The 70,487-nt window shown below is 36.9% G+C and overlaps 5 protein-coding genes and 1 non-coding gene across 11 annotated transcripts; all 6 read left to right on the forward strand.

Annotated features, from left to right (window-relative positions):
* Positions 1-9,629: 9,629 nt before the first annotated feature.
* On the forward strand, positions 9,630-11,769 carry LOC104105905 (cytochrome P450 77A1). Its single transcript, XM_009614336.4, has 2 exons — positions 9,630-10,459; positions 10,736-11,769. The coding sequence occupies exons 1-2, from the start codon at positions 9,704-9,706 to the stop codon at positions 11,510-11,512; spliced, it is 1,533 nt and encodes a 510-aa protein (XP_009612631.1). The 5' UTR covers positions 9,630-9,703; the 3' UTR covers positions 11,513-11,769.
* Positions 11,770-29,207: 17,438 nt separating this feature from the next.
* Positions 29,208-46,272, forward strand: LOC104097765 (phospholipase A I). 6 transcript variants are annotated; one of them, XM_033656579.2, is made up of 20 exons: positions 29,216-29,461; positions 29,644-29,732; positions 30,249-30,324; positions 36,661-36,808; positions 36,978-37,056; positions 37,169-37,322; positions 37,420-37,629; positions 37,708-37,953; positions 38,059-38,221; positions 38,299-38,559; positions 38,698-38,819; positions 41,823-41,984; positions 42,126-42,318; positions 42,433-42,569; positions 43,212-43,350; positions 43,606-43,809; positions 43,899-44,373; positions 44,448-44,664; positions 44,762-44,851; positions 45,390-46,272. In XM_033656579.2, the coding sequence occupies exons 4-20, from the start codon at positions 36,790-36,792 to the stop codon at positions 45,834-45,836; spliced, it is 3,318 nt and encodes a 1,105-aa protein (XP_033512470.1). In that variant the 5' UTR covers positions 29,216-29,461; positions 29,644-29,732; positions 30,249-30,324; positions 36,661-36,789; the 3' UTR covers positions 45,837-46,272. The 6 variants fall into 6 exon arrangements, with proteins under 6 accessions (XP_033512475.1, XP_033512470.1, XP_033512473.1 ...); XM_033656580.2 differs by having other exon boundaries at positions 29,221-29,347; XM_033656584.2 differs by lacking the exon at positions 29,644-29,732 and having other exon boundaries at positions 29,208-29,347.
* Positions 46,273-46,369: 97 nt separating this feature from the next.
* On the forward strand, positions 46,370-48,197 carry LOC104097757 (pentatricopeptide repeat-containing protein At1g77170, mitochondrial). Its single transcript, XM_009604377.4, has one exon. The coding sequence runs from the start codon at positions 46,594-46,596 to the stop codon at positions 47,959-47,961; it is 1,368 nt and encodes a 455-aa protein (XP_009602672.1). The 5' UTR covers positions 46,370-46,593; the 3' UTR covers positions 47,962-48,197.
* A 1,000-nt stretch (positions 48,198-49,197) lies between these two features.
* On the forward strand, positions 49,198-49,602 carry LOC138905157 (uncharacterized). The gene has a single exon (XM_070193663.1). It carries the CDS (start codon positions 49,198-49,200, stop codon positions 49,600-49,602), a length of 405 nt encoding a protein of 134 aa, XP_070049764.1.
* A 1,527-nt stretch (positions 49,603-51,129) lies between these two features.
* Positions 51,130-51,325, forward strand: LOC117277169 (U2 spliceosomal RNA). Its single transcript, XR_004507445.1, has one exon. It is a non-coding gene; the product is annotated as a U2 spliceosomal RNA (small nuclear RNA).
* A 1,878-nt stretch (positions 51,326-53,203) lies between these two features.
* On the forward strand, positions 53,204-56,001 carry LOC138905158 (uncharacterized). The gene is made up of 5 exons (XM_070193664.1): positions 53,204-53,512; positions 53,603-54,190; positions 54,516-54,608; positions 54,771-54,967; positions 55,302-56,001. The coding sequence occupies exons 1-5, from the start codon at positions 53,204-53,206 to the stop codon at positions 55,999-56,001; spliced, it is 1,887 nt and encodes a 628-aa protein (XP_070049765.1).
* The last annotated feature ends 14,486 nt before the right edge of the window (positions 56,002-70,487 follow it).

Genomic DNA, 70,487 nt, shown 5'->3' on the forward strand with positions numbered 1-70,487 from the left:
GGCAAATCATCAACGTATACTAGCTGATCATGTGGTGGTGCGTATATAACTTCATAACCTCTTCCCATATCCCATATACATATAATATATGCGTATATAATGCCTTATGGTCATGAGTCAATGTACATGTATAAATTCATAAAATGCATAAGAAATACGTTAATAAGATTTCTCGAATATCATAAAAATCAATATGCCTTTCGGACAAACTTTATCAAATACATATTTTTCTGAGACCCATGAACAGAGGATATAATAATAATTCACATGAGAAATCAAGAATATAAACACCCCTAGTATTTTTATAAATAGAGTCATTTATGAAAGTTGCATATTTGCTCATTTCGTATGTATCGTACGGATCATGCCAAAAGGAAAGGAGAGATAGCCTTAACATACCTTAACTCCGTTGAGTCCTTAATACCTTCCAAGAAATTTTTCAAACAACTCAATCCAATCTACCACATCATAAGGAGATTCAAAATCAGTGCTGAGTAAAGGCTAACTCCTCAACTTAAACTAGTAGCTCGTTTACGTAAATTTGGGCAGCATCTCCCCTTTAACTAGGCCCTCCTCCTCCAATACCATATACCAACAACAACAAGAATATAACAATAACAACATGTAAGTATCATTTTTCAACCTTATCTCCATCACAATATACCACAAAACAGCCCACATACTATAATCACTTCATACATAAAACGACAACCAAAGTAGTGTCAAACAACTTAAAACAATATAACGACGAACGACCAGCCCACCATTCCATCATTATGTGATGTTTCTACACACTATTTGTCTTCTAAAACTCCATTTAGCAGGTTGTTGGCTGGGAGAGCTGGTAAAAGAATGAAACCTTCAAGAGACCATGGTTAACAAGCCAGCTGAGGAAGAACAATCTCCCCCAGCAATACCGATCCTCCCTAGTTCAATCAGAATCGAGAACTGCGGAGAGGTTCTAACCGGCCTAGCCTAACCAACCGCTACAAGAGGGCAGGAAATAGATGTGGTGGAGACTCAAGTCAAGGCGATGGATCACTATCACTATAGATAGATGCTTTCCCTGGACTGTGTTCAATGGCACCTGATATGCCAACAAGGGCTTACTAAGAGATCTTGCATGTTTTATAGGGTCCTTCTTATGTCTTTCCATAAGCAGAAGTATGAGTAGAGCTGCTCTTCCCCTATTCTTAATCCCACTTCTTATGTCTGTCAACAAGAGCCCAGCCCCTGGTTCAATCGATAGATAGGCCGAAAACATATTTCTGGACAAATGAACAGACCTTTCCTTACTTGACTTGCCAACAAAGCGGTCAAACCAGTAACCAAGTTCATGCGTCAGTACCACGTCCAGGATCTTAGGAAAGGGGAAGCTCAAATGATATCTAATGGGATGGGCATGCTCCCCACTGCTCTATGATTTATTATAGTCATACTCTGTTTCGTACCTGGTAGCTAGCCTTTCGCTTCCTCCTTGTACTAGATTTTGACTTGAATTCCCCCTGAAAGCGAGAACGCACTATATGCCTTTAAAATAAAAAGAAGGCTGGAAAAAAGAGAGAGCTCCTTTCTTTTCTAGCTTTGGCGGGAGGAATGAAAATCCTATCCTATACGAAGGCCTATATACAAAAAAAGCACTTTGCCTAGAATCCCAAGTTGCCTCCCCTCTCCTCTGAGGCCGATCGCATCCACTTTTGGAGCCCCTCTCCTCTGAGGCCGATCGCATCCGCTTTTGGAGCCCCTCGCCTTTGAGTACGGCAGCAGCCCAGACATAGACCGAATTAGGGGCCTAAACTCTTGAGTAGATTGCCCATGGAAAGGAGCTTACTCCAAGATCTGACTCCGCCCGTGTAGGAGTTCGGGAAGGCCAGAAGTAAACAAAGAGCGGTAGAAGAGAATAAAGTGTTGCGCCCATTCTTTTCTTTCATAGCTGGAGCAAATGGAAGGAGACGTCGTGCAAGCCGAAGACTTTGACAGGTGTCGGTAGGCACGCCTCTGATAAGGGCTCGATCCTGAGAATCAATCCCAATCGAATCTATGGAAGGGAGACCCTCTATCCTCTTAATCTTTAGAGTAGATATTATATATAGGATAATCAGTCCACTGTGGTGCCCAAGACAAGGCAAGATGAATAGGAATGTTGAAGGGACATAAGGCTCAGCTAAGGTAAGGAAAGACCCTGACCATCTAGGTCACCAAGTACTCTTATTTTTTAGGGAGTCGGAGACGATCGAAGAGGCAACAAAATAGGAACTTTCGATCAGGGAGAGCTCAACAAGGTCGAGACCAAGATGATGGATATTCCAAGGAAGATCGAAGAAGATGAATGAAGGTTTATACCTACCCCTAACTGGCACTATGAATCCAATCCCATCTACATAGATGTTCCTAGCCACGAGATGAGGGGGTTCTCTCTTACTGTTAAGCCGTCTTCAACTCTTCTTTCTTTACTCCTTTCCGCATCGGGGCTGATAATTGGATAGAATCTCCTTAAATAAAGAAAGGGGGCGTATAAATTGGGTTTTTGGCTCGCAATAAAGCTAGGGTCCTGATCGAGCAACTAGTAGTCCTATCTATCCACCTCTCCAGACACAATATCTTGAGTACCTATGATGGTGACCACATCTGCTGGCATGTGATGTTTGGACATAGAATCGAGTCCTTGTGAATGGGCAAAGCCAGGTGCTCTTATTTTACGACGGTAGGGACGATTGCTTCCATTACTGACCAGAAAGACACCAAATTCTCCTTTAGGTGCTTCAACTGCGGTATAGGTAGAAGGAGCTGGTACGGAAAAACCTTCTGTATAAGGTTCGAAATGGTGAATTGAGGTAGAGTAGACCGATGATCCTGTAGTCATTTGGCCGGCTATTGAAAGAAAAAGCTTGCATCTGCTTCCCCTATTATATAACCGGTCCCATCTCTCTCCAAACCTAACGTGGTAGTTTCCCATCATAGGGCTTTCTATCTATAGATTAAGCCATTACCAAGGAGCTAATTCGTTCAGAACTCAGTTGACTGCTTCTATAGAGAAGGCGGAGCGTCCTTGGCTCAGCATTATAGCACATAGGGCTTCGGCGCTACTACAGCGCTTCGCTAACTCGAAGCGCCTCGCTATGAGAATCTAGCTTCGCTAACGCTCGGCTAAGTCTTGAACCTTCGCGCTGACCGTTCGCTTTCTCAGTAGCAAAAGCGCTTCTCTTTGCCCCTTAACCTTAAGTAGAAGGACAAGAAAGAGATTATTGGTTTTCTTGCTCCCGCTTCCTCATCTGCGCTCATCAAGCCAACTTTGCTCTTTGGGAGGTGAAACAGCGGTTGAAGCGGACATTTCGAAATGACAGCATCGAAGATATATTTCTATATATACACGGTTACGGTTATCTCGGACTGCGTTCCGGAAAAAGCAGCCTACTTGTGGGGCACTGTGTACTTACAGCCTCTACGATAAGCAAGTGAATGTGGCCGGTGCGTGGCGAACGGTTCATCAAGCCATTTTTCGCCTCAACTCCCTAAATAGGAAGAGGGGTAGTTTACAAATAGGGGTAATCAATTCGCACCTGACTGTGATAGCCCTCTCGATACCTTATTGGAGCTTTGTAACTAGTGGCCGGTTTCCCGTCGCGTCAGCCTTTTCCCAGTGCGCGGAGCCCCAACGAGGAAGGTGTTAGTGCTTTATCATTGGGTCAATAATGCTAATCCCTCTTTTTGTGCTACTCCTAGGGCGGGAAGAAGATAAGAAAACGTGAAGCGTTCTCTTGTTTTCCCAACCTGTTGTTTCTAAAGACTGCCCTCTCTCAGCTGGATCTTGGTCCAGCCTACTACGAGGATCCCGTATCCAGCAACCCAACCTATACAAAGGGCATCAAAGCCCCTTGACTAGGTTGGAGCTATAAAGCTTACCTTATATTATTAAAAAGGGAAAGGGAGGCGATACATCGATACTTACGTCGTAGGGATCGTTTTAATGTTATCGCTTCTTGATTTCGTGTCCTAGATGATAGTCTTGTTTGAAGCACTATTAGAGAGCTCAAGCACTGTTTTTATGGAGTTATCTGGTCAGATACTATGTAAAAATGAAGATAGAGAGAGAGACGAGTTATCAAAACATATATCGACTTTTGAAAAGTCAAAAGGTGCTAGCTTGGCCACCTTCTAATTCGCCCATCATCCGATGCTTATATCTTTTTATCCGGATATCGTATGAACAAACGGTTAAGAGCGTTGGAAACAAAATTCCAAGACCTTCAATTTGGTATATAATATGTCCCAAAAATACCTCATATATCATACGAAATATATTTCTCAAAAAGCACTGTTACAGGGCAAATCCTTAGTCAGTGTTTTCGCAACTTTAATCCGATTTTCCCCAAACTTTATATTTTCTATCCAAACATCATATATAGACATATTATGACTTTAAAATTATTTAAATCATGATTAACAAGTCTCATATTCATTATACGTCACCTTGGGACGCACAAGGTATAACATTCCGAGAAATGACTTATTACTACGTTTGATTCTGTGCTAAGGCATTAGAAATATTTGCAATTGTAAAAAGATGCTAAAGATAATAGACTTGAAATTTTCCCAAAGGGAAAATTTTATATATTCTGCAATATCTTTACAAAGGCCAATTAAAAACTGCCTCAACAAAATATATGTACAAGATACAAAAACAAAAAAAATCATTAAGGCATCTCTACCCGGTCTTCACAGGAGCCCGACTCATCACCAGAACTGTCGGGGATTTCGGATCCTTCACAGCCCTGAGAGCCCTCTTCACCTCGGGGTTCAGCTAGCCTCTTACACTCGACCTCGAGTCTTTTTGCCTCTTCGATCTCAGCAGATAGGTTGAAGTCTCAGACATGTATTTCTTAGAGGGTCTCCTTTCGGGAAAGCCGCCTCGCGTACTCAGTAGTATTCTTCAGGCGGGCCTCGACTGCTTCAATATCATCCTTATATTGAGCCACCATCTCGTTAGCATCAACCAAGTTTGCTTCGAACTTGGACCTCATTATTTCTAGCTCATTTCCAAGGATATCCCGTTCAGCGATGGTCGAGCCCAGTTGAGCTTGGAGGTCCGTCCTTATTTTGTCGAGCACGTGCATCGGCTTTCTCTTTAGCCACCCGAAGCTGAACTTCCACCAAATACAGCTTGACCTAGGCAGTTTCCTTCACCGAGGCCATCAGGTCCATCTTGTTTTTTGACCCGTCGGCCATCACTTGGATCTCATCCATCTCCTTGCGGAGTTGGTCGATCTTCTGTTGGACCTGTGAAGTATTGTTGTTAGCTTTTGCGACCGGACCTTCGTTTTGAACTTCGAAAACCTTTACCTTTTTTACCAAGTCGGCATGCTCCTGCCTTAAGGCCGATGCCTCTTTCTGAACCGCATCCAGCTCGGTCTGAAGGTTCTTGGTGACCCCCTCCTACTGCTCGCTAAGAAGCTTGTACATGTCTCTTTTTAGGGCAAGCTCCTTGATCTCGAGATCGAGTTGATTGACTTCAATCCTGTATCGGAGGAAACTCTCACAATGAAGTACCGAGGCCTGCAAAAAGACAAAGAAAACACGAGAAACATCAAGCACGGATAACTTTAGACAAATGGAAGAAAACGATGCCTTACCTGATTCAGCGCCTGCTGCGCCTAATTGAAAAGAAATTCCACGTTCACCGCATTTATTTTTACCTGGTTCTCCTCGGTCACCAGGCATCGGAGGTAGCTTGCTACTCCAATAGGAGCGGACAGAACCCGGGCATCTTCCGGGACGGTCAGTATAATCGACCTCTTGCGGCCAGGGTCCATGCTCGGAGCGGGTACTTGATTGAAAAATTTTACCGAGCTCGACCCGCCAGCTTACGAGGAAGTATCTTTCTTCGGGTCTTCCAGGTCACCCAGATTGGAGAAGTCTTCTAAAGCGGACGAATTCACTCCATCGAAAAAGGAGTAAAGGGGATCTTCCGCACCCTACCTCCCCCTCCCCCCCGGTTGGATTTCTCCTTCCTCGCTTGGGCCTCCTCGAGCATAGACTCGGTGTAGAAGGGCGTCCCCGAGATCTCAATTACGTCGGGCGCTTTCTTTGGTGTAGAATCGGCATCCTGGGAAGTTTCACCCCGGGTATGCACATCGCTTTTTTGAGTTTGAGTGGGATTCATCTCCCGAGTCTCCCCCTCGGATGCATCCCAATCCCCGGGATAAGTCATCCAGTGGGTTACGAAAATAGATTCATCCTCCGGCTCGTACCTAAGTCTGAGGAGGGATTCAAAGGCTAGCACCCATGAACTGGAGCCCCTCCTAGGCTTGCGGAGCACCCACTTCTTCGGTTTCTTTGCCTCGGAGCTCGGGGAGCCCGAGGGTTTTCTTTTCCTCTTTTTTTTTCCCCTCTGTGGAAGCAATAGAGGGATCAACTGGCAGGGGCACATCTCCATCCCCTTCCGAAGGCCTAAGTTCGGTGGTATTAGGTAAACCTGCAATAACCAAAAAGAAAGAGGAGTTAGTATAATAGAAGATAAAGACATAGTGTGGCTACTCATAAAGAGGCCTTACCACGAGAACGGGCCTCCCATAGGCCCTTCGAGAGTCCGTGCCATGTACACTCAAAGTAGGACATCTGAGTACAGATGCCCTTGATCCACTCCTTTAAACGAGAAACCGCATTTAGAATCCGGGCGAGAGCTGCACACCCACAAGCATAAATGAGAAGATAGAAATGAAAGGAGACAATTTTTTATGTTGAAATATGGAGTTGCACTTACGAGACGCATTCCATTTCTCACGAAATGGCAGGTATTCCGGGGGGATCAAATCCTCGATCTTAACTCGGACAAAGCATCTTGCTAGTCTCGATCTCGGTCTTCGTCGATACTAGAGAAGGGGGCCTTACTGGTCCGGCGAGTAAGATTGACAGCCCCTCTTAGAACATCCGAGGACTGTATAATCGAATCAGGTGGTCGATCGTGAATTGACGAGACTCGGTCTTGTTCACGAAGTAACAGAGGAGGGTCATAATCCTCCACAATGATGGGCGGATTTGCCCGAGGCACACTTCGTACCTCTTGCAAAAATCTAAAACGATCGAATTCATCGGGGCCAACATGAAAGGATAAGTGTAAACACTTAAGTACCCCTCCACGTGGGTAGTAAAGGCGTCCTCGGACCCGGGACTACTACGTTCTTGCCTTCCCAATTGCAGTTCTTATGAACTATGGGAATAACGTCTTCGGTCACAGAACATATATATCTCGAGACTCCTTCGCCCTGGTCCTGTTTGCACGAAGGCTTCTCGACTTTAAAGTCACCTGCAATCGAGCAGTCCTCGGGGGTGAACGCTGACAAGGGAGGCTCGACGGCCAGTTCGTTAGCAGCCATAATGGGGGAAGCCATTTTGAGGGCAACCACCTCAGGGTTAACCGCTTCAGTACGGCCGGCCGGTTGAGAAGATAAAAAGGCAACTTGTTGATGAACGATTTTCAATGTTTTTACCATTGTCATCTAGGGGAGTGTTTGAAAATCTGAGAAATGAACATGAAGTTTTGGAAAATTGCGTTTTGAAGATGAAGAACATAGTATGAAGATTTGAAGGAAATCTGGGCAGAAATCTGGAGATTGCTATGAAAATTGAAGAACAAGGATGAAGATATGAAGGTTTGAAGAAGGTTTGATGATGGCTGGAAAGCTTGAAGGTAGTGATTTGTTCGAAAAGTAGAAAAAGGACAAAAGGAGGAAGCTTTTATAGGAAAACAGCTGACGCTTTGCATTCGGATGCAACCTGCTGGTGAGCGACATGTGTCTGAAATCAGAATGACGCGATTGATGGGATGTTTCGGCTCCCTCATCGTAACGTACGAAGGAAGGAATCGGAGTCATCTGTCGTTTTCCATCTTTTTGGCAAACCTACTCTATGAGAAACGAGGGGACTATCTGTATACGGGTAAAACCGAGCCCACTGAATACCTCGATTTACCGATAAGTCAAACGGAGCAGGAAAGTGACCGTAATGAATCGGAGTCAGAGCGATGAGCCCTAGTATCGGGTCTCGGGCAAAACATCTGCCCTCGGGGGTATCAGGATCATGTCCTCCGGGTCCGATTCGTGGATTAAGAACTTGGAGGGCATTATCAAACAGCTACACACGACTAATAGAGGGCCGTGATATCTGTGCCCAACCGGATATCACGGCGTAAATCTCGGCTCGTATCGGCAGAAAATCAATGATTAGCGAAACAGAAGATTTTTACCTTTCTTATAATTGTATTTAGGGTAAAACTCTCCTACTATATAAAGGGGAAAAATTATTATTCAAGGGACACATTTTAATACGTATATCAAGGCAATTTATTTCAATTCTCTTTGTTGTTCAAAGTTCTTCATAAGTATAAGCTTGGAATCGAGGGCATGTTCTTCATCGAGCCATCAACCAAGCTCGGAATCACCCTTATTTTGGTCATCTATTATATTTTTTATTTGCTTAATCTAACGTCATTAATCACTCGTATTGAATTAATTCATATATCCTCAAAACCACGTATAAATTCAATTATTATCCCTTTTTAGGATAAACAATCCTAGCTAACTCTCTTTTATAGTTTCGGTAGTTAATTGTTTCTATTTTTTTTTCTCTTCTAAAAGTTTGCTGGTTCCATTCTATAATAGTAATATGCAGCTATCGATCGTCATTCAATTCATTGGGTAACTGATAGTAGAGCATTAAAGTTTGAAACAGAAAAAAGTTAAATTAGGTGTCTAATTACGGAGTCAAAAGAAAAACGTGATTTTTTACTTGATTTGCAACTGGGTGGGAGGCTGATATTAACTAGAAAAAACAAAATGGCAAGTTTTATGCTTTATTGGCTAGACATGTATGAAGACCTAATGGGCAGTGCAGTACCAAAAATGCATTTTATTATCATCATTGTTATTTTTTAAAATATTTTTTTACATATTTGGATGGTTGAGGGGTAGAGATTCTCATTTATTGCTTTCTTCGTGTAGTTTTATACTTCAATTTTACTCTAGCTAGTGGGACTACTTGATTCAACAGCAAAAGTAGATTTTGATGGTTGGATTCAATTCATTACAAGTGCATGAAGACACCTGGCAATTTCTAAGTGAATAAATAGTATGTGGTTGTAGTACTATCACTTAATGTTATGTGACTAACTTAAAATTGAATTGGATACCCTAAGTATGATTATTATCTTGTTGTATTATATACTAATCTTTTTCCTAGTTATCTTCCATTTTACGGAATGTTAATGGCAAATTAGTAAGCTACAAGACTGCAATGTAACACAACTCGGTACATTTTTTTTCTCCGTAACATACAAACACATTTCAGGTTCAAATTAATCTCTTTCTTTCCCTAAATACTATCAAAATTATTGACAACTCAAATCTAAGTTGGAAAAGAAAATGAAGATAAAATGACAAGTTTTTCTAAAGTCAAGTAGATGTCAGATATAGTTGTCTTCCTACCAAGTAACTAAAATCTTTATGACTGGGTACGTCTATAGTAAATATTTCTGTTGAATTCGCAATCAATATACGACCAGTAGGTAGATAAACTCATTCACTCCCATCCCTCCCAATCGTCTTTATAAACAAATAAGCACTTCAATACACACCACAATTTCCTCACACTGCTCAAAAAGTATATAGAAAGTATCAAGAGAGAGAGAAAGAAGGAGCTGGAAAAAAATATGGAGGTAATGGACATTGTAACACTTGGCTTAGCTATTCTCTTTTTGTTTGTATGGTGGAAATATTGGTCAGTGACAGGAGGTGGGAAAAAAAATCTCCCACCAGGGCCACCTGGTTGGCCATTAGTAGGAAATCTTTTCCAAGTTATTCTCCAACGTCGCCCTTTCATATTTATAGTACGTGATTTACGTAAAAAATATGGCCCTATTTTCACCATGCAAATGGGGCAACGTACCCTTGTTATAATTACCAGCTCTGAACTTATCCATGAAGCCCTAGTTCAAAATGGCCCTCTCTTTGCGAGTCGACCTGCAGATTCACCGATCCGCCTTATATTTAGCGTTGGAAAGTGTGCCATTAACTCGGCCGAGTACGGCCCTCTATGGCGCGCTCTCCGGCGGAATTTTGTTACTGAGTTGATAAATCCTACGAGAATCAAGCAGTGCAGTTGGATAAGGAAATGGGCTATGGAATACCACATGAAAAGGATTGAAAATGAAGTTTCTCAACAGGGGTTTGTGGAGGTGATGGCTAATTGTAGGCTCACTATATGCAGCATTCTCATTTGCCTTTGTTTTGGTGCTAAAATTTCTGAAGAGAGAATCAAGAAAATTGAGTGCATACTTAAAGATGTTATGCTTATCACTGCTCCTCAGCTGCCGGACTTCTTGCCCGTGTTCACACCATTATTTCGCCGTCAAGTGAAACAGGCAAAGAAGCTGAGACAGACACAACTGGAATACCTAGTGCCTTTGGTAAGGTTAAACCGTTAGAGATCACACTTATAATTAGTTAATTATATTATATATATGTCTCAACACACCCCTCACGTGTGTAGGCCCGCATGATTCTTTTTCTTAGCCAAACACAGAGAAATAATTTTGGGAGATTTGAACCAATTAAAGACCTTTTGCACGCTCTAATATATATCCTATGTTGAAATGTGTGACCCTACTATCTAAAAGTTTGAAGTGGTTAGAAATATCACACTTTTAGTTGATTACTGAATTATATTTTGTCTTCCATCACAGGTAAGAGACAGAAAGGCATTTGTGGAGAGCAATGGGAATCCTAAAAGCAGCAGTTCAGAAATGGTGAGTCCAGTTGGTGCAGCCTATGTTGATTCATTATTTAGTCTTGAACTTCCTGGCAGGAAATTAGGAGAAGCAGAAATTATCACACTTGTTTCAGAAACAATAGGTGCAGGAACTGATACTAGTGCCACTGCACTAGAATGGGCTTTGCTTCACTTAGTGATGGACCAAGAAATCCAAGAAAAGCTTTACAAAGAAATAGTTGACTGTGTTGGAAAACATGGTGACATTTCAGAAAGTGATGTTGAGAAAATGCCTTATCTTGGGGCCATTGTGAAGGAGACTTTTAGAAGACATCCACCTAGCCATTTTGTCTTGTCACATTCTGTAACAAATGATACTCAATTAGGAGGGTACAATATCCCTTCTGATGCTTATGTTGAATTTTACACTGCATGGGTAACGGAGGATCCTAGTTTATGGAAAGATCCCGGCGAGTTTCGGCCGGAGAGGTTTTTGACTGGGGACGGAGTAGACGTGGACATCACCGGAATGAGGGGTGTGAAGATGCTGCCATTCGGAGCGGGTCGTCGGATCTGCCCTGCTTGGTCATTGGGTACGTTGCATATAAACTTGATGCTTGCTAAGATGGTTCATAAATTCAAGTGGATACCCATACCCGACAACCCACCCGACCCGACAGAGACATTTGCTTTTACTGTGGTGATGAAAAATCCCCTCAAAGCAATTATTTTACCAAGGTCTAAAATTTGAGAAATTAGCTAAATGTTGTTTTGTTTCCAGAATTGTTTATGGTGTACGATATGTATTTGATCTAATTAGGTTTCTTCTTTTTTTATGTTACATCGATAAATGTTTCTTATTTTGCTTTTGTTAAAGAAAGCTGTATGGTCTCTCTAGATCCTAGAAGTAATGGTAGTGGGGCCTATTTTGTCCAGAATATTATAGTATGTAGGGACCCTAGTATTTATTAATGAAAATCTTGTCTATGTTCACTTGGTGTCACGAAATATAGTGCAGAATAATATTTCTTTATATGTATCAACAAAGCTTCTTATTCTCATTATTAATTGTAATATGCATGGTTCAACTTTTATAGTACTAGCTCAATTACGCTCTAAACCAAGAAAATTGCTAACCATCTCCTTTTATTTCCTACAAGCGGTTAACTTGTATATAATTATGTTACACAATTAAGATTGATATGTATAACAATAGATTTAACTTTTTACATCAGATCTAATGTGGTAACATAAAAAAATGAAATAAATAACTTACTATAATAAGTTAAAATACTCTAATATAGGAAGGATTTAATTACTAATTAAGTATTTGACAATATAAACACTTGTTTCACATTATCAGAGTAATCAACTTCTGCAATAAATGGATAACCGAAGAAAGTGTGAGAGATGACGTGAATTGATTCAGAGACCACCCGCCAAAGCAAATAACTTTTCTAAGGTCCCACGAAAACACCTGTTTAATGGAATTAAACGATCAATATTAATCGTTTTTTTCTTTCTTTTTGGTTATGTTTTTTTCGTAGCTCAATTTAACTTGAATTAATGGGGCAATAAAGATTCCTGTACGGAAAACTTTCATAAAGCCTTCAACAACCCGCAGCAATGAAGTTTTATGGTTCTGTGCTTGATTTGGTCTAATCATTTAAGATAAAGAAATTAAAAAAATCATGAGTTACGACACACTTCAAAATTTGGTTGGTCTTCCATATGCTTAGCAGATCTTTGTCAAGCTCATTTGAAATTAATGCTAAGATTGTGACTAACAAGATTGTGATCCGACACTGCTTTTAAAAAATAAATAAGTGATGAACATGTGACTTAGTAAAAAGTTTATATAATACTACATTTGACATCCTCTAACCTGAAATATTCATATACAGAGGCATCGTTAACAAAGAACAAAGCAAATGTAATTATGGCCAATATTTTGGCTAATACTTTGCAAAGTGTAGATTTTGTTGTCAATATTTTTTGGTACCCAAAAATATTGCATTGTGTGTTGGACATCATTTGCACAAGTTGTATCTCTTCTTTTACACCTAATAAGCCAAGACTTTTTTGCCTATAAAAAGGAATGCTATTAGTTCATTTTAGACATACCAACAAGACTTGTCTTCAATTCTTGTTTCTTCCTTTCTTCCTTTATTAAGAGTGTTTTATATGAGAGTTAATGTTGGGAAGCACTTGTGCGAACCCTTTCTTTGGAGTGATCTTGTGAGGTTATTCTCTTATGGTATTTGGGATTAATTAGAGTGTTTACTCTAATTTTGTACTCTTATTGTTTTAGTAAATTGTTCATCTCCGCTTGTGGACGTAGGTCACTTTGACCGAACCACGTTAAATTTGTATCTTCTTTATCTACTTTAATTACCGTTATTATCAACTTCAATTGTCTTTGTTATTGTCATTATACCGGTATTTGGCTAAATTTCGCACCACCCGAATTCCTGATCCTAACAAATTGGTATCAGATCCGGATCTAACCGTGTTAGTTTCAATAGCCAAAATGACTCTAACAAAGACCTATGTTGAGAAATTTGACCGAAGTGCAAATTTTGGAATGTGGTAATTAAAGATGGAAGCTATCCTAATTCAAGATGGCTTAGACTTGGCGTTGCAAGGAAAAGAGAAAAAGGCGAATAAAATGACGGACGAAGAGTTTGCCATCATAGACAAAAAGGCAAAAGCAGGTATCATTTTAAATCTCTCAAATGAGATTTTACGTGAAGTTTCTGTAGAATTGAAAATCTTATATATGAAGAGGACGGTAGAAAATAGACTTTACCTGAAGCAGAAGCTTTATACAATTCGTATGGGTGAAGGTACCTCTATTCTCTCTCATCTTGACATCTTTGATTCCATTCTTATGGATTTGAGTAATATAGATGCTGAAATTAAAGATGAAGATCAAGCCGTGTTACTGCTTTGTTCTCTACCCCAATCTTTTAAGCATATAAGAGATACTATCCTTTATACAAAGGATAATATCTCTTATAAGGATATTAAATCTATCTTAAAATCAAAAGAACATATAGATAGTGATATTACTGGGGAAGCTAGTAGAACTCAAGCAGAAGTTGGCTTGTTTGTTAGAGACAAATCCGACTCCATATCCAGATACAATAATTTAGAGTGTCGCTATTGTCATAAGAAATGTCACAATATCTCTGAATGCTATAAGCTGAAAAATAAAGAAAAGCATAAGGAAAAGAAAAATGAGCACAAAAATACTGACACTGCCGAAGCAAGTGTAGCTGCTGATGAGACTGAGGGAACTATTTTTTTAGTAACTAATAATAGTTTCAAATCTAACAATGAGTGGGTTTTAGATTCAGGTTGTTCTTATCATATGTGTCACAATAGGTATTTATTTACAACATATGAATCTATTGGAGGTGGAGTTGTCTTGATGGGCAACAATGTTGCCTGCAAAGTTTTTGGAAAAGGTACAGTCCGAATCAAAATGCACGATGGTGTGGTGAGAATTCTCACTGATGTTAGACATGTTCCTGACTTGAAGAAAAATCTCATCTCTTTGGGCACTCTAAAATTTCTTGGGTGCAAGTATACAGGTGAAGGTGGAGTTCTAAAAGTTTCTCATGGTGCTCTTGTGATCATGAAAGCACACAGATCTGATCGTTATATACTTTATTGGGATCCACTGTTATAGGCCTTACTACAGTTTTGGTATCAGACAACTTGTCTGATTTTGATGGCATTAAATTTTGACATATGCCCATTGGGGCTTTTGCGGAGAAGGTGGAGAAAATTTACTATATCAGCCAAAATTAGGCCAAGGTGGAGATTTGTAATTATAGCCAGTATTTTGGCTAACGGAGTCCATCTCACATAAGTATAAGCATCTTTGCAAAGTGTAGACTTTGTTGGCAATATTCTTGGGGACCCAAAAATATTGCATTGTGTGTTGGACATCATTTGCACAAGTTGTATCTCTTCTTTTACACCTAAGAAGCCAAGACTTTTTTGCCTATAAAAGGGAAGGCTATTAGTTCATTTTAGACACACAAACAAGACTTGTCTTCAATTCTTGTTTCTTCTTTTCTTCTTTTATTAAGAGTGTTTTGTATGAGAGTTAGTGTTGGGAAGCACTTGTGTGAACCCTTTCTTTGAAGTGATATTGTGAGGTTATTCTCTTAGGGTATTTGAGATTAATTAGAGTGTTTACTCTAATTTTGTACTCTCTTTTGTACTCTTATTATTTTAGTAAATTGCTCCTCTCCGCTTGTGGACGTAGGTCACTTTGACCGAACCACGTTAAATTTGTGTCTTCTTTATCTAATTTAATTACCATTGTTATTAACTTCAATTGTCTTTGTTATTGTCATTATACCGTTATTTGGCTAAATTCCGCACCACCTGGATTCCCGATCCTAACAGCAAATATTATCAAATGATTGTTGCGTTTTTATTAAGGGGTGTGAATGAAAAATGGAAGAGGCACCTCTTGGATTGCACCTCTTCATCTCACCCTTTCATTGGGGTATGAATGGGATATAGAAGAGGCTCCTCTTGGATTCCACTTCTTCATCTCACCCTTTCATTGTTTATAAATAGAGAGGCTTAGCCTCATTTTCCACCACTTAAAAATCTGAAATCTCTCCCCTCAATTTTCTGCATGCTGCATTGGTTATTCAAAAGCAAAACGTAAGCATTTTTGTGTGATTTGCTCCGCCATTTGAGTTCGCCAAAATTCTGTGATTTGAAGTGCCGCTATCACAGAATAGTTATTCCGTTCTATCCTGGGAGGAATTAATCTGCAACCTTGGCATTGTGAGGGGATTGAATTCCTTAAGGAAACACAAGAAACTTGTGAGCTCGGAATTTTCTCTGCTTTGTTTTTTCCTTAAACTAACGTTTATTGATTTACTGGTTTTGAATATAGAGTGATAACAAGCTTAAGGAATTTACTATTTATTTCTGTATTCATGTTACATTCTATTTTGGGAGACTAAAATCTTTTTGATTTTCTACTCCCGTTTTGGAGATTAAAATCTTCGGATTTTCTACTTCAGTTTGAGATTAAAGTCTTTGTGACTTTCTACTCAATCCGAGATATAAAAACTCGATTGCTTGTATTCGGTTTGAAGATATAAAAACTTCACCGAGATACTAATTTTGTTTGTCAATTTCTATTACAGAAAAGGCATAACAAGTGGGGAACAACAGAATGGTTTTGTTGGGACTACTGCTGCAATGGCAACTGCATCTTCAAGTCGCACAACTCCTGCACTGGCGATGACACCAACAGAAAAACCCGAAAAGTTTTTCGGTGTGGAGTTTAAGCGTTGGCAGTAGAAAATGTTCTTCTACCTGACCACACTCAGTTTACAGCGCTTTATCAGCGAAGACGTTCCAGTTCTGGGAGAAGAAACTCCTGAAAATGAGCGATTTGTGGTCACTGAGTCATGGAAGCATTTTTACTTCTTATGCAAAAATTATATTTTAAGTTGCTTGGAAGACGACTTGTACAATGTTTATAGAGTCATGAAAACATCAAGAGAATTATGGAGTGCTCTTGAAAAGAAGTACAAAACTGAAGATGCTGGACTAAAGAAGTTTGTGGTCGCCAAATTTCTAAATTTCAAAATGGTTGACGGTAAATCTATCATAACGCAAGTCCAAGAATTGCAAGTTATTGTTCATGACCTCCTTGCTGAAAGTATAAACTGAGTCAATATTGTTATTCAAGATATTGATTATTTTACTAATTATAAATTTATGATTGAAGGTATGGTCATAAATGAAGCGTTTCAAGTTGCGGCATTTATTGAAAAACTGCCTCCATTGTGGAAAGACTTTAAGAATTACTTGAAACATAAGTGCAAGGAGATGACGCTTGAAGACCTTATTGTTCGTCTACGGATTAAAGAGGACAACAAGGCTGCTGAGAAGAAGTCTCATGGAAATTCAACAATTATGGGTGCAAATATTGTTGAGGAAGCTTCAACAAGCAAAAAGAGAAAGAAGTCGTCTGGTCCAAAGAATTACCCAAGCAAAAAGAAGTTCAAAGATAATTGCCACAACTGTGGAAAAGTTGGACACAAGGTTATTGAATGTCGTGCACCAAAGAAGGACAAGAAGAAAAGTCAAGTAAACATGATTGCGAAGAATGATGAAATAGACGATTTATGTGCCATGCTTTCGGAGTGCAACCTAGTCGGAAATCCTAAAGAATGGTGGATTGATTCGGGGGCAACTCGTCATGTTTGTTCTAACAAGGAGTTGTTTACTTCTTATGCTCCCGCTGGACCCAACGAGATAGTTTTTATGGCAAATTCCGCTACTGCAAATACTGAAGGAACGTACAAGATAGCTTTGAAGATGACTTCTGGCAAGATTGTGATTCTAAATGATGTCCTTCATGTTCCTGAAATGCGAAAGAATTTAGTCTCGACATCACTTCTAGTCAAGAATGGCTTTAAGTGTGTTTTTATTTCCGACAAGGTTGTAGTTAGTAATAATGAAATGTATATATGAAAAGTCTACCTTACAGAGGGCCTTTTAAAACTCAATGTAATTTCCATTGATATGAATAAAATTTTAGCTTGCTCTTACTTGCTTGAGTCAAATAATTTATGGCATGAACGTTTAGGCCACATCAACTTCAATACTTTGCGAAAAATGATTAATTTGGAAGTATTGCCTAAGTTTGAATGCAATAACTCGAAATGTCAAATATGTGTGGAATCGAAGTATGTTAAACATCCTTATAAGTCAGTTGAAAGGAATTCAAATCCTTTAGACTTGATTCACATAGATATTTGCGACATGAAGTCAATACCATCTCGCGGTGGGAAAAGGTATTTCATAACTTTTATTGACGACAGTACTAGATATTGCTATATTTACTTACTTAATAGTAAAGATGAAGCAATTGAGGCAATCAAGCAATACAAAAATAAAGTTGAAACGCAACTAAACAAAAAGATCAAAATTATAAGAAGTGATAGGGGTGATGAATATGAATCTCCTTTTGAAGAAATATGTTTGGAACATGACATTATTCACCAAACAACTGCCCCTTACTCACCGCAATCTAATGGAATTACAGAAAGAAAGAATAGAACATTAAAGGAGATAATGAATACTTTATTGATAAGTTCGGGTTTACCCCAGAACTTGTGGGGGGAAGCTATTCTTACAGTGAATCAAATACTCATCCGAGTTCCCCATAACAAAACGTAATCTATTCCATATGAAAAATTGAAAGGTAGGAAACCCAACTTAAAATATTTTAAAGTGTGGGGATGTTTGGCTAAAGTGCAAATTCCTAAACCCAAAAGGGTGAAGATTGGACCGAAAATGGTTGATTGTGTTTTCATAGGATATGCAAGAAATAGTAAAGCATATCGTTTTCTAGTTCATAAATCAGAAAATTCTGACATTCATATTAATATGGTAATCGAATCTGATAATGCTAAATTCTTTGAGAATATTTATCCGTATAAAAATAAATGTGAGTCGTCTAGTGAAAAATCTAAGTGACCTCGAGAAGAAGAAAAGGAAAGTACGTTTAATGAGGAAAATTCAAGGCGTGGTAAACATCAAAGGACAACTACTTCCTTTGGACCAGACTTTCTAACATTTTTGTTGAAAAATAAGCCTTAAACGTTTAAAGAAGCAATGTCTTCCTCGGAAGCACAATATTGGAAAGAGGCAGTCAATAGTGAGATAGAATCCATATTAAGTAATCATACTTGGGAATTGGTTGATCTTCCTCCGGGAAATAAACCTTTAGGTTCTAAATAGATTTTCAAAAGGAAAATGAAAGTTGATGGTACTGTTGACAAATATAAGGCAAAATTAGTTGCTAAAGGGTTTAGACAACGAAAAGGTCTTGATTACTTTGACAAATACTCGCCGGTAACAACGATTATATCTATTCGGGTGTTAATAGCGTTAGCCGCCGTGTATGACTTTCAAATCCATCATATGGATGTAAAGACAACCTTCTTAAATGGATATTTAGAGGAAGAAATCTATATGAAACAACCTAAAGGGTTTGTAGTTTTTGGAAAAGAAAAAAAGGTGTGCCGACTTGTTAAGTCACTTTACGGACTAAAACAAGCACCAAAATAATGGCATGCGAAATTTGACTACGCAATATTGTCAAATGGTTTCAAGATCAATGAGGTGACAAATGTGTTTACATTAAGAATACTCCAAATCAAATAGTCATTGTTTGTTTATATGTGAATGATATGTTGATAACGAGTAACGACATTGTTAACATAAATGCTACTAAGCGCATGCGTACTAGTAAGTTTGATATGAAAGACTTAGGAGTTGCCGATTTAATTTTGGGAATTAAGATCCTTCAAACTCCTCAAGGTCTAGCTTTGTCTCAATCTCGTTATATTAAAATGGTACTTGAAAAGTTCAAATATTTGGACTTTAAAGAAGCAAAAACACCAATTGATTTAAACCATACTCTTGTAAAGAATAAAGGTCAAAGAAAGTCTCAATTGGAATATGCTCGAGTGTTGGGAAGTGTTATGTACATTATGAATTGTACATGACCCGATATAGCTTGTGCGTTTAGTAAGCTTAGTCGATACACAAGTAATCCCAACCAAGCTCATTGGATAGCAATGAAACGAGGTTTGGGATATTTGAAATATACCCAAGACTATGCATTGCATTACAATAATTATCCCGCAGTTGTTGAGGGATATAGTGATGCAAATTGGATCACCGGATCAATAGAATCAAAATCCACAAGTGGATACGTTTTTACCATTGGTGGAGAAGCAGTGTCTTGGAAGTCATCCAAACAGACATGCATCGCCCGCTCTACAATGGAGTCTGAGTTTATAGCTTTAGACAAGCCCGGTGAAGAAGCTGAATAGCTTCAGAATATCTTATAAGACATTCCATTTTGGCCCAAACCTGTAGCACCTGTATGCATACATTGCGACAGTCAAGCTACAATAGGAAGGGTTGGGAGTGTTATGTATAACGGGAAATCTCGTCACATTGGATGAAGGCATAATACCGTTAGACAACTACTCTCTAGTAAAATTATCACAATTGACTATGTAAAGTCAAAAGATAATGTATCGGATCCGCTTACAAAAGGCCTACCTAGAGAGGCCATTGAGAAGTCATCAAAGGGGATGGGACTATGGCCGAGGACGAGTTACTGTAGCGGTAACTCTACCTAGAAGACTGGAGATCTCAAGATCTAGGTTCAAGGAGATCAAACAAAATCATTAATGACGGTTCAACAATGTCAAATAAAATTTCTTTTTGGTCTATTCTCGTGAGGAGACAATGTTCAGTACCAAGGATGAAGCGTTAAGGCCTTTTAATAGTTTTTAAATTTGATACGGGGTATATCAAATAGTGTATCTATGGGATAACACGCTTAGGAATCACCCGTGTAAGTGTGAAGTGTAAGTCGCTTCAAAGAGAATTCTGTAAGGCCGGTTCTCTACGTACTTATGAACCAGGTGGTGTTCATGGCTGAAACGAACACAACAATGAGAACGGAAGACGGTTAAGGGTTGATTGTGTGACTTATGGTTGTCTAGGTATACACCAAAGTTCGACGGTTCAAAAATATCAATTCTACCGATTGATCGAATATATCCGACATGATCTCACTACGGAAAGTTCAAAGGGAAACCTACTTATCCATATGTGATTAATCCTTAATTGCGAATCACACAGTATTTTCATACATGTTTTTCCACATATGTCCATTCCTCATTCATGTGGGGGATTGTTGCGTTTTTATTAAGGGGTGTGAATGGAAAATGGAAGAGGCACCTCTTGGGTGTGAATGGAAAATGGAAGGGGCACCTCTTAGATTGCACCTCTTCATCTCACCCTTTCATTGGGGTATGAATGGGATATAGAAGAGGCACCTATTGGATTGCACCTCTTCATCTCACCCTTTCATTGTCTATAAATAGAGAGGCTTAGCCTCATTTTTCACCATTGAAAAATCTGAAATCTCTCCCCTCAATTTTCTGCATACTGCATTGGTTATTCAAAAGTAAAACGTAAGCATTTTGTGTGATTTGCTCCGCCATTTGAGTTCGCCGAAATTCTGTGATTTGAAGTGCCGCTATCACAGAATAGTTATTCCGTTCTATCCTGGGAGGAATTAATCTGCAACCTTGGGCATTGTGAGGGGATTAAATTTCATAAGGAAACACAAGAAACTTATGATCTTCGAATTTTCTCTGCTTTGTTTTTTTCTTAAACTAGCGTTTATTGATTTACTGGTTTTGAATACAGAGTGATAACAATGATCACTTAAAACTTATTTCTACTTACCATTACCATGTATCAATGGGTGCAATGATATAGTTGGAATTCCTTTACTCTTATCAGAAATTCTTGTGTTCGAACCCCGGAAATGAAAAACTTCTTGGTTGGGGAGCTCTAGTCGAATTAGTCAAAGGTTTTGGACACTGAATGATTAAACTAAAAAAAAAGAAGCCTTATTCTACTTAATTACAGTACATCCTTATAACTTTTAGTTAGATAAGTATCGTTCGTGTTATGATTATACCTCTTCCAATGTAAATTTTACTTTAAGCGGGAGTTTGGTTCAATATCATATTAGAATTTCCCAGTATACATATAGTGGTTTTAATGGAAACAATACAGCTATTACTTGAATGCATTACAGTCCTAAGACCTGAATTAGTTTATGATTCAATTGCTACCTATCCTCAAGCTAGTTGATGAGGAGAAATTAACAGTAGTACGTAGCGGGTGACAAAAAGGCAGAGTAGAAGTAAATGCTATGTTTGGTAGTCAGTAACTGGTGGTTGGTTCTGACCTGTTTTATTATGAGTGATACCACCTCCTCAACAAGATATATTGATATATGGCCTGGTAATTTATAGTAAAACCATTCCTACATACCAATTTTTAGTTTTTTTATATATATATTTTCCTCCTTTATTTTCAGAGAATTTATATCTTGCATAATAACTGTTGTTTCATAAAGAAACATAGGGAAGGTCTCTGCAAAAAATGACTCATTTTCCCATTTTTTATTGTCTTTCATTGGATGGACAAAAAATCAGCTCTCTCTGCTGTTGATTATTACCTCTCCATTCTTTACATTCAAGAAAACTAGTTCAACTCCAGCTGTTTTGAAAAACTTTTAATGCAATCAAAATTTTACTCCACAGGTGAAATTGATCATAACTATCTATGTCTTGATATTCTCATACAGTATGAGATAAATGTAAATATTTTAGCCAGATTTTATATATGTATACAGTCAACCATGTATACCTATTTTTATAAAACGGTCGAAAATTATTTTAACAGTTTAGACACTTAATATGAACTAACCTTTATGTCTTAGAGTAATAATTTCTATGGCATAATAATTTTATGGTTTTCATCATAAAATCATAATGATACACTCTACATAACTTTATTTGTGAATTTCATTTCACGCGACTACGACTACTGACACCACATAATGTTGCTTGACTTGTTGGTTAAATTCCTAATTCTACTTTAAAAGGTTAGAGGTAATTCAAACCTCAACTAGATCAATATTTAAGAGAGTCTTTATTGTTAAATAGTTGTAGATAGATAGAATTTAACTACAACAAAACCAAATAACTAAAGGTATTTCTTGTTAGGTAATGTGATAATTAATACTATTATTATTCTCCGCTCTACCATAAATATTGACATTGCTTAAAAAAAATCCATATTTATGCCCCTGGTTGCAAGTGCACAGAGTAGAAGTTTTGTACACGGGTATCTTCATGCTATTGAGTATTTCTATTTCTATTTGAGTTCCTTTTTTTTTTATCTAAATAAATAAAATGGTATGTCATATTAACTGTTGCCTCGTAGCGATAGAAAAGATATGGTCTCTAACGAAAATGACTGATTGCCCATTTTTGTTGGTCTTTAACTGGTTGGACAAAGATCTGTTGATAGCTATATATATATATATATATATATATATATATATATATATATATATATGCTCACATGATCTGATATTCAAGAAAGTTGCATTTCCAGTTGTTTTGACATATTTTAAATGCAATTAAAAGTTGACACTGTTCAACCATAGGGAAAAAGTTCATAGGGATCTATGTCTCATAAAGTTTGTAGCCACAGAATGTTGAGCAATTTAATGAGATATATTTGGTAGCTGGGTGGTTGGCCAAGTTCCCCAAATAGGATATCTAGAAATAAATGTGTAGATCTTATATCTAATTGGCCATTCTGAATATCTAAAAAAAAATAATCTCAACTTAAATGTTTACGCAATAATGCTTTTACCAGTGTCCTAGAACAAGCACCTCATGAACTAAGGGAAATGGAATATCAACTAGGCTACTTGTCCGATATAACCACCGAGGATTTCCTGGTTTGAGGTTCAAAAGGTCATGGATAATATATATATTCATATTATTCATCGATTAACCTGATTTTTATTCATATTAAATATGGATCGGTTCAGATAATTTATCCATTTTTGTATTACCCATTTTCAACCAGCCATATTCGACCCGACTCGTCCGTTTGCCACCTCTAGTTTGGGGGTATTGAAAGGGTTAGATCTCAGTTAGGGATTTTAAATAGACATGTTTGGTTATGTTTGGGTGAATCAAAATGTGTTGTCCTATGGGAGGTAATGGCTAGGGGTGTACAAACGAAACCGACAAACCGCGCCAACCCGATAATTCGAGTCAAACCGGAAAAAAAAATCCAACTATGGTTTGGTTGATTTGGTTTGGTGTTGGGAAAAAAAACTACCATAATTGGTTTGGTTTGATTTTAACTAAAAAAGTTAAATCGAAACCAAACCAATCCGACATGTATAGAAGTTTTAAATATATTTAATACATAAAAATATTTATTGTAGTGTAGTTTATAAATATTTCTTAAGATATTTCATAGTTTTATCTTTTAGCGTATTATCTCAAGGTTGGACTTATAATTTTTTGATGCTCCGATAAGTTTTATAGTTCATAAATGTTGGTTACTCAAATAAATCGTAAACCAAAATCAAATCAATACTAATGCTAATAAAAAAAATTGTAATTCAATTGTATTATGAATGAAAATAGTGGTGGATATTTTTTTTTATTTTTTTTCATGGTTTAGATAAAATGCATAACTTATTTTTCTTTTAGTGTTTAGTTATGTAAATAATAGTACTTATTAGTCGTACTTATTTTAGCAACTTAGTAATTTTAAATTATATATTTTTTTCATTATGGCTTATTAATAATATTTATTTTATGCGATTTTATTATCTTTATTGTTGAATATTTTAGTACAATGTCATGACTCATCTCATATTTATATTATTTTATTGAAAAACACCTTATATAGTTCGGTCTTATTAGGATTAAAGAAATATTTGGAACACAAATTCTATGTTTTGTGCTATGAAGACTTAATAAAAAAAAACCTGTAAAACCCGAAAATTCGAGAAAAACTGAGATTAAAAAACCCGACTTTTATTGATTTGGTTTGATCTTTAGATTTAATAACCTGACACAATTGATTTGATTTGATAATTGAAAAATCTGAACCAACCCGACTTATGCTTTAATTTTTAATAAACCTTCATCTTTTTTATCATCGCACTTACTTTCGGACTGGCTGGGACTGTAACTATGCGTTCAGTTCCCTCTTTGTAATCCTTTACTTCAGCTTTCACTAAATAAAATGCAGCTATTAGCAACAACAAAAAAAAGGAGTTGTCGTGTATGCATGGGCCAAATGTGCAGTTAATTAAATCATTAAAGACTTTTTTACACGCTTGATTCTTTTTTAACTATTATTTAAAAAAATAGCATTATTTATTATTTATTCCATAAAGAGCATTTTATTTTTTATTATTAGCATATTATAAAAATTAAGCTCAATATTTAATAAGTTAATTGACTAACTAATCACAGGAAGTACTTTTTTTGTCCATCTCCATTCTTCCTTTCCAACATTCATCTTCTTCACTCCATTTTTGAAAATCTAATGCATATGTGAATATCACTTAAATTCAAGATGTATTGATTTATACGTCTTTTATACTTTGTATATCAAGTATCACTTTAATTCAAAATATATTTATATGTATATAATTGTTGTATACTTATTTGTGAAGTGCCATATTATTTTAAGATGTATTTTTAATGTATATTTCAAATATATTTTATATGTCAAGTGCCATTTTAATTCAGGATGTATTTTTTATGTATATAGTTTTTGTATATTTATATGCCATCTTAATTAAATTTAAGATATATTTTTTTTATGTATATTTCACATTTCTAAGTGTCATCTTAATTGAAGATATATTTTTTATGTATATTTTTTGTATATTTTATATGTGTTAATTCAATGTATATTTTTATATATATATATTTTGTATATATTAACATATATTATTATCGAAGTAAGATCTTTATATTAAGAAAGGAAGAAAGAAGGAAGAGAAAAACTTAAGAAAGATAATTAAAAAGAAAATGAATGGAACAAATTTAGAAAATAAATTGGCTTCGACAGAAAACAAAATTAAGAAGATGAAGAAAAAGAAGGAAAACTAATAGATAAAGAGAAAAAAAATGCATGATTTTTGTACCAAGAATTATTGACTTTCCATTCAAATTGCTTATGGTTAGGGATTAATAATTAATATTCCTATTTTAATGGAACAGTGTGCTATAAATATAAATATTTTCCTGCCACAACTGTAATATTGGGTTTCATGCTAAGAATTTATTATATTTTTTTAAAATTATGACAGTTATGTAAAGTCCCCTTAATTAAATGGGTCATAATTTGATCCGTCAAGCTCCAAAAAAAAATCCATGTGTTTGTTTCTTTTTTTATAGTTGTTTAATTACCACATCAAACTAAGATAAAGCAAATTCAGAAAAACCTTTTTTTCTGCGTTGATAAGTTTTTTGGGTGTGCCAATTTAGGCTACATATGCAGCTCAAATAAGCTCAAACATTTGCATGAACTAATTTATATTATGTACAAACTGATCCGTCAATAAATATATGCCTAGTCCAACTCGTTCAAGTTTGGGTGGATTGGCCGAGTTAGGCTAGGCACATTGTTCATTGATTGAGCAGGTCTATCACAACTAAATTTGACACCCTGAATCTCAGTGGATGGTCTTCATCGTAACATTAATAAAGAGATTTTGTTCAAATTGCCCACTAATTGGTATAATGATAACTTTATGGACTTTCTATGTGTATTTGGAAGGAATGACTATGCTTTCATCAAAGCCAATTTTTTTAAAACGAAATTTAAAGAGTGACAAAAAAGATTATAAGTGCAAATAAGTCATTCAACGCATATTCTACTCATGTGTAAGCCCAAAGTTTCCTAAAATTATGGGCTAGAAAAAAAAAATGAAAAGCTTGAGGCTCTCCAATTTATCAAATCAACGAAGAGTTAACCTATATAGCCGCCGTCCACCCAACCACTTAAACTAAAAATAGTTGTCAGATGTATAATACATGCATCCTTCATGTATAATAAGTGTATAATTAGTATATAATCTATGCATACCGGCTATAAAAAGTAAACAGTGAATCTAGCTGGCTATTTGAGTAAAGATCCACAAGGGAAAACGTTATACTACAAAGCACGCCCTTTGGTGGATTTATAACGTGAAGCATTGCAAAACAACGTAATAAGGAATAAAGTTCTCAAAGAACAACTCAATGGTCAAGATATCACAAATTCACAATCAAAATGATAATATCACGAGTTTAAATTTGATTTGACCTTTTATTTAGGTATTACTTAAATAAAATAAAAGTCTGAAAATAAAGGACCAGAGTAATCACCATGTGTTTAAAGTAGATGGTGGATCATGCTGCAAAGTTCAAGTGTTTACTTGAGTCTTACCTTGATATGGTAAAGCATTGCTTTTCGTTGGGTGTTTTCATAAAACTTGACATGCGGCAACTAGTTTAGATCTCAAAAGGGCTATTCATGTAAAGCTATTCAAACTTAATGCATATTACTATTACTATCTATTTAGAAGCCACAAACGAGAGGAGCTTAGAGTCAACATCTCTGCTTGAACTGTTTGCTTAAAGGCTGTCCAATATGCTTACAGACAAGTGACAATTATGATATTTCAAGATTACTACGTTTTAATTTTGTTGTACACGTGTGGAAAAATTTGCTGAACCAGTGGAACTGGGACTGGACTTTACACGTTCCATGTCCTCTGCGGCATTTTTTGATTGTCACGTGTGTAATCATGTTGGTCCTCTTGAGCTTTCCTATTCTCACACAACTCTAACTCTTCTTTATTTTGCTTGACTAACCAATGTATCTTTTCTTTTTTTAAAAGAAATTATAATTCAAACTAATTTTAAATCTTAAGTTATGCATTTTTAAAACTATTCAAAGTGTTATAAAATGATAGCTCCTCTAAAAAAATTGCAAAGGTGAAGAAAAATATTTTTTCTTTTTAGTCCTAAGTTTTAACTATCATTCTTAAAGTGAAGATTGTCACTTTTGCATATGGTTAATACTATAATAAATGCTTGTTAATAAAATAAGAAAGCATATAAACTATAAACTTTACAAAGAAGTTTGGCATGATTATTTATATTTGTGCACGTAATGGATACACCAAATATTTTTGCAAAACTACAACTAAAGGTTTATATCTTCAACTTGAAGAACAAAGTAGACATTTGCTTTTATCTTTGTTCAAGTTCCCAATAATTTTTAATTTGGGAAGAATTTTCTTGCACTACAAATGCTGAACATATTTTGTCATGACTTCGTGAAGTGTTGGAGAACAATTTTCAAATGTTTTATAATGAAAAAATTTCGTAAATGCCAAAAAAAAAATGGATAGGTTTTTAAGTTTCGATGTTGGAAAAATATGAAATTACTATTATTACTTAGAATTAATTTTTGTTACATCGTGTAATAGACTATATTAATTTATGAATAACTAGAAATCAAATTGAAAATTAATAAAATTAGCAAACAACAAGCTAACATTTAGAAGGTAAATTAAGCTTGGTAAAGAGTGGACAACTTTTGAAACCAATGCCATCGAGATACTTCTATAAAAAAGAAAAACTAGAAACATAACATAATGAAGATTAACTCGAATCCCCTTATAATCATAATCAAAATTAAGATTAAATTTGTTAATCATATCTAAATTTACAAAGACATAAAGTCGAGCCATCCGAGATTGGGCCCGGGTGCAGCATGGGCTAACCATCACTAGTAATGATATAAAGCACTTGTGATCTTCTGTAGATTGAATATTTCTCTTTTCAAATGTGAAAGCATAAATACAGAAGAATGTCTCTAAAGCCATGCCTTTTTGTTTCACTTTGTAAGGGTCGTTTGATTGGGAAATAAGTTATCCCGGTATTAGTTATTACATCCTCTTATGTGGATAAAAAAATACTATAATCCCGAGATAACTAATTTCGAGATTAGTTATATCACGATTTTATTTCAACCAAACATGAGATAAACTCATATTAAATTTAATTACGGGGTTAATTATCCCTTATATCTCGTACCTAACTAGCCCTAAAGATTTACAAATAGGAGAGATGTTCAAGCTGGCTAGGAATGTCATTTGATTTATTTTTGATGCTGATGAAGTTAAGCAAATTATTACTTTCCAGCACCGGAACGAAATGAACCCAAATAGATCAGTATATATATATATATATATATATGCCTCACATAGTTGATCTCAATAGTTTAGGGTCGATGTGTTTTAGTTGATTGGTTGATGAAATAAAAAGACCATAAAAAATGATTTGGTATACTATGTGATGTCACACCTGTTAAGCAATACATGTTGGACTATAAGCATTTCTCTAATATTCCAATTAAACAATGAACGTGACCAAAAAAAAAAAAATGCAAACCTCCAGGAACAAAGTTTCTTTTTTGCTTCACTTGCTGTTTTTCTTTTTTGGGGGTTGGGGGGGAGGGGGTTTCTTCAGGTGTAATTAATTTATTCTTTTTTCTTTTTCCTGTAACCCTTTTTCTTTAATTCCTTCACTTTGACCCTCTTAAATATTTTCTTGACAAATTAAGTTGTAAACTTTGTAGGAAGATACATTCATTCGTCATTCTACTTAGATTTTTACAGAAATTCAAATGGTATTTTATTAAGTAATACTATTATTCTACATTTTAATTCCTTTCTTGAAGATAATTTCAAGCGTTAGTTAATTAGAAATGAAAAGGATTTTCTAATCTTCTAGATCTAACTTTTATTGGAAGCAAAAGAAAGCAAAATGTATAGTTCTTTTTCTATTATATAGAAGAGCCATGCTTGGTCGACCAATGGTAGAATAGTCATTTAGCTCAGTAAAACTTTGCCACATGCCTTTTATTCCAATGCCTCATTTAGCTCCGTAGACTATTTTAGACAAGGGTAGAATAGTCAAACACAACATTGGTCTAGAAATATCCAATCATTCGTCTTTCGGTTTCAGAATGCTCCTTGCTTGCTTCTATGTTACTGCAATGATAGATTGACCTCATTGAAGCTTCAGCTAAAATTTGCAATAAGGTAATAGTCGTCAATTCTTCTAATACAGTCCATTTGTTAACATTTGTGGGAAGCTTTGGTTAAACATTCTCTGTACTAATCCCCTTCTGTCGGTCGTTTCAACTTAAAAACCAGGTGCGTATCTCTTTTTGATTTGTTTCCCATTCGGTATCACTTTTAATTTGCTTCTATAACGTTTGGAAATTTTATTTTGCAATTTTCTTTGTAGTTCAAGTATTTTTTATTTATTTCTACGCTGACCGCTGGGAGATCTTGGTTTTTTTTTTTTTTTAAAAAAAAAAAAATTACTTTTGCAGGTTTGGGTTTTATTGAATTGAATTTTTCTTGACACCTCACGCAGCTCTTTTATTGCGCCTGAACAAAGTCAGATTCTTGGATTGTTTTGGTAGCCCTTTTCTTTTGTGTTGCTCTCTTTTTAATTTTGATTTCCGAAGTACATCAATTGCAATTATTTTAGTACAAAATTAGTAAACATATTATTGTTTAGTTAATAAAAGGTAAATTGATGACTAGAAATCAGGCGTGTTTGTTTCCTTACCTTCCAATAATGTGATTTTTTTTTCATCTAATTGGAATTTCGCCCTTAAGAATCACCTTTTCATCTGGCAAGTTTTTTATTAGGTCTCGGTAACTTATCCTTTTGGTACGGGAATAATATGATAGAAAGTTTGCCCAATAAGCTGACCTTTTTGGAATTTCCGAGGATGAACCAGTGGCAAAAAAATTATTACTTTTTGTATGTCTTTTTGCAAAAAATACCTCCTTGTTACTCCATTAATGAAGTTTCTTATCTTATCAAAAAGAAAAAAGGAGTAAAAAGAAGAAGTATTTCCTTAGAGGATTACTTATTGTGGCTATTATCTTTCTTATCTCCTGCTTCATTCTCAATATTTTGTATCAGGTGGACCTTTTGTCGGAGCTCTAAAGAACCAAAATATAAGATTGAATTTCTTCCGTAAGATTCACCTTTTCATCGGGTAAGTTGCTTGTCATCTCTTTTACTTTTTGAACTTCGATTAGACGCCTCTCATAAACTTTGTATGCCATTGAAATTTTAAGATTTTGATGCTTTTACATATGAAAGAAGTTACTGAAATAGTGTAGATCCATGTTTGTGAAAATTGGGACCTAATGTGACCTCTTAGTCTTGCTCACACAAAATCATCCAAGAGTTTCATTTCATTTGGATGAATCATTGGTCTTATTTTGTAAAATAAATTGGCATATTTAGATACATCATGCAGGCTAGACTTCTCTTTTTCTTTCATAAGAACCAAGTTTATGGTGCATGCCACAAGCAGTATTCATGCTTAATCATTGTTTAGTGTTCCTTATATAAGACCACCAATTTATGCTTCAGTATTATCAAAAGCGAAAAGCTCTAAAAAGCGTTCCAGGTCGATTGGGGCTTCAAGTGCAAAGCGCAACTGAAGTGCGGGCTTCAGTTAAAAAAGGCGCAATTAAGAAAAAAAAAATACATATGTAATTCAAGAAAGAAGTAACAAACCCATTCCTAATGTCTTTGTCAACAACTAATATGCTTATTTGTTGATAATATTTGTCGTTTAGCACCGCTCGATTCAAGATAGAACTCGTGGGAAATGAGGCGTATACCTTAGTGCTTTGCCTACATTGAAGCGCAACTTAAGCAAAGTGAAGCACCCTCCCTGAGCTTTTCTGAGCTTTAGTGCTTAAGCGCACCTTAAATGAGCCTTTGACAACACATGCTTAAACTGTTTGTATACGATATACCTATCCGTTGTTTAACACCATTCAAATGAGACAACACTTAATGTTTAAATTGTTTTAGAATTTGTCCATTGTTTACTGTAAAACTTATAATTTTCTTTACATTTCTCCTTCTTTTGATACGTCTTTGACTTCCACAGTTAATACTTTTAAGGGGATTGGTTATTGTTGTAGTATTTTGACTTGGTTTACAATTTTATGGTTAATTTTAATGTGCTATGTTGGAGTTTTGATACATAAAAGACAGTGAAGCCTGCTACATAGGTTGCCACTTCATTTTCCGTATTTGAACTTAAGAATAAGAGGCATAAATAAAGAAAAGCCAGGAAAATGCCTTGATCTACCATGCTCAAATTGGATTAAAACTTTCTAATCCAATTTTATAAATAGAAAGTTTCTGAGTTGATATTGTAGATCATCAGACTAAGCAGATTAAGCATATTTGGCTGCATGTTCTTTTTATCTGGTAAGTAAAAGGAAAGCAGCTATAAGCGAATCATTTTGCTAGATCCAGAAAAGCTACATTTGATCTAGAAATTGCCTAAGCTTTTAGTCGTCTCTATTTCATTCAACATTTGTTATATCCGCGTGCCAACTTTGCCATGGTAAAAAGTAGGAATAATTTTATTAAGTTGTGTCTCTTTGTTTTTCCTTAACGAAATCTTCTCCTCTTTCTTTCCCGTATTTCTGTAATATATATTCATAAATGTGTTAATTTCTGTTTTTTTTTTCTTCTAGCACAATCTCAGTATTCTTCAAAAATATTTCGAGGATTGTTGGGATTAGTTGGATGTAAGGATGGTGCTAACAAATTGGCATGCTAATGAAGATAAAATGTGAAGACCGAAGACATAGTTTTGTATTGTAGGCAAATACTGGTCTTAACAAAGTAAATTGATCCATGTAAGAGCATTCTTAAAGTGTGTTGAAAAGCATTGTGAAAGTGAGTAATAAGAGAATGTATAATGAACTCACAACAAAAGAAGAATACTTAAGGGAGGATCCAAGCTTCGTGGACCATACCTTGATAAGAATTAATTTGAGAACCCAAATATTTAGAATTTGAAGATGTAATTGGAAGGATTTACAACATCAAGGTAGTTGTAGGTATTTGTAGCAAGAAATGCTGCGGCCACAGTGATAGCAAGGAGCGCCAAAAGGAAAACAAACAAGCTTAACTATTCCTGAACTTCTTGGTGAAAATTGGCAATACTAAGCCTCTTTGTAGCTAGAATAATGATGCAGAGGAGTCAGAGTGGTCGATATTTGTGTGCGCGCGCTCTTTATTTTGTAGAAGTAATGTGAGGCTTGAATGCTTGATCCAAAATTATATAGGGCTTTTTGAGGTCCCTTGGCAAATGGAAGGAACAATGTAACACCAAATATTGGATACCAAGTTTGGAGCAGCCTTCCGATTGAGCCCACACGATGACCTGACTCACTTAAAGTGAATGTGCCTTTTTCGTTCAATGCTATGTCTTTCTCTTCTTAGTCATTTCTACTTATAGTATAAAATTTGTGTTATCATTTTGTTTGTAGTGCTTATTGACCACTTTATATGTAGTATATACGGATTAATTTATACCTTTTGCTTAATATCCGACTCAAATAGTCTGAAAGTTTATGTGACTTGGAGCTGTAAATATCATTGTAGGTATCACTATTTCTCTAAAATTCTAGATTGGAATATGTGCTTATATAAATAAAATTTGAGCTTGGCTTTGTATATCTGAAGGGAAGTGGGACAAGTTGCCTTATAAAAGTTGATCCTCTAATGTATTTGAAGAGTAGAAATGCTGAAGGCTCGCAGATGATCTTAAGCCTCGATTATTTTTATTATTTACAAACTCTGCTTAGCTTATATAATGCCAAACATTAAACCCATTACTTAGTTTTTGCCAAACTACTAAGTAGGAGTGAACCTGCTTAATTGCTGACAGGGAAATTATCTGTTACGTAAATCAGAAGATTGCTTATATGGATCGTGATGATCAGTTTGAGCTTGAAACAACCAACACCAGCTCTCTACTCTAAAATATGTACTCGATGCTTTCTATGAAAGTGGACCATATTTGATTATTTATTGTACTTGATACTTTCTGTAAAAGTGGACCAAAGTAATTTCTGGAATTTATGAAATACTCTGCATGCAAATAAGCTGAGTTTGTTCCTTTTGATCTATTCTCACGAGTGTTGTGTCCTTTTCAGGTTTATGATATTAATAAGTTACATATTTTGTTTTAGACAAGTGTAGGTAAAGATTGCAATGAGCAAGAACTTAAGATGTAGTCCAGTAAATTATGCAGTTAATTTTCTCAGATGCTTCCGGCAAATATTTGTAATTACTAACATGTTGTTCATTCTTGGAGAAAGTGCCTCTCTTAGTAATGACTATGTTGAAGCTTTAAATAAACTTTTGAGAGAAAATAACGAATAACAAAAATAGGAAATTAAGTGTTCACATAATATCACAGGAGAATTATGTTTTAAAAATCCATCTCAAGCTGTTGTTTTCATAACTAAAGTAAGAATGAAAATAGACCTTGTTCAAATTGTTGGGCCCGTGCTAGCACGGACTATCCACGTCTAATTATTAAATAAGCCCTAAAATTCACACATCACATGGGCAAATGGGCAAGCAAAGGAGCAAACATCGAACACACATTGTTTTTAGCTCTTGTTAGTTTTGTAAACATTACTACAAAATCCCATTACAGGAGATTTAATGGATACAAATGTGAAATAAAAAATGATTCACTGGGCTCATATTTCATTATATTCCCTTATATTATAGTTCATGTTTGATGGCTTAAATAAAAACATATGTATCATTCCTTCATGAGTGTAAGAATGCTTGAATTTTTCTTTTACATAATTAATAAAAAAGTTAAATAGTATTTAATCTGAACGATATATATTGAAACTCGTAATACAATGATTTGAATTGTAATATATTATTGACGACTCTTAAAATTATGCTTGAAAAATGAACCATCTTCTTACTACTAGGCCGTTTGGATTAGCTGATATGAAGTAGCTGATAAGCATTAGGTGCCGAAAAGCACTTTTAAGTGCTGAAACTGATTTAATAAATAAGCAGTTACGTGTTTGGATACATGTACTGAAATTGATAATAAGATGTTGCTGTATTTGATAAAAAAAAGTGCTGATAAGTTCTTTTTCTGTTAAAATGACTTAAATAACCTTAGAAGTGTTTATACTTATAAGGGCGTAATTTATTCAAAATTTTAGATTCCAAATCGATCCAAATACAAAATATTCTATTTGTCATTTTATTTTAAATACAACTGTGCTTAGATAAGATAATTTTTATGATAAATATTATTTATTTTATGATAAGCATATAATCATAAGTTATAATAATTAATAAATTGATAAAAGTTTCTCAGTAAAAAATAAACCTAAATAGGACAAAATATTTGAAGAGAAACAAACACTGTCTTTATCACCACAATATTTAGAAAGCAACACACCAAAAATTTGATATGTCCTCATTTATTACATACAGTTCAAAGATTAATACACAATCACATAGATATAAATATGCAAAGGAATAAAGAATTTGCTTATCTTAAATAGTCAATGGGCATTGCAGACTTGAAGAGGGGGATGGGGGAGGGGGTAGGTTGAAATAGTACTTGAAGTAGTGAGTATCGATGTAAGAGTTTTGTTCTAAAAAAGAATATTTTAAGGATAAAATAGTAAAAAATTTGGTCAAACTTAAAGTGCTTATAAGCTAAAAATTTATAAGTTGGGGGTGACCAGCTTATGACTTTTAGCTTATTTTTGACTTATAAGCACTTGGCTTATAAGCACTTTTAACTTTACCAAACGCGTAGATAAGCCGAAAAGTGCTTATAAGCTAATTTGACCAGCTTATAAGCTTAGCCAAACACCCTCTACGTTAAAAAAATTCAATTAGTTTATGATGAATTTTAACCATAGTTACCAATTAGTTTATGATGAATTCTAACCATATTTACCTGGACAAATAGAAAGGAGCAATTCTAAATTGAGACGACGTCGTAAGTCTTCTAAATACTTGAATTCTTGACTTTTTCGCAGTCTTCCCCTGTTTCCACAAATTTACGTAACTCTGCCATTCCAAAACGGCCCCGCGAAGAAACCAAAAACAGAAACAACACACCGAAAACGAGACTGAAAAATGGAGTAAAAATGCCTCTGCAACAATTCACCCGAACAACAAATCAACATTCATCAAAGGTTATAAACCATTTTCTCTTTCACCAAATCCCATTCTTTTTCCAAAAAAAAAAAAAACTTTTTAAACCCTCCTGAAATCAAATTCCAGCATAGGGACAATTTGGATTTTCAGTTTCTCACATTCTTTGATCAGATCGTCATTGTAATGTAAACAACAAACATAATTACGTAAAGGGTCTCTTAATAACTAAAACTCTTTGAATAATTCGATGTCTTGGGGATTGGGTTGGAAGCGGTCATCAGATGTATTTCACCTCACATTAAGCTATGGTGAAGACGAGGCATTAGATGAGTCCACACCCACGTCATCAAGATCGTCATCATCGGCATCGACGTTCTTAGGATCATCCCCGTCGGCGGCGGCGGCGGAGGGTCAAGAAGAGAATAATATTAATAACCAAGAAGAGGAGTTATTAGGGTTTAGGGTGGAACTAGATTGGAATGTGGGGGATGATGAGGATCAAGTGGCTTTAAAATTACAGTCACAGGTTATGGTGGCATTGCCTTCACCGCAAGACACTGTGGAAATTGAATTCAAGGAGAAAAATGAAAATGAAAATGGAAACGATGATGTGGAGGAGGATATAACAGGTGAGGTGGCTGTGGAAATGAGGGTGGTGAAAAGGAGAGAGCCATTGAAAGGTGTGATGATGTGGCGGGTGGGTAGTTCGAGCCAGCAGAGTGATGGGATGGGGGTGTTGTCGAGGTTGATGAGGTCGAATTTCGCCAATGGGGTCGGGTTAGGAGGAAGTGGGGAAGGCGTGCCCGTGGGGTGTGCTGATCATTGGAAGAGTGTTACTGTTGTTAGTCTATGTGGTCTTGGACTAATGGTGAGTGGTTCTTCGTTTAACATTAGTTCGTCTTTTTTAGTGTTTATAAATTTGCGTTTATGTTTTGATGAGTGTTTTTGAGTTATTTATTTGTATTATGTTCTTGCCAAGCCATAATAATTGGTCCTAACTCCTAAAAGACAAACTATTGAATATCGGGAAGAGAAGGGTCCAAGTGGAGCAGAATTAATTGCTAGGATCATGTAGCCAATTCCTACTAGTTTGGAGTTAGTTGAATTGTTGTTGTCGATATGAAAGTGTAATTCAAGATAAGGAACTTTTAACTTCATAAAAGCATTACTTATATGTACTGGAATCCTTTTCTTTTATTTTTCTGATTCTAAGGGAATGGTAGGATAGCAGAAACTGATACTACTGATAGTGTTCATGATTGAAGCCAATGTAACTATTGTTTTTAATTTCTAGAATGGTTGTATTGAGAGGCAGTTTGCTATCAATTGGGTCACCCCATCATTTTATATGTTCCAGGTGCTGCCAGTAGAGATAACCCAGCTGCCTCTTCTCGAAAGGCTATATCTTGATAACAATAAGCTATCAAATTTGCCACCTGAGCTTGGTGAACTGAAATGTTTGAAAGTTCTTGCCGTGGACTACAACATGTTAGTCTCTGTCCCTGGTAAGCTTGAAAGTTTCACATAAAACTAACAGAGTATGATGTAGACGGTTGTGAACAGTATATTTGTTTGAATTACATCTTACTCTGTTCATAAGGAGTTAGAATACAAGAACAGATGATTCATTCCTTACTTATATCATTCTTTGACATGGTTGGATATGATGAACAGTTGAACTAAGAGAGTGCATTGGGCTAGTTGAATTATCGCTAGAACATAACAAGGTGGTCCGACCTCTTCTCGATTTCAGGTCTCTGTATTTAGACTTATGATTGGCGAATTCTCCGTTTCTACTTGATTTCTTAGTCAAATATTGTGTCATTCTGTGCTTGAGGTCTAATATTTGAATAACTTAATTACAGGGCAATGACAAAGTTACGTGTTTTGAGGCTTTTTGGTAATCCTCTTGAATTTCTTCCTGATATTTTGCCACTCCAGAAGGTTCGCCACTTATCTCTTGCAAACATAAGGGTTGTGGCAGATGATCAGTTGCGATCAGTGAATGTGCAGATAGAGGTAATCATCACACTCTTTTTGAACTTTGAGTTGTTTCTCTTATCTGGTTGCCTTATGAAGTTGAACTCTCCCTTTTTTTTTTTTGGCTGAACTGCAGACGGAGAATAATTCTTACTTTATTGCATCTCGGCATAAATTGAGTGCCTTCTTCTCTCTTATATTCCGTTTCTCTTCTTGTCATCATCCCCTGCTAGCTTCCGCCCTGGCAAAAATAATGCAAGATGAGGGGAATCGTGTAGTTGTTGGGAAAGATGAGAACGCTGTAAGGCAACTCATAAGTATGATCAGTAGCGACAATCAGCATGTGGTATGGCACCTTATACTCTGTAGGACGCTTTACCTAAATTCCTAAGCAGTTAATGCATAAAATTGTGTTTTTGCTCAGGTAGAACAAGCTTGCTCCGCACTTTCTTCTCTTGCCACAGACGTGTCTGTGGCAATGCAGTTAATGAAATCAGATATTATGCAACCCATAGAAAGAGTACTAAAATCTGCTGGTCCTGAGGAAGTCATCTCTGTGTTGCAAGTTTTGGGCAAATTGGCGTTTGCATCAGATATTGTATCTCAAAAGCTGCTGACAAAGGACATATTGAGATCATTGAAACTTTTGTGTGCTCACAGAAATCCAGAGGCAAGCCTTTGTTTTTCTCTTTTCCTGTGTGGCGATTCAGTTAAAAGAAATTGTTTTCCTGTTTCTGTTGAGTGGTCTTTGAAATTGATTATTTTGTCCCCTTAGGTGCAAAGACTAGCTTTATTTGCAGTTGGTAACTTAGCATTCTGCTTGGAAAATCGTCGCATTCTAGTTACTTCAGAAAGTTTACGGGAACTGCTATTGCGGTTGACAGTTGCATCAGAGCCACAAGTCAGTAAGGCTGCGGCTCGCGCTTTGGCAATTCTAGGTTGGTTTCTGTATATTTGTTATGGTTCAGCTATTCTTCAACCTGGCCTTCTGAGTACATACTCTATCTGATTGTAGGGGAGAATGAGATTCTACGGCGTGCTATAAGAGGGAGACAGGTCCCAAAGCAAGGGTTGCGCATACTTTCAATGGATGGTGGTGGCATGAAAGGGCTGGCAACTGTGAGAATCCTTAAGGAGATTGAGAAAGGTACTGGGAAGCAGATACATGAACTATTTGACCTCATTTGTGGCACGTCAACTGGTGGTATGCTTGCTGTTGCTCTTGGGATCAAACTGATGTCTTTGGAAAAATGTGAAGAAATATACAAAAAACTTGGTGAGTTTCTGCTCTAAAAGAAGCTCAACTTCGCTGTGTCCTTTTCCGTGTTCTCAAACTTGCTGTAGATTGCTTGACATAGTAGCAGCACTGATGCATGTTCTATCTTATTCTCTGCCTCTCGAAATTCTCTTACAGGCAAACTTGTGTTTGCTGAACCTGTTCCCAAGGACAATGAAGCAGCAACATGGAGAGAAAAGTTGGATCAACTCTACAAGAGCTCATCTCAGAGTTTCAGGGTTGTTGTACATGGATCTAAAGTATGTGATGCCATAAGTTATTTTTTTTAGTTAATTTACAACTACTCTTGCCATGCAACTTATGTCTTGTGTATTTTTATAATAGGGTTCTCCAAAATATTAGAGAACTTTTACATAAAGTAGTTATTTGTTAACTTTAGGAATTCATATAGTTTAAGAAAGTCAAAAAGTTTTTCTATGCGGTAATATTTCCTGCATCTTGTACACTTGTGAATCTTTTAGAACTGATCTAGTCGTTTCGTCCACTGGCATAAATATGATAAGTAAGTTGAGCTAACTTTTTATCCATTTCCAATCATGCTATGCTGGTGAAAAGAAAAAGAGGGAGTTAAGGAGTTTTGCTTCTACTGATTTTACTATTCAAAATGAACAGGCCTAATACACAAAATGGCACCTCAACTTGCAATGACAGCCTTGCCAAATAAACACTTCTAGTTGGTTAAAACACATGTTTTTGTTTTTTGATAACCGTGGTTCGGGTCAGCTTGCGCTCACCTCGGCTAACTCCACGGGGTACCTGCTACCTTCCACCAACACAAGTACCTGGTAACTCTGTCCACCAAGAAGGCTTTGGCAGATGGGAAGAAATCACCTAGTGGTTTTATTTCTGCTAGGATTTGAACCTGGGACCTCTTGGTGCTTCACCCACTTCATTGACCTCTAGACCACAACCTTGGATGCTGATTGAAACACATGTTTTAAGCACCTCTACTTGGTTTATCAAAATGCGCGTTCGTCAAATGCACATAGGTGGCTAACACAAATGCCCAACTTTATGACACGTAACTGGCACATCAAGTGTGCAAACTTGGCTAAGACTATCCCACTTAACAACACATACCCTTCTATTAACCAGAAGAGTGGAAGAATTCATTTGGATTCCATTCCAAAAAATCCAAATGGAACCAATCTGCTCAATTACCTAATGGCTTTAGTTCGAGAGCGCTGACAGCCCAATCTCCAGCTTCAATTGCCGGATAATGCGGTCTCTTCCTCTCTACCTCATACGTCTCCCTCCTTCTTTCATATCCACCACTAACTTTTTTTTTGAGAGTGATCTCCACCACTAACTCCAACACCAAAACCACCACTTCTTCCACCACCACTAACATCGTCATTTCATAACTTGAAAAGCTGAAGGTCCTTGGACAAGGAAATGGTGGACCTATGTACAAAAACTGCCACAAGTGCAGTTCAGCAATCTGTGCGCTCATAGTTGTCCATGGTGAAAGTGACCGCAGCTCACAGGAAAACCTTCGAAAATCACGCACAACCTTCAATAATGGAAGGGATAAGGGTCAAGCGCCAGTGAAATTGCCGCTCCAGTGGGAGGACAGAGAAGGGGATGGGTTAAGGGGAAAAGGGATCGAGTTTCCAATCTTGTGCCAATTATGAGCTTTGCTTCTCTGATCTAGTTGTCAATCTTGGTATGGATGGAGCTTTGGGGGAGTGGCCAGGGTGGGGGAAAGGTGCGTCCTTCTTAAAGTATCTTGAAAAGCTGAGAAAAATATCACTGTTGGTGGAAGCAAAATCAGAAATTGGAGATCAACAATATGGAAGAGATGGGAGAAGACATGGGTAAGTAGGAGCATTTTCATATATTCACGCTTCTTATATGCGTGATTCACATGCTCTCTAGCCACATAAGCTAAATCAATGTCACGTAAGTATGGTCAAATGTTAGAAGTGTTTCTTATGTGAAGTTTAAACAAGTAGAGGTGTTAAATTGGAATAAGTCCAAGTTAGAGGGTTCGCTATGTAAAGCAGTTGAAGTTGAGGTTCCATTTTGTGTATTAATCCAAAAATATATATGATTTTACAAAGATGAAACCTCAAATTCCATACCCTTGGAATAAGGAAAAGTCCTCTTTATGCACTATATTTGAGCAACTGAGCATTGCTAGCATCGGCATTAATTGGTTATAACCGAAAAACCGACTGAACCAAATTTTCTTGGTTTGGGCTTTTGGTTGGTTTTTGATTTGGTGCTTGAAAAATCAGTTGATTGGTTCAGTTTTCTGTGTTCGAAATTCAATGTTTCGTACCTGAAAAACCAAAATGAGCAGATATAGTAATATAGGGTTTTCTTGGATACTGATGCAGCTATGCTGTAACTTGTAATTTTTTGGGTACCTTCTTGGTACTCCTTTAATGAAACCTTTACCTTATCAAAAAAAGAAGAAGAAGTATTTCTTGGATATTTTGTTAAATTTGCTATAATAAGGCTGCCTCAAGCCATATCTGTTTATCTCTTGGGAAAAGTTTCAGAGGCCCAAGGTTCATTTCTCACCAACTTTGTTCTGATGCACGGACATATCTCTAATCTAATGTTCTTACATTCTAATACTTCCTCAAAATTTAAGGTGCTAAAGACAGCTCGAGTATTCAATAGTAAAAGCTACGCTGAAAGTGCACCAGAATAGTCGTGGAATAGTGTCTGAACATCAGTGGAATAGTAGCCAGAACATTGGCCAAAGTAGCCTGTATCGTGATGGAACAGTGTCGGAACTATTACCTAAAAGAGGCACGGTGTTGCTGAAACGGTCACTGAAAGAATTGTTCTGGTAAGATCAGGGAAAATAGATGGTGTTGCTGGAATGGTCCCTGAAAATGTGTGGTGCCACTGGAGAAGTCTTTCAGAAAAGAGTTGGAATAGTGAAATTGGGGAAGAGAATGGACAAATTTGCCGAGCATTAGCAAAAATAAGTTATCTCAGATAAAACTCATTGGCGTTGATACCATGTGAGAAATAAGACGAGATTGGAGAATACATGAGACAAGTGTCTTACGCCTAGGAGGTTTTGTAGATGGTTAATAACTAATTAATAAACATATACTTTCATCTGATGTGGGACAATATATCTAGTTTAACAGTTCAACTGATGCAACTTTGTAGTTTTTACACATCTACCTACGATTTTTTTTTCCTCGTGCTTGAAATGCTGCTGAATAAGAGGGACCTTGCAACTTTGATATCGTAATTGACCCTCTATCTTCTTCCAGCACAGTGCAGATCAGTTTGAGAGATTGTTAAAGGAGATGTGTGCTGACGAGGATGGGGATCTTCTGATAGAGTCAGCAGTTAAAAGGATTCCTAAAGTTTTTGTGGTATCAACTCTGGTCAGTGCGACACCAGCTCAACCCTTTATTTTCCGCAACTATCAGGTTATTACTGAATCCTCATATGACTCAATACTTAGACCTGATCTCTATTATTCGGTTTGCCTGAGTAATGTTTACTAGTTCTGCTTCTATTATTTCCTTTCTGTTAGTTTGTTATTGAACCTTTTTGTTGGGAAAGTGCAGTACCCTCCTGGGACACCAGAAATTCCCCTTGCGGTCACTGAGAATTTGGCTACTGCTGGCCAAGGAGCAGTAAGTGATCCAATTCAAGTTGAACATAAGCGAAATGCTTTCATGGGAAGCTGTAAGCATAGGATATGGCAAGCCATAAGAGCATCATCTGCTGCACCTTATTATCTTGATGATTACTCTGATGGTATATTCTTGCATGTGCTTAAAAATTTAACTTATGGCAAATCCTCACGAGCTGTTTTTCTCTGGATGCATGTCATTGTCATCTTTCCTGACTGTGCTGTTTGTTTAATTTCAGATGTATACCGCTGGCAAGATGGTGCAATTGTTGCCAACAATCCTACCATTTTTGCCATACGAGAAGCACAACTATTATGGCCAGATGCACGGATTGACTGCTTAGTCTCAATTGGTTGCGGTTCTGTTCCCATGAAGGTATACTGTTGCTTAGCGAATGCTTGCCTATTATGATCCAAACCACCACTGTTTTGCTTTTTACTGGCTTAAAAAGGTTCTGACATGCTATTGAAACTTGATGTATTCATGAACTGCATATGCTTGCCTGTGCTATCCATATATTTAGATTGGGCAATCTGGAAATGCACCTTTGATGGAGGTCTTAACTAAAATCATGATTATGTGATACTCATTAAATTTTAGCGTAATTGGGCAATTTGAGACAGTTCTTAACTAATATCTTGATTATGTGATACTCATAAAATTTTATTGTAATTAGTAACTTTAGTCAGCTGCAGATTCTTTTATTGTTCTTCTTAATATGCCATGATGTCAGCAAGTACTTTCACTAACTGATAATTTCTTTCTCTTATGGTGTTCCCTGAATCATAGCATATTTCTACAATATTCATATCTTCTGCTGCTAATTTTGGAGTTGAATTCACAGTTGGTTACTTTTAAGAGAAATAGTAAAATCATTGAAATCTTATTGCCAAGGTTTGAAGTTTACTCTCCATTGCTACTGGAAGTTTTGATAAAATCAAGATAAAATTTACTTCAAGCTATTTTACTTGGGTGTTCAATTTATAGGGGTTTCTGCTATTTTCCCTTCTATGTTAGGTCCGCAAAGGTGGGTGGCGTTACCTTGATACTGGTCAAGTGTTGATAGAGAGTGCATGCTCAGTTGACCGGGTGGAGGAAGCTTTAAGTACATTGCTTCCACTGCTTCCTGATGTGCACTATTTTCGGTTCAATCCAGGTGAAGTTACTTTACATGTTGCCTGAGGTGAATATTAAAAGCAAAAGATTGCTTTCTTTCCTTTTCTGAAACCTTCTTTTCCTAATTCTGTTGTACCTGAATTTTTGGCATTTCATTAACAGTTCCATGTTTTAAAAATCACCCAGAACAAAAGAAAATGGGTTATTAGTATGATCTAGTCTTGTGCCATGGTGATATTGATTTTTGGTTTTCTTTTCACATTCTTAACATGCCTTCTATATATCTGGGATGCAGTTGATGACCGATGTGGTATGGAGCTAGATGAGACGGACCCTGCTGTCTGGTTAAAGTTAGAGGCCGCAACAGATGAGTACATTCAAAACGCCTCTACTGCTTTCAAGAATATTTGTGAAAGATTGTTAGAGAGGCCACATGATGAGAAATTTTCAGATAATTTCAAGTCCCATCAGTTTCTCAAATCGAAGAATTCTAAAGCTGGTATGTGCTGAATCATATTTGATTGATTGCCATGATGTTCTTTTGTCTAAGATGGATCGACCTTTGAAGGATTCTATTATTTTTTTCAGATGAGAGCAGTCCTTCTTTAGGTTGGAGGCGGAGCGTGCTACTTGTCGAGGCCTCAAATAGTGCAGATGCTGGAAGAGTCTTTCATCATGCTCGCTCACTTGAGTCATTTTGTGCTCATAATGGAATAAAACTCAGTCTTTTCAGTGGCATATCAGGCACGCAGAAAGCAACTCCCGGATCAACTTTTCCGACACCTTTTGCTTCACCATTGTTCACTGGGAGCTTCCCTTCAAGCCCTCTCTTATACAGTCCTGATATTGGGGCTCATAGGGTTGGTAGAATTGATTTAGTTCCACCACTAAGCTTGGATGGATTACAATCTGCGAAAACAACTGCTTCACCACCTGAGTCTCCTCGAAAGCGTCGACAGCTTTCGTTGCCTTTGCAATCTTTGTATGAGAAGCTAAAGAATTCACCTCAGGTTGGAGTTGTGCACTTGGCTCTGCAAAATGATACATCTGGCTCTGTACTGAGGTTAGATATTCCTTATTTTATGGTTACTGGAAATGTTGTTTGTCGTCCTAATGTCATCTACTTCTACGAGATAGTTGGCAGAATGATGTATTCGTGGTTGCCGAACCTGGAGAACTAGCCGATAAGTTTCTGCAGAGTGTCAAGTTTAGCTTGCTGTCAATGATGCGGGGCCGCCGGAGAAAGTATGCATCAGTTATCACGGATATCTCAACCGTTGCTGATCTTGTTAAATGTAGGCCATGCTTCCAAATAGGTGGTGTAGTCCACCGTTATATTGGGCGTCAGACGCAGGTATGCCTCTATGTTATGCCGGCCATCCTTTATTTTGATAAATACCTTTGCTTTTGGAAACTAAGAATTTATGAATTTCCTATTTTGTCTTCTGAAGGTCATGGAAGATGACCAAGAAATTGGTGCCTATATGTTTCGTAGGACCGTTCCTTCAATGCATTTAACCTCAGAAGATATTCGGTGGATGGTATTCTCTCTGATCATTTATTGATATTCAGTGTTGCATATTCTTTTCATTGCAAGATTATGTATGCGAGAAGGAATTTATCTCTTCGCAATGACGTTATATGGTTGGCATCATTTGATTGAAGTAGTCACGACTCACCACCAATCAGGTGGGTTCTATATATGACAACTGAACTTACTTGCTTGGGTTCAAGTATCCATGGCAAGGATAAGCCCTTCAGCACTCAGAGCTCGCAGGGGACTTTTGCTTCGGCCCTGACATGGGAGCAGTGAGGTCTTCTGCAGATAAAGCTCTGTAGTGCTGATGCTCCCTAGTGGAGACATGCATCATACTTCATCTGCATCATTCCAATATCTGCACTTGAGTTTGTAATGACTGGTTTATTTCTGTCTCGGGTTTGAGGACAAAAAGGTCTGTTCATTATACTTTTCTTTTCTTGTGACCTATTACTCTATGCATACACATTCATCCAATAAAATAAAAGATGAATAAGAAAGGAGGCAACACTAACTCTTTTAATATTTGTTAAACCTTCCAGATTGGAGCATGGAGGGAGAGAATTATAATCTTCACTGGTTTCTATGGCCCTACCCAACCTCTAATCAAGGCTTTTCTAGATTCAGGAGCTAAGGCTGTTATATGTCCTTCCACTGAACCTGATGAAGCGCAGATGTCTACATTTCACGGGTCAGGTGATTTTAATTCTTTTGATAATGGGAAGTTTGAAATTGGCGAAGAAGAAGGAGAGGATGATGATACTGAACCTTCTAGTCCAGCAAGTGATTGGGAAGATAGTGAACCAGAGAAAAGTGAAGGACGCTCTCAGTTCTTTTGGGATGATGATGAGGGGGAGTTGTCCCAGTTCATATGTCAGTTCTATGAGTCTCTTTTTCAGGGTGGTTCAAAGATAGATGATGCATTACAACATGCTCGTGCCTCACATCGGAGCCTAAGATATTCACGCCATCTTCCAAGCGTACCATAGTTCATTGGTTCTCTCTGACCTGGATAGTCCCAAGGGAGGCGCGAGTCAGCTAATGCTTATGCTGACTGCATGTTGTTGCTTGAGTAACGGGCATTTGCATGGTCTCCTCATTATTCCATACTTTGTAGAGAAGAATTATACTTGTACAAGCAAATTAAAGTAAAAGGATAGAAAGAAGCAAGCGTGGCGAGAGAAAAAAACAGTAGAAATGAGTAATAATAATTTAAAGAAGCGAGATAAAAATTCAATTTTGAGGCTCTGAACTAATTGTTATGTTCTTAGTCATTGATGGATGTTTTTGTTTTTCTTATATGGCCCAGTTTTGTAGATTCTTCCTTATAAAGTTACTTTCAGATTTACAAAGTTTTTGTATCCCGATAAGTAACATGTACAGTGAAATGAATGTAATGAATAAAACAGCGAATTTTTATTACCATCTTAGTGGAGGTTATCTATTTATTTTCTTTTTCTTGTGAAAAACAGATTCATTTCTTTGTTGTTTCTGCGGGCAATTTCAATTTGTATACAAGGAAACCATGCACCTAAGCGCTTATGGCAATCTATGAAAATAGAGAACATAAGAAGGTTGTTCAGCATTTTATAACAATGGTCATGTATGTAATAAGGTAATCGTCTCTCTAGCTTAGTAAGCAGCATTTCAATCTTAGGTAAACGTCTGCTTTTAAATTTATCAGCTTGATAATCTTTTCGGACTATAAGGTAAGAAGTGAGTTTAACAACCAACTAAATATTATTAATGAGTCCATTTCATTGTCACTTTCTCCGATTCGGTAGAAACAGAGTAGTAAATTCATTTCAGCTGATTCATAGTTTAGCCACCCTTGTTGATATTCCTGATTATGCCAAGAAACTAGCGACCCGAATATCAAACTGCAATAATCTAGAGCAGCTCGACCAAATTTATGCCCACATAATCCGAAATCACTTCTTGGAGTTGTACCCTGCACAATTTCACTGGAATAACATTATCAGATCATATACTAGGCTTCACTCCCCCAGCAAGGCTCTACATGTCTACATCACTATGTCTAGAGCTGGTGTTCCTCCTGATACTTTCACCCTACCTATTGTTTTAAAAGCTATTGTTCTGAATTATGTTGTTATGGCACGGCAGCTCCATGGGGTTGCAGTAAAGCACGTTTTAGACACTAATATGTATTGTGAGAGTGGCTTCATTAGTTTGTACTCAAAGGGTGGTGACTTTGAGAATGCTCGTAAGGTGTTTGAACAAAATACTGAAAGAAAGTTGGGGTCTTGGAATGCTATTATAGCAGGGTTGTCACAAGGTGGGCGTGCTAAAGAAGCGATACAAATGTTCTTGGAGTTGAGAGAGAGTGGGTTACAGCCTGATGATGTAACCATGGTTAGTGTGACATCCGCGTGTGGTGCTCTTGGAGACTTGGATTTGGCTTCTCAATTGCATAAATGCGTCTTTCAAGCAAAAGCAATGGAAAAGTCTGATCTTTTGATGATGAATTCTCTTATTGATATGTACGGTAAATGTGGGAAGATGGATCTTGCTTATAGGGTGTTATCAAGTATGAAAGAAAGAAATGTATCCTCGTGGACTTCTATGATTGTTGGTTATGCGATGCATGGGTATGTTAGAGATGCGCTTGAATGCTTCCGTTCCATGAGGGAGGCAGGTGTTAGGCCTAACCATGTGACATTTATCGGGGTGTTGAGCGCTTGTGTACATGGTGGAATGGTGCAAGAAGGAAAGTTTTATTTCAGCATGATGAAAAATGAATATGGTATTGCACCCATGTTGCAGCATTATGGGTGCGTGGTGGATTTGCTTGGCAGGGCTGGGTTGCTCGAGGAGGCAAGAGGGACGATTGAAGGGATGCCAATGAAAGCAAATGTTGTGATTTGGGGGTGCCTGATGGGGGCTTGTGAGATGCATGGGCATGTGAAAATGGGAGAATGGGTGGCTAAGCAGCTGCAACAGTTAGAACTATGGAACGACGGGGTGTATGTGGTATTGTCCAACATTTATGCCAGTAATGGCATGTGGGAAGAGGTAAGGAGGATGAGAGCAATTATGAAGGAGAAAAAACTTGCCAAGATTCCTGCTTATAGCTTGTCAACAAGTTCCGATTGAGAGTTGAAGGTGGACCTGCCAAAGATAAAGGATCAGAAGCATTGCTCTCTCTTATAGGAGTGCACAAGATGGTTGCCATATGCTGCACCTCACAGAAGTGGTTCTTATAGGAGCAATATATATCGCAGATTTTTTCTTAAGATGTTACTTTCTTATTTACTAAGGTTTTGTATCCCAATAAGTAACATGTAAATGAAATGAATTTAGTGGATTAAACAGGGGACTTTTTCTTTCCACCCTTCTCCAACATGACATCAGAATCTGGTGTTCTCAAGTGCTCCGTGTGATGGTCAATGAAATGGGTGAAAACTCCGTATCTGCCGAGTAATCAAAGTGCAAAATTGGTCCTGGTACCACCTTTATCGAAAAAGAAAATAGAGACATTAGAAATCGGTCCAGCATTTTATATTTATAAGAATACTTGCTTGGTAATGATCTCTTTAGGTTAGGTAAGCATTGCAATCTTAGGTAAAGTCGCTTTAAGTTATTGTAGGAAAACTAGGTTTAGTGCCTATTGTTTTTTGTTTAAAAATGCATATTTAGGTTGTATAAGTACATCAATCAAATAGCCAAGGAAAGAGATAAGGTTATTTTAAATTTATTGGGGCGGCAATGGCATAGGCACGATAATCTTTTCGGACTTTAGCAATACCCGGTAAGAAGTTTAACACCAAATATTAATTATGATTTATGTGTATAATAGCAAGCAGATCACATTCGAATTATCCTATGATTATTTGCAAAGCAAAAGATTAAAAAAACCTGAAAATTGATTGCTGAGGACCACAGGCATGATCTGCTGACATAGAGATGATTAAGTTCATTTTTAGCATTAAATTAATAAGAAAACAAAAGAAGAAAGGGTCAAGAGTGTAAGTATTATATACCCCAAGTTTTCTTTCTCGACTTAGGTCCTGATTCGTGAATGGGGTTGATCATGATGACTAACTTGGATCAGCCAATAAGTCAATAGAGACAGAAAGGTAAAATAATAGTAATTATATTTAGGTGTATGCTTTGATTGCAAGTTTGGTTGATGATTACATCTCCATCCATCCACTGCTACAATTATGCAGAGCCTCACGCTGTCCACTTCCAACAAAAAAGCATTGTCTATAAACACTATCATTAGATTTAGCACTATAGAATAGTTGCTCCCTAATGCAAGCAAATATCATCTCTACCACCATAACTATGACTTAAGAAATACTCCCAATTTATTCTTCACCAACAAAAATGTTATACAGAGCTACTAGCAGCATCACTAGTAGGTTATCTGATCATAAAATGAGTGCAAGTGTGCCGGTTGAGGTAGGCACAAGGGGAACTGTAGGATCACTTTTGAAGAAGGAGATTGAGTATTTCAGAAGACTCGAGCCGGATTGTAGAGGAAGTTCTAATAACAAATCCCAGAAGAGTACAGTGGAAATAAATTCGGGTGGTAGCAGTTCTTGGCCTACTTTCGGGTTCTTGACAATGAAATGGAGAAAGAAGAAGAGAAGAGGCACTGGTGGTGGATTACCTGCAATGTGTTCTATGGTTGAAGTTTCTGAGAGCTGTAGGATGAATGAAATCCCAGGCTTCAGTTATAGAAATCTTAAGGTTGATTCTAAGAGATTTGAGGAAGTAACACTCTCATAGAAGCTTTTGAATTTTGTAGAGCCTAAATTCTGCCTTGTTCTTTAGCCAAAAATCTTGTGTTCTGATTGCTTGCAAGGCCTAAAGAAAGATTGTGTTAATATCTGTTAACATTTTTTGTTTCTTGTCGAAAGTGAGCAAGAAATGCAACATAAAACAGGTTTTGTGCAGACCAAAAGAGACTGCAAGAAATTTGCAGCTATCCCTGGATCAAGAAGAGGAACTTGAACATAGTTGAAAAGTCATATTTGATGATTGTATATGAGGTGAACATTCTCATATTTTAGCCTGCAGCGGAACGAACGTTCTTGTTGTTCATATAGATCTTCATCTTCCATTTCATGGTATTCATTCATGTTGTTGATTTATCCTTTGTGATGTTTATGCACATATACTACAAGATGCAATTGGAAACAACATAAACTCTGAGGCCACAGGTCTGTTTATTTTTAATACTAAAAAATTACAAAAGTTCATAGTCTGCAATAACATTAGGGCTATTTCTCTGCTGCCCTGACTATATAAATACTCCTATTTGTTAAATATCAGAGAGGAGATTCATCTTACACTCAATTAGTTCATTAGGTTCTGTTTAGCCCTTGAGATCACAGGTGGATCTAGATCGAATTCAACTGAATCTACTGCTTTCAATTCTAATTCAACTCATACTATATTATATGCAAAAGAATCTTTCAAATGTGGATATGTATAATATCATGTCCATTATGAATAAACTGATTTTAAATTCTGGATTCGCTTCTGCTTGAGAAGAGACAAAATCTTTGCTTCCCTTGCTAGTTACAATCTCTAGCGGGCACTACTCGTTAGTTCTGATGGACTATCATCTTCATCTTTTGATATGATCATATTGTATAAGACTTTTCTCAATCGAATAAGGAAATTTTATATCATCTTCATATACAAGATTCAGATTATGACAAATTCTTGAAAGATATAATTTGGATCTTCAAAACATTAGGCTTGATTCTTGAGCATCAAAAGCTAAAACACCCACTTAAGTAAGACTATTTAGAATATACTGGACATACTTAGCTGATTTCAACAGTTAAAATTCTACAGGAGCTTGACAAGAAACATATCATTATGTTTTCTCAGTAAAATAGGATAATTAACTTTAAATTGTAACTATGCATTAACATTTTTAGGCAATTGAAAATTCTATCTTTCATAAAGATTCTGAAAGTTTCTGTTCCTTTTATTTTAGCCGTAGGTGGTAATATATTAGCTTATAGAAAGGATATTAATCCATTCAAAGTATTTTTACCCATTTTAACTATCAAAAACAATTAACGCCATCTATTAAGACACTTAAAGTAAATGCAATTTGAAATGCACGTATAAAAGAGTATTACTATTATATTTTTCTGGTTAATTTACTGTTAATTTCTGGCGTAGTACATTTTCCAGCAAATAGCAGAGTGTTTGTTCAGAAGTCCCATATCGCTAAAAAGACCAAGAAACAGGGAAGCTACAGCATTATAAAATGCCAAACGGGCCATAATTCATAGCATACCTTTCTCGGCCTTTTGGCTAAGATCAAGTGTAGTATCTGTTCTTATCAGTTTAATATTTGATACGTGGGTCATTGGGCTACATGATATTAACTCAATTTTTTAAGGGAAAGAGTTTATTAAAGTAGCTTGCTACTTGGGCTCTTATGTGTCGCCAATGCGTTGCACTATTGCACGGGCTTGGCGCACCCCACCAAAGAAGTATTAAGTTGCTTCATTTCGTTGGCCCAACATTGCCCAAATTTTATTGTTGCTAATTTCTTTCAAGTATGTTAGCATGAGCAAAAACGTGGTCAGTACTAAGTAAATCATAAGTCCCTAAGACAAATTAATCAAAGATGTTATGATTACTTAATTAGTGCTTGATCCATGTTTATAATAGTTTATTATTTCATTGTGAATTTTCTTGTCATAATATACGTGTTAATTTTGTTAGCTTGGATAACGGTAGTAGCTTTACTGCTCATATTGGTTAATCTTTCTCTCTGCGATAAATTGGTATGAGTGAAGCACGAGAATTCTACCCTATAATATATGAGAATTACTTAATTTAATTAGCTATAAGCAAATGGAAAATTATGGTCTATCAAATAGGAGCTTTTTTTTTTTCATAAATCAAAGAGATCGAAACTTTTTATATTACTTGCTTTGGATCCAAAAATTTAAGATACATATCTCCTATAATTCCATGATTAGTTGTATTTAGACAGACTTAATTCATATTACACCATTTTCCCAATAACATAACAATTCACAAAACTTGGCGATGAAAATTGAGTATTAGGCATACGGCTGGTTTTTGTGGACTTGGAATTTGTGTTTGTCTTTCGTTCTATGCCGGCTTAACAACCATAAAATATCGTACATATATTTGAAAACCATCATTCTTATTTATTTATTTACTTATGTGTTGCACGAATATAATCTATCATATATTTTAGAAACAGAAAATAAAGTTTTGCATGTTCAACTGAACCCTTGGTTTTTAAATCATAAATTGATTTTAGATTAAAAGTTAGCTACTTAATTTAGCAAATGTTTAAAATCTTACTAATCTACCTCCCCTTTTTCCAAATTCTTATTCAAGAAGATAAATCCATTCATTCTTTTATGGCTAAACCAATCTAGAAAACACGTTTTGATATTTTTTTCCGAAAAGGACATTATTATAACCTCTAACAGAACAGCAATAAGTATGACGATGACAATCGCATATTTCATTGATAAGCACAGTAAAAGTGGTCAAAGTTCTTAATCTTTTAAGAAGGCAAACACAAAGAGAAGGGAAATGGATAGCAACTGGAAACTATATCATAGAGGTACATCTCTATGAGGAATTAAATCAAACAATTGTGTACCTGCCCTATAGCCCCACATTTCAAATACAACTTTTATCAAAATATCCAGTATGTGCGAATTTAGTTCTACCCAATCCTAATTTTTTTTATATAGAGCTTTACCTCCGTTGAACAGAATTAGTAACATAATCTTTGTTTTGACAAGGTAAGGATTATTAGTAGCATATGTTGGGAAGAAGAAACCATATCCTAATTCTAACACTAGATTTACTTAGAGAGAGAAGAAGGGTGAAGAAGTGGTGTGATGTGCATATTATGTCTTAATCTTTGTTTTGACAAGGTAAGGATTATTAGTAGCATATGTTGGGAAGAAGAAACCATATCCTAATTCTAACACTAGATTTACTTAGAGATAGAGAAGAAGGGTGAAGAAGTGGTGTGATGTGCATATTATGTCTTTAGAATATAGGGGGACATAATTAATGGGTTAGGGGACATAAGTTAATGGACATGAGGGGACATAAATTAATGGGATTAGTAAGAGAATTATAATATAAGGAGACATAAGTTAGTGAGTTAGTGTGAGAGGAATAAATATATATGTCAAGTGTATAATATATACATGTATAAAGCAAGCAATGAAAATAACACGAGAGATTTTTTCAATCAAATTTCTCCTTCAATTTCGTACATGGTATCAGGGCAATAAGCTCGATCCAGTCCAACCATCAAATCCATTTACATTAGATTCATCATCATAATCAGTAACCTAAAATGCCTGAAACAACCATCACGCCTACTGGTGATATGAGCAATGCTGTAAAACCAGTCAGCTATGATGTCAATCACCCTTATCATCTCAACAACTCTGATTCACCTGGAATGACTCTAGTCGACACTGTGTTTAATGGAAGAGGATACCCGGGGTGGAGGATATCTATTCTCCTCTCTTTGTTAGCCAAGAAAAAACTTGGTTTCATCAATGGAGCATGTCAATCTCCAGACCACGAACAATGGAGTTGTGTGAATGACATGGTCATCTCTTGGATCCTAAATGCTCTCTCAAAGGATATTGCAGACAGTGTGATATACTCCAAAATTGTAAAAGAACTTTGGGACAGCTTGGAGTAGAGATTTGGGAGATCAAATGGAGCCAAGATTTATCATCTGCAGAAGGAGTTATCAAGTTTAGTACAGGGAAACAATGACATTGCAGCATACTTCACTAAGCTCAAACGACGGTGGGATGAATTAGATGCTTTAAATGTTATCATATGTCGTTCATGTATTTGTGTTTTTGAAGGAAAGGTAAAGTTGACTAAGTCTTTTGAGGTTCAGAGATTGATCCAATTCCTAATGGGATTAAATGACATCTATGCACAAGCAAGAGGAAATATCCTCATGATGAACCCTTTGCCTAGCATAGATGTTGCTTATTCACTTCTCTTGCAAGATGAAAACCAAAGAGAAGTTTATGCAAATGCACATTTTAATTCTGAATCAGTATCATTCATGGCAGCTAGAGAGGCCAAGCAGCCTAATGCACAACTTCTAACTGATTTTGCAGCTTTTATGATCACGGGACAAGGGAAGAATTATCAAAAACTTAGAAGGCCAACACAAAGAGGAGCAGGCATATCACCCAAATATAACAACTCAGGGCAAAAGTTTGTGAAACTTCAGCAAAGTTTTAAAGGGAAAAAGAAGTACAATCCAAATGTGTTTTGTACTTATTGTGGAAAAACAGGACATACACAAGAGGTCTACTATAGAATTATTGGATTTTCAGAAGATTTTGAGTTCACCAATCACAAAGGTTATCAGACTCAAATTAAAGGAAATGCAGTCCTAACACATGAGAAACATTAGAATTCAGTAGGATAAAGCACTGAGCTCAACAACAGTAATTTTGGACAGCAACTCAGCAAGGAACAGATTGCAAAAATGATACACATGTATAAGCAGGCAAAGTTAGCACAAGCAGAAAATACATGAATCAATACTAATGCAGTTGCTGATACTATTCTAAAATACTCAGGGTTAGTGTTTACTAGTCTAAAATCAGACACCTGGATCATTGATTCAGGTGCCTCAGAGCATGTGTTTTGATCCTAATTCTTTTCTGTTTCTAACTCCACTTCCTGTACCTTTGAATATCAGTTTACCTAACTCTTTCAAGGTGATTGTTACTCATATAGGGAGTATTTCTATTCTGCCAGGTCATATCCTGAATAATGTGTTATATGTTCCAGATTTCAAATATAACTTATTATCAGTTAATAGATTTTGTGTTCAGTTCAAGTATGATGTCCTATTCATATTTATTGGGTGTGTGTTGCAGGGCCTTTTAATGAAGAGTCCACAAGTTTTTGGTGAAGTTAAAGAGGGACTCTACTTATTGAAACCATGTAGCCTTAAGTCTAAGGGGATATTCAGTAGTAATGTACCTTCAATTCCAAAAGAAAGAAACGTCATTTCAGAGTCTGTTTCTTTTTCTTGTCAAGTTCAAGTTAATGGTACTCTTGATGTTAAACTTTGGCATGTAAGATTGGGACACCTCCTATTTTCAGCAATGAAACATTTAGATTTCCTTCACTTTAAGTCAAATTCTGAGTTTATCTGTGATATTTGTCATAAGGCTAAGCAAACCAGGAATCCTTTTTCTGTCAGTAGCATAAAATCCAAGCATATATTTGAACTTATACATGTAGAGTGTAGACACATGGGGACCTTATAAATCAAATACTTATAATGGGTTCAGATATTTTCTTACTGTAGTAGATGACTATAGTAGAGGAACATGGACATTTTTATTAAGTTAAAAAAGAAATGTTTTTCCTATGCTTAAATATTTTCTGTCTATGGTTGAAAGGCAATTCAATGTGAAAATCAGAATGATAAGATCTGACAATGCATTAGAATTAGGAAAAGGTACACAAGAGGTAGCTTTCCTAGCTTCAGAAGGAATTCTACACCAACTGTCTTGTGTAGCAACTCCTCAACAAAATAGAATTGTTGAAAGGAAGCATAGACACCTCTTAGAGATTGCAAGAGGGTTAATGTTTCAATCCAAGCTACATATGTCATATTGGGGTGAATCTATCCTAACTGCCACACATCTTATTAATAGGATGTCTTCTAGTGTTCTTAAAGGAAAGACACTATATGAGGTTTTATTTCAAGAGAAACCCAAGTATGATCATTTAAGGAATTTTGGATGCCTCTGTTATGATTCTACAATAGCCCAGGGAAGAGGCAAGTTCGATGATAGGGCAACAACTTGTGGTTTGCTTGGTTATCCGCTTTATCAGAAGGGATATAAGTTATTGGAATTGTCCACAGGAAGAGTATTTGTGTCAAGGGATGTGAAATTTCATGAAGCACACTTCCCTTTTGTTGAAACCAGCACATCACAACATCCTATATTCCCAAGCTCAATATTTACTACAAGACCTACCTATTCACCTTCATCACAGGATCAATCCTCACCCATCTCTTTAGAACTTGAAGTTTGTGATATTTTCTCCTTACCATCACCAAGTTCTTCATTCACTCCCTCTCATCACCAATAGTCTATTAGCCCAATTCTTTTTCAATCTATCCTAGATACACCACACACTACCTCACCTGTTTCTATACCCAAGCAACCCACACCATTGAGAAAGTCAGGAAGAGTTTCCAATCAACCAACCTACTTGAAAGATTATGTATGCAGTAATATCATGTTCACAAATGTAGCAGCAACTTGTTTCACTCAACCATGTAAGCCTAGGGAATTTTGTTTCTTTTCTTTGTGACCCAACAATCAACATGTGTTGCAATCCCTCTCTACTCTCACAGAACCTAACAGTTTTGGACAGGCTTGTCAACACCCATGTTGGATAAAAGCTATGAATTCAGAGCTTAAATCTCTAGAAGACAACCACACATGGGATGTGGTTGAATTACCTAAAGAAAAAAAGGATTTACCTTGCAAATGGGTGTACAAGGTAAAGCATTTATCGGATGGAAGAATTAAAAAGTTGAAGGCAAGGCTGGTGGTCAGGGGGGATATCCAAAGAAAAGGAATAAATTATAGTGAGACTTTTTCATTAGTGGTGAAAATGACAACCATAAGGTGTTTACTCACTATTGCAGCCAAAAGAGATCGGAATGTGTGTCAATTAGATGTCAACAATGCATTTTTGCATGGTGATCTACAAGAGGAGGTGTACATGAGGTTTCTAGCAGGCTTAACACCTCCTAGTCCTAAGCATGTTTGTTTACTAAGGAAGTAATTGTATGGTTTAAAACAAGTTTCCAGGCAATAGTATGCTAGGCTTGCAGGAGCTTTGAGTTTAAAGGGGTATTCTTCATCATTAAACGATTTCTCACTATTCTTTAAACAGACGGAAAACTTGATTTCTATCCTAGCTGTCTATGTAGATGACATATGTCACGACCCGGAATTCCCACCGTCGGGGCCGTGATGGCGCCTAACATTTCACTTGCTAGGCAAGCCAACGTTAGAGAATTATTAACCCAAATCCTTATTTTCATTCAGTAGAAAACAATGATTAGCTAAGATAAAATATAATAAGTGCGGAATAATATAAAAACTGTATTAATTACTACCACCCGGATCTGGAGTCACAATTCACGAGCATTTTAAAATTTAATACAAGTAATAGTCTGAAAGAAATACAACTGTCTGAATGAAAGAAACAGTAGAACATAAAAGATAGATGGGGACTTCAAGGTCTGTGAATGCCGACAGATCTACCTTGAGTCTCCGAACAGCAGTCCAATAGCAAAATCTCGATAAACCCAAGCCGGTACTAAAATCTGCATAGAAAGTGCAGAGTGCAGTATCAGTACAACCGACCCCATGTACTGGTAAGTATCAAGCCTAACCTCGACGAAGTAGTGATGAGGCTAAGGCAAGGTACCTACACATCAACATGTACAATTTAACAGTATATATACAAATAACAGTAATGAAGAGTTAGACAAGAATTATCGGGAGAGAAAAACATGCTGGGGGAAATACGAAATAAAGCGCCACCATAGAATGAGAACTGGAACAACCAATATACTATGAATCAACAGGAGTACGAATATACTAAAGGAAAAATGCACGGCATCACCCTTCGTGCTTTTACTCTCAATCTCACCATAAAATCAATAGAAACGGCACGACATCACCCTTCGTGCATTAACTCTCATATCATGGCACGACATCACCCTTCGTGCTTTTACACTCACAATATGGCACGACATCACCCTTCGTGCATTAATACTCACAATATGGCACGGCATCACCCTTCGTGCATTAACACTCACAATATGACACGGCATCACCCTTCGTACATTAACACTCTCCCTTACCATAATGCAATGAACAATTAACAACATGGAGATAGAACAACATATACAAACCTTACTTTAACATTTGGTCCCACAATATAAATCTCAACTTTGAAATAAATACTCAATTATCACCAGAAATCCGCAAATATGATAAGAACGATCAATTTAACAACACTAGTCTAAACACATAACAATTAGGCATAGGAAAAAGACAATATAAGAAAAATGGGAGAAAAGAGGGAAAATAGGTAAATTGGCAGCGCATAAGTACTCGTCACCTCACATATATGCCGCTCACATGAACTTCACATAGCAAATAATCTGAGGTTCCTAATTCCCTCAAGTTAGGGTTAGACACAACACTTACCTTACTCCGAAGGCCACTTAATTCTCAATCACAGCTTTTTCTCTAGAATTCACCTCCAAACCACTCGTATCTATTCAAAAATGACTCAATAATATCAAATATTGCTAAAGGAATCAATTATATTGCATAAATTAAATTTTCTAAATTTTCCTCTAAAAAGTCAAAAAATCGACCCCGGGTCCGCTTGGTCAAAACCCGAGGTTCGGACCAAAATCCATTTACTCATTTACCCCGGGCCCGGATATATAATTGGTTTTGGAATCCGACCTCAAATTGAGGTCTAAATCCCCAAATTTTCGAAATCCTTAATTTCTACCCAAACCCCTAGTTCTACCATGAAAACTCTAGATTTTAGGTTGATAATTTATAAAATGTAATGGGTAATTGAAAGAAAATGGTTTAGAATCACTTACCAACACTTTGGGGAAGAAAACAACTCTTGAAAATCGCCTCTAGTCCGTTTGGGCGATAGTGTGCATCGCGTTCGCGAGGCCACTATCGCATTCGCGAAGAGTGTTGGCTGCCAAGCCTTTGCATTTGCGAGACCATGCTCGCGTTCGCGATGGTGTCCCCCCCCCCGGCCTTCGCGTTCGTGGGACCATGCTCGCGTTCGCGATGAAGGATCATTGACTCTCCCCCAGGTATGCCTAACACTACGCGTTCGTGAGCAGCTGATCATGTTCGCGAAGGGTAATGCCCCCATCGCTTCGCGTTCGCGAAGAAAAAAATTCCAGCTGACCAGTTTACTCTTCGCGTTCGCGAGAGGACCTTAGCGAAGAAGGACATGCCAGAACACCAGAATCTGCAGAAAACCAGATTTTCCAAAGTCCAAATCATCCTGTGGCCTGTCCGAAACTCACCCGATCCCTCTGGACTCCAAACCAAACATGCACACAAGTCTAAAAACATCATACGAATTTGCTCGCGCGATCAAATTACCAAAATAACACCTAGAACAACGAATTTAGCACCAAATCAAATGAAATTCTCAAGAACACTTTAAAATTCCTATCTTCTCAACTGGACGTCCAAATCACGTCAAATCAACTCTGTTTCTTACCAAATTTCACAGACAAGTCTTAAATATCATAATGAACCTGTACCAGGCTTCGGAACTAAAATACGGATCCGGTACTAACAATGCCCAACATCAATCAATTCTTAAAAATAATTAATTTTCAGACTTTTAATTTTCACCAAATATTCATAACTCGGGTTGGGGATCTTCGAATTAACAGTAATAACCCGCCAATCCTAAGAAATTATGGATCTCTGTAGTTGATGTGGGTCTATGCCAGTTCTGAACTGCCTCAATCTTCTTAGGATCCACCTGAATACCCTCTGTTGATACAACGTGACCCAAGAAAGCAACTGAACTCAACCAAAACTCGCAGTTTGAGAACTTAGCATATAATTGGCTGTCTCTCAAAGTCTGAAGAACGATCCGAAGGTGCTACTCATGCTCCTCTCGGATGTGGGAGTAGATCAAGATATCATCAATAAACACAATCACAAAGGAATCCAAGTAGGGCTTGAACACCCGGTTCATCAAATCCATGAATGCTGCTGGGGAATTTATCAGCCCAAATGACATCACTAGAAACTCATAATGTCCATACCGAGTCCGAAAAGCTATCTTAGGGACATCAGATGCCCTAATCCTCAACTGATGGTAGCCAAATCTCAAATCAATCTTTGAAAAATCCTTGGCACCCTGAAGCTAATCAAATAAATCATCAATCCCCGGCAATGGATACTTGTTCTTGATGGTGACTTTGTTCAATTGCCGATAATCTATACACATCCTTATTGATCCATTTTTCTTCTTCTCAAACAACACAGGTGCACCCCAAGGCGAGACAGTAGGCCTAATGAAGCCCTTATCAAGCAAATCTTGAAACTATTCCTTCAATTCTCTCAACTCTGGCGGGGCCATGCAGTATGGCAGAATGGAAATGGGCTGAGTGCCCATAGCCAAATCAATGCAGAAATTAATGTCCCTATCGGGTAGCATCCCCGGCAGGTCTGCAGGAAACACCTTTGGAAACTCACAAACAACTGGCACTAAATCCATGGAAGGAACCTCCGCAAAAGAATGGCGGACATAAGCCAAATAAGCTAGACACCCCTTCTCGACCATATGCAGAGCCTTCACATAAGAGATAACCCTGCTGGTAGAATGGCCAAGAGTCCCTTTCCACTCTAATCGAGGCAACCCCTGCAAAGCTAAGGTCACCGTCTTGGCGTGACAATCTAATATAGCATGATAAGGTGACAGCCAATCCATATCCAGTATAACATCAAAATCAACTATATCGAGAAGTAGAAGGTCTACACGAGTCTCAAGACTCCCAATGGTGACCACACACGAACGATAAACACGATCTACAATAATAGCATCTCCCACTAGTATGGAAACATACACAGGAGCACTCAAAGAATCACGGGGCACAACCAAATAGGAAGCAAAATAGGATGACACATAGGAGTAAGTAGACCCCGGATCAAATAGAACTGAAGCATCTCTACTACAAACTGAAACAATACCTGTGATAACAACGTCAAAAAATTCAGCCTCAGGCCTGGCTGGGAAAGTATAACATCGGGGCTGGGCCCCCACCACCCTGAACTACGTCCCTGGGATGACCTCTAGTTGGCTGGTCTCCACATCTAACGGCCTGAACTCCACCTATAAAAGTCCGGCCTCTACCTCTGGCTGTCTGACCCCTGCCCCTGGCTGGTTGAGTAGGTGGTGCAACAACTGGTGCCGGAACCATAGCACGAGAACTCTGATACTGTGAGCTGCCCGTTGTCCGAGACCCTGAAACTGACCCTGTCGACCTGAGTAACCATCCTGATAACTCTGGAGTGGAGGTGCACTAATATAAGCTGGTGGTGCACTGTAAGCTAGTTGGTCGGAATAAGGCATATGAGGACCACGACCACCTGAGGCACCGTGGGATGCCTGAAGTGCTGAATGAAATGGCCTGAGAGGATGGCCTCTACCAAAAGTACCCCTGCACCTAGATGAGGCACCGCTAAACTCACCGAAATGACGAGGTCTCTTGTCAGACCCACTGACCTCCCTGAGTGAGAACCATCTCGACTCGTCTGGCGATATTAGCAGCCGCCTGAAAAGAAATCTCACTCCCAGTCTCCTTAGCCATCTGCAATCTAATAGGCTGAGCAAGTCCGTCAATAAACCTCATCACCCTCTCTCTCTCTCTCTCTCTTGGTGGGAATCAGAAGAATAGCATGACGGGCCAAATCCACAAACAAGTCTCATACTGAGTAACAGTCATACTGCCCTGCTGGAGACGCTCAAACTGACGGCGATGCTCCTCTCTCAATGTGATAGGCAGAAACTTCTCTATGAAGAGCTAAGAGAATTGGTCCCAAGTAAGAGCAGGTGACCCAGCTGGTCTGGTCAACAAATAATCTCTCCACAATTTCTTGGCGGAACCAGTCATCTAGAATGCAGCAAAATTGACCCCATTGGTCTCCACTATACCCATGTTCCGTAGAACCTCGTGACAGCTGTCAAGATACTCCTGGGGATCCTCTGAAGTAGCACCACTGAAGTGAATATGAAAGAGCTTGGTAAATATGTCCAATCTCCACAAAGCCTCAGAAGACATAGTTGACCCATCACCAGTCTGTGCCGCAATAACCGGCTGAACTACTCCGACTGGCTGAGCTGCTGGAGCCTGATACTGGGGAGCTATCTGCTCCGGAGCGGGAGTAGTGGGAGTCTGGGCTCCTCTTCCAGTCTGAGAGACTGTTGGTGCCATGGGAAATGCACCAGTCTGGGCCACACTCTCCATAAGGCCCACCAATGGACCAAAGTGTCCTGAAGTACTGGGGTGGCAATGAACCCCTCCGGAACCTGAGTTGGCCCGGCAGGAACAGTCTGGGCTGGAATCTCCTCATCAAGATCTATCTGAGGCTCCACTGCTGGGGCTGCTGCTCGAGCTCTGGGTTGAGCCATGCCCCTACCTCGGCCTCTGGCACGGCCTCAACCTCAACCTCTTCCCCTCGTAGGAGCTGCCACTGGAAGCTTTGGATGCTGCTCAGCTGAGGAAGTGGTACGTGTTCTCACCATCTGCAAGAGAATACGAGTAGAAGAGTTCAATCAGTATTGAGAAAACAACATTGCACGACAGAGGAGAATAGAAGTGAAATTTGTTCCTAAACTTCATAGCCTCTGGAGGATTAGAACACACGTCTCCGAACTGATCCTCCAGACTATACTAAGCCTGCTCGTGAATCATGAGACCTAGGCAACCTGGCTCTGATACCAACTTGTCATGACCCGTAATTCCCACCATCGGGACCGTGATGGCGCCTAACATTTCACTTGCTAAGCAAGCTCACGTTAGAGAATCATTAACCCAAATCCTTATTTTCATTCAGTAGATAATAATAATTAGCTAAGATGAAATATAATAAGTGCGGAATAATATAAAAACTATATTAATTACTACCACCCGGATCTGGAGTCACAATTCACGAGCATTCTAGAATTTACTACAAGTAATAGTCTGAAAGAAATACAAGTGTCTGAATGAAAGAAACAGTAGAACAGAAAAGATAGACGGTGACCTCAAGGTCTGTGAACGCCGACAGATCTACCTTGAGTCTCTGGACACTAGTCCAATAGCAAAATCTCGATCAACCCGAGCCGGTACCAAAATCTGCACAGAAAGTGCAGAGTGCAGTATCAGTACACCCGACTCCATGCACTAGTAAGTGTCGAGCCTAACCTCGACGAGTAGTGACGAGGCTAAGGCAAGGAACCTACAAATCAACATGTACAATTTAACAGTGTATATACAAATAACAGTAATGAAGAGTTAGACAAGAATTATTGGGAGGGGGAAACATGCTGGGGGAAATACGAAATAAAGAGCCACCGTAGAATGAGAACTGGAACAACTAATATACTATGAATAAACAGGAGCACGAATATAGTAAAGAAAAAATGCACGGCATCACCCTTCGTGCTTTTACTCTCAATATCACCATAAAATCAATAGAAACGGCGCGACATCACCCTTCGTGCATTAACTTTCATATCATGGCACGTCATCACCCTTCGTACTTTTACACTCACAATATGGCATGACATCACCCTTCGTGCATTAATACTCACAATATGGCACGACATCACCCTTCATGCATTAACACTCATAATATGACACGGCATCACCTTTCATGCATTAACACTCTCTCTTATCATAATGCAATGAACAATTAACAACATGGAGATAAAATAATATATACAAGCCTTACTTTAACATTCGGTCCCACAATATAAATCTTAACTTTGAAATAAATACTCAATTATCACCAGAAATCCGTAAACATGATAAGAACGATCAATTTAACAACACTAGTCTAAACACATAACAATTAGGCATAGGAAAGAAATAATATAAGACAAACGGGAGAAAATAGGGAAAACAGATAAATTGGCGGCGCATAAGTACTCGTCACCTCACATATACGCCGCTCATATGAACTTCACATAGCAAATAATCTGAGGTTCCTAATTCCCTCAAGTCAGGGTTAGACACAACACTTACCTCGCTCTGAAGGCCACTTAATTCTCAATGAAAGCTTTTCCTTTAGAATTCACCTCCAAACCACTCCTATCTATTCAAAAATAACTCAATAATATCAAATATTGCTAAAGGAATCAATTATATTGCATAAATTAAATTTTTTAAATTTTACTCTAAAAAGTCAAAAAATCGACCCCGGGCCCGCTTGGTCAAAACCCTAAGTTCGGACCAAAATCCATTTACTCATTCACCCCCGAGCCCGGATATATAATTAGTTTTGTAATCCGACCTCAAATTGAGGTCTAAATTCTCAAATTTTCGAAATTCCTAGTTTCTACCCAAACCCCTAATTCTACCATGCAAACTCTAGATTTTAGGTTGATAATTCATAAAATGTAATGGGTAATTGAAAGAAAATGGTTTAGAATCACTTACCAACACTTTGGGGAAGAAAACAACTCTTGAAAATCGCCTCTAGTCCGTTTGGTTTTTGAGAAAATGAAATAAATGGCCGATTCCCGTTTTTGGATTCTGTTAAGTGTTGGGCGACAGTGTGCATCGCGTTCGCGAAGCCACTAACGCGTTCACGAAGAGTGTTGGCTGCCAAGCCTTCGCGTTTGCGAGACCATGCTCGCGTTCGCGATAGTTCCCCCTCCCTCCCTGGCCTTCGCGTTCGCGAGACCATGCTCGCATTCGCGATGAAGGATCACTGACTCTCCCCTAGGTATGCCTAACACTACGCGTTCGTGAGCAGCTGGTCGCGTTCGCGAAGGGTAACGCCCCCATCGCTTCGCGTTCGCGAAGAAGAAAATTTTAGCTGACCAGTTTACTCTTCGCGTTCGTGAGAGGACCTTCGCAAACGCAAAGAAGGACATGCGAGAACACCAGAATCTGCAGAAAACCAGATTTTCCAAAGTCCAAAACATCTTGTGGCTTATCCGAAACTCACCCGATCCCTCGGGGCTCCAAACCAAATATGCACACAAGTCTAAAAATATCTTACTAACTTGCTCGCGCGATCAAATTACCAAAATAACACCTAGAACGACGAATTTAGCACTAAATCAAATGAAATTCTCAAGAACACTTTAAAATTCCTATCTTCTCAACTGGATGTGTGAATCATGCCAAATCAACTCCGTTTCTCACCAAATTTCACAGACAAGTCTTAAATATCATAATGAATCTGTACCGGGCTCCGAATTTAAAATACGGATCATGTACTAATAATGCCCAACATCAATCAATTCTTAAAAATAATTAATTTTCAGACTTTTAATTTTTACCAAAAATTCATAACTCAAGTTGGGGACCTCCGAATTCGATTTCGGGCATACGCCCAGGTCCCATAATTTGATACGTACCCACCGGGACCGTCAAAATATGGATCCGGGCCCGTTTACCAAAAGTGTTGACCTAAGTCAACTAAAATTAACTTTTAAGGCATAAATTCTTATTTTCAACATAAAAGTTTTCCGAAAATACGTCTGGACTGCGCACGCAAATCGAAGAGGGTAAAATGAGATTTTTAAGGTTTAAGAGCGCGGATTCGAGTTCTAAAACATAAGATGACTTTTTGGGTCATCAGAACATACTGCTTACTAGAGATGACTTGGAAGAAATTTAGCATATCAAGGGTTTTCTAAACAGTTAATTCAAGGTCAAAAATCTATGAGACATACATTATTTTTTAGGGATGGAACGAGAAAAGGAAGGTTTTATTGTAAGCTAAAGGAGATTTACCTTGGATATGCTAAAGGAGATTTACCCTGGATATGCTAGAGGAATTTGATGTATCTCATTTGCCTCGAGTCAGTTCTCCTCTTGATCCTTCCTCCAAGCTTCAAGCTGATGATGGTCACCCTTTTCAATATCTAATAATATTTCGTCATCTGGTTGGCAAGTTAAACTATCTCACTAACACTCGCCCGTACCTTTCTTTCACAGTCCTTACCCTCAGTCAATATATGCAGAGACCTTGTAAGTCTCATTTCTCTGCTACCTTACAAGTGCTCAAATATTTGAGCTGTGATCCAGGACAAGGAATTCTTGTCTGAGCAAAACACTCATTCTCCTTGCTTGCATTTTGCGATGTTGATTGGGCCTCTTGCAAGGATTCTAGGAGGTCCGTAAGTGGATTCTTCATCACACTAGGAGGAGCACCCATTTCCTGAAAATCAAAGAAATAAGTGTCAATCTCTCTATCTTCTGCAGAGGCAGAATACAGATCTATGAGAAGAGTAACTGCAGAACTTACATGGTTAGTTCGACTTCTTGAAGATCTCTATGCACCGGTAAGTCTTCTCATACCTCTTCACTCTGACAGCAAGGTAGCCATTCGCATCGCCCGTAACCCCGTTTTCCACGAACGCACAAAACATGTAGAAATTGACTGTAATTTTGTGCGTCAACAGTTCCTTTCCGGTTTAATTACCTTTTCTTTTGTTCCATCTAAAGACCAACTGGCGGATCTCTTCACAAAGCCACTTTTTGGGGTTTCTCACTCCGAGATTTTGAGCAAGTTAGGGGTCACAAAATTACCCTCCAACTTGAGAGGGATGTTGGGAAGAAGAAACCATATCCTAATTCTAACACTCGATTTACTTAGAGATAGAGAAAAAGAGTGAAGAAGAAGAACAAGGGTAAAGAAGTGGTCGTGCATATTATGTCTATAGAATATAAATTCAAAATGACAAATATTTCCCTGAAGTTTCAACAACATACCCATTTTCTTTACACAATCAGTGTTAAGGGTTTGTTTTTTGTTTTGAATCGGCAAGGTCACGGAAAAGAAAAACATGACTCCTTATCATTAGATTCTCCCAAATATTATTAATCTCGTTGTTAGTTGTTGGAGCAATTGAAAGCACATAAAAGCACATGAGCAAAAGAGTAGAAATGAAGGGACGTTTGCGGTCAGAAAAGAGAAGCTTACGGTGGTTGGATCCTAAAGTGCAAAACAAATTAGGACAACCAACACAAGTAAAATTATACAGAGAAGTACAGTGAGTACTACCTTGCTTAGTAGATTAGTGCAGAGAGAATAGAAGTGAAGCAAATAGATGAAAATTCTAGAGTCTCGGCTTGCGTGTGACACATCATAGTACACGTGTACACTATTAATAGTAGGAACAAATTTTGAAGTACACTTTACATTGCTTTGTGTAGAATTCTTCATAGCAGAATTCGTCCCATGTTCGTCTCACCCAATTGCCACTTCTAAAATATAGTAATAAAATAAAACTGTCATTTAATGTTTCTATCTATACTAGTAAGGAAGTGTCCGTGCGGGGCACGGCCCGACCTCAAGAGAATATCAAGAAATTTAATTTGTTGTCATTCAAATTGACATCGATTATATGAGTACCTTGTTTTAGAAGTTAAATAAATATACATCATATGCTAGAATTTACTTCTCATTTTTTCTTTTTCATTTGAGTTGTAAAAAAAAATATATTCATTGCATATTTGTAGTTGGTTTGGAATGGTTTGTTTGAAGGAATTTTAAGAACACAATTGTTGAGCTTGATTGGTAAAGAAGGCAAAATGTGTCTATTGATCTTTGAAGTTTTGGATTGAATTTAATAATCGGGAATTATTGTGATAGGTATTACAAGGTTGGATATTAAATTTAGATTTGGTTTGGACTAATTGGAACAATTTTGAACAAAAAATGTGCTGACAAATTTTTTGTGCAAGTTATATGGATTTGTGAATAATTGATAATGAAGTTGTGACATAAATTGTATTGGAGCTTGAATGATGCGTTGGACTCATGACAAGTCTTACCCATCTGAACATCTTACTATTCGCCAGGACTAGCAGTCAAGTTTTGACCCGTAAGTTCCAAATTATGTCTGCAAGCTTTTATTTATACAATTCAAAAACTTAAAATAGTGGCACGAAAATCACTTAATTGTGCAAACCAAAAGAGAACGCTACTTGAAAAGTTTTAAATTTTGCATAGTTGTAATTTAAACTTCGATATTCCTTTATATTTATAACTTTTTCACATACTCATCTTAAGGTAAAATCTTTTTTAACTGATTGGTATATTAATAGTTTCTGTCATACTGAACTTAAATTTGTCAAATTTTACCAAAAATTCAAATGCGATATAAACTTATATTGTTTTAAATTTAGTAATGTATCTTTATACTCTTTAATGTTTGCAATTATTCATAATATACACTTAAATAATTTAATATAATATCTTATTCAAAATTTCTCTAACATAGGCTTAATAAAGTACACAAGAAAAAGAATTCATTGACTTTTTCTAAAGAACTACATTTAAATGTGATATGTTGAAAAGAGCGAAGAGTTGCTTGATTATAATTTTTATAAATAAGAATACATGCTTAATTTCTTTCTTTTTATATGGTTTATTTTAATCACTAATGTATCAAGACCAAAATAATAATGTACTCCAGGAAGGGGTGTATAACAAAATGTGACTATGATCCATGTTTAGATATAACAACATATAGATAATATGACATATAACGGTTGTCACACCTCCTTTTTTTCGAGGGGATAGGGGTAGGAAAGTTTTTTCAATTTAAGTAATATTATTCGAAATGTGATTATTTATTTATTCAGAGTCGCCACTTGGAATGATTTATGGGGTCCCAAGTCACCGATTTGTTTTAGAATCTCAAATCGAGGAAAATTGACTCTTATTTATGATCTGCGAACACAGAAGATTGGGTAAGGAATTCTGTTAACCCGAGAGAAGGTGTGAGGCATTCCCGAGTTCCGTGGTTTTAGCACGGTCGCTCAACTATTAATAATTAGCCCAGTTATCTGATTTAATACATGTTTTAAACCTATGTGCATTTTTATTCTTTTTACCGCTTTTATTACATTACTGCATTTTAAACTTTTATGGAATTAATGTGAGACGAGTTACGTTGTCGTACACTCGTTGTTTATACACATCGGAAATCGCATCACGTGAAACGCACCCGCAATCTACAACTTGTTTAATTTTATTTATTACTGTTTGAAGTTGTGGTCAAGTCGCGTGAAATGCGCACTTGAGTTGGGGGTTTATATATCGTGACTATGCCACGGTAATCGTACCTATAGTCACGATGATTTATTAATCGCGCCTAAAGCAAGCTACGAATATTTATGAGTCTATCTTCCTAAACTAATTTGAGATTATTGTGAAGGCCATAAATTATGAAATTTATTTGTGGATGACATGTCTTAATTGCTAATGGATCATTTAGTACTTGATGACCAAAAGGCTCTTGCAATTCATCTTATAATCTATAGAATATGCCCAAGTGATAGTAATATACTAATTAATCAAATCGTTCTTATCATTAAAAAGTAATTCCTAAAGCCCAATCATTTCATGTGAATGTCCAACTCATCTTTCAAGATATTAGTGTATGGCCCAATTAGAAAATAATTTATTTACCAATTAAGTTTTGAGCCTATATTCTTAGCACTAACAATCATTCCAAAATAACGACACCGGTGAAGCAAAATTCACGTCTTAACACCAAAAGAATTAACCAAGGACTTCAAGGCATGCTAATTAACTAAAACTAAAAATAGTAAGCAATTAGACTAAAATATCCTTAAAAAATAACAAGTGAAACAGTAAACCAATCATGAATCAATCTTTAAGCAAAACAGAAAAAAAATATATTTAAACTTATAGCAAACATAATATGAATTGAAATCCGAAAACTAGAGAACAAGAAATTGAGCTTTCAATAGCTAAATATTTTTCGGTACAACATGAACAAAGGTGTGATGGACTTTTGTACGAACTAACCACAACCGGAAACGGTATCGAGAACCTCGACTAAAACTCTTTTGTTTTAGTGTTTGGGTAAGTTTCACCTGGTGGTTCATGGAGGAAGATGAGGTGTTAGGTGTTAATTTTTTGCTAAAATTTTAGGCTGGATTTTCGAAAGAAAGATGAAGAAAGAATGACAAGTAGAAATTCTCTTATCCTAAAAGAAGAAAATATATTTCTCTTAATTCCTTCCTCCCTTTTTTTTCTCCTTCTCTCCACCCTTTTGTTTTCCTCACATTTCTCTTCTATTTATAGAAAAAATTTCGGAATTTTCGATTTTTTTTTATTTGTTTTATTTTTTATTTTTTAATTAAAAAGAATTTTAACTTCCCATTTTTCTTATTTAAAAAAAATAATAATTACCCACTTTCCTTTACTTTTATTTTTTAATTTTTCACTTTTTTTACTTTTATTATATTTAAATTCTCACTTTTATACTTTTCTTTTTTTATTTTCCAATTATTTTACTTTTATTTTTTTTATTTCCCACTTATTTTACTTTTTTTTTTTAAATCAGCTACCCTTACTTTTATTTTTTAATTCCAACTTTCTTTTACTTTTTATTTTTTAAAATTTTCACATTCTTTTACTTTTATTTTTTTAATATTTCACTTTTTTTTTACTTTTTTATTAAATAATTTTCACCTACTTTTACTTTTACTTTTTAATATTATAGTTCAACTTTTACTATTTTTTTAATTCCCATCCGTAATTTTAAAAAAATAATTAATTTTCATTTATTTTTGGGTTTTTAAATTCATTTTATTTAAAAATAAAGAAAAATAATAAAAATAAAAATAATACTAATATTAATTATTGACCTTTGAAATTATTATTATTATTTACCCTATATAAAAAAATGTAACAAAGCTAAAAATATATATATTAAATTTCTAAAAATATTTGCATAGTAGAAGGTGATAAAAATTCAAATATAGTCAAAAATTAGGTGCTCACAAC

Source organism: Nicotiana tomentosiformis, chromosome 2 (assembly GCF_000390325.3).
Source record: "Nicotiana tomentosiformis chromosome 2, ASM39032v3, whole genome shotgun sequence".
NCBI classification, from domain to species: domain Eukaryota; kingdom Viridiplantae; phylum Streptophyta; class Magnoliopsida; order Solanales; family Solanaceae; genus Nicotiana; species Nicotiana tomentosiformis.

Excerpts from the sequence above, each read along its gene's own strand:
- LOC104105905 (XM_009614336.4), top strand. The coding sequence starts at position 9,704 with ATGGAGGTAATGGACATTGTAACACTTGGCTTAGCTATTCTCTTTTTG. Across the intron at positions 10,460-10,735 it reads TGGAATACCTAGTGCCTTTG|GTAAGAGACAGAAAGGCATT; the intron begins GTAAGGTTAAAC and ends CTTCCATCACAG.
- LOC104097765 (XM_009604385.3), top strand. The coding sequence starts at position 35,551 with ATGTCTTGGGGATTGGGTTGGAAGCGGTCATCAGATGTATTTCACCTC. Across the intron at positions 42,319-42,432 it reads TCTTGATGATTACTCTGATG|ATGTATACCGCTGGCAAGAT; the intron begins GTATATTCTTGC and ends GTTTAATTTCAG. Across the intron at positions 44,374-44,447 it reads ACATCTGGCTCTGTACTGAG|TTGGCAGAATGATGTATTCG; the intron begins GTTAGATATTCC and ends TCTACGAGATAG.
- LOC104097757 (XM_009604377.4), top strand. The coding sequence starts at position 46,594 with ATGAGTCCATTTCATTGTCACTTTCTCCGATTCGGTAGAAACAGAGTA.
- LOC138905157 (XM_070193663.1), top strand. The coding sequence starts at position 49,198 with ATGTTATACAGAGCTACTAGCAGCATCACTAGTAGGTTATCTGATCAT.
- LOC138905158 (XM_070193664.1), top strand. The coding sequence starts at position 53,204 with ATGCCTGAAACAACCATCACGCCTACTGGTGATATGAGCAATGCTGTA. Across the intron at positions 54,609-54,770 it reads GTTTACCTAACTCTTTCAAG|GGCCTTTTAATGAAGAGTCC; the intron begins GTGATTGTTACT and ends TGTGTGTTGCAG. Across the intron at positions 54,968-55,301 it reads ACTCTTGATGTTAAACTTTG|GCAATTCAATGTGAAAATCA; the intron begins GCATGTAAGATT and ends TATGGTTGAAAG.